This window comes from Oryctolagus cuniculus, chromosome 2 (genome assembly GCF_964237555.1).
Source record: "Oryctolagus cuniculus chromosome 2, mOryCun1.1, whole genome shotgun sequence".
NCBI lineage: Eukaryota > Metazoa > Chordata > Mammalia > Lagomorpha > Leporidae > Oryctolagus > Oryctolagus cuniculus.
This window is the reverse complement of record NC_091433.1, coordinates 165,167,306-165,239,211: the sequence shown is the minus strand read 5'-3', so window position 1 is coordinate 165,239,211 and position 71,906 is coordinate 165,167,306. Positions and strand designations below refer to the sequence as shown.

At 45.8% G+C, this 71,906-nt stretch overlaps 1 protein-coding gene and 1 pseudogene across 1 annotated transcript; both read left to right on the top strand.

Moving 5' to 3' along the window:
- Positions 1 to 57,494: 57,494 nt before the first annotated feature.
- LOC100337706 (uridine diphosphate glucose pyrophosphatase NUDT14) lies at positions 57,495 to 58,209 on the top strand. The gene is given in 3 exon segments (XM_008254536.4): positions 57,495 to 57,790; positions 57,793 to 57,841; positions 57,843 to 58,209. Coding segments are annotated over 3 exon segments (672 nt in total). The 5' UTR covers positions 57,495 to 57,534.
- Positions 58,210 to 58,234: 25 nt separating this feature from the next.
- LOC100340130 (cofilin-1 pseudogene) lies at positions 58,235 to 59,273 on the top strand (annotated as a pseudogene).
- Positions 59,274 to 71,906: the final 12,633 nt, after the last annotated feature.

The following is a 71,906-nucleotide window of genomic DNA, read 5'->3' as shown; positions in this document are numbered from 1 at the left end:
CCCCAATTGTGGAATTACACTCATCAGATTGTGTTGCTACAGGAGGTGGGGGAGGCCATTTACTCTGGAGGTGGAAAACAAGCTTTTGGACTTTCAGATAATTACTTTAATCAGAGATTGAAAACTTAGCTAGTTTAATTTGAATATGTTCTACAGTATTGGAAGAGAAGTGTGGAGCAAGACCTTTTTAGCTGGGTTGATAAGGAAGACTCAGTTGAGGGAGAGAAGGTACGGGAAGCAATGCCTGGATTTTTGAGTCAGGTGGATGTAATGGGATTGTGTCCTTGGTGTCTTCTTGCAGAGACCTTTGTAAAAATCCAATGAAAAGGACCTGTAAAGCCCTGGCTGTGCAGTAGCAGTGAAATACAGTAGTCCTTCCTTGTCTGTGGGGGATACATTCTACCACCCCCAGTGCATGCCTGAACTGTGGATAGTACTGAACCCTAGGCTGTGTTTTTCCTGTACATACATACATTGATAAAGTTTATATCAATACAATCTCAAATAAAATTTATTTTATTTATTTGAGATTCAGAGAGATAGGGAGTGACAGAGAGATCTTCTATCCACTGGTTCACCCCCCAGATTTCTGCAACTGCTGGATCTGGACCAGGAGCCAGGAGCCAGGAGCCAGGAGCCAGGAGCCAGGAGTTTCTTCCATGTCTCCCACATAGGTGGCAGGGGCCCAAGCAGTTGAGCCACCTCCATTGCTTTTCCCAGGCCAGCGTCAGGAAGCTGAATCAGAAGTGGAGCAGCTGGGACTTGAACTGGTACCCTTCTGGGATGCTGGCATTGCAAATGGTGGCTTTACCCGTTACGCTACTGCACCAGTCCCTCTCTCTCTTTCAAAATTTCATATTGTACTTACACCTTGTTATTTAAAGGAGGCACTTCTCTTTGGCCCACTTGAATTGCCAGCATCATTACTCTTGTGCGTTGAGGCCATTATTGAGTAAAATAAGGTTGCTTGAACACAAGCGCTGTGATATTGCAGTGGTCAACCTGATAACCAAGAGCACTACTAGGTGACCAAGGGGCAGATGCATAGACAGTGCGAATATGCTGGACTAAGGAATGGTTCACACCCGGGGGCACGGAGTGGAGTGGGTGAGATTTCATCATGCTGTTTCAGAATGGCACGCAGTTTAAAACATATGAATTAGTTATTTCTGGAATTTTCACCATTTAATATTTTGGGTCCATAGTTGACTGTGGGTAATGGAAACCACAGAAAGCAAAACCTTGGATAAAGGGTTCTACTGTAGATGTTAATTCCTTTGTTTTTCATAGGTCAGCATTAAAAACAAGGAAACTGTATATTCACCATTTTTTGAGAATTTGTTTTAAAAAAGCCAGACTTCTAAGATAGATCACTTTTCTTCTATTTTTATCATAATTTAAGTGGTGTTTTTGATCTCTCTGTGTAGATTGTAGGATCCTGGAAACAGTAAACTTGCCTATCATGCTTATGGCATACCCAGGAGCAGCGTAGGCATTGGTACATAGTAAGCAGTAATGTTCATTTCCTAAATAAGTGAACAGGGGCTGTTTGCACGTCATTCCTATACAATTGTTGGTCCCTGCACAGCTTCTAAATTGCCTGCTTTTCTGCCAGAGAGGCCAAGATACCAGAATTGCGTTCCACTCTACAAAGGCGACAAAAGTGAAAAAAACACACACTCAATTTTTCTTCATTCCCAAAAATACCTCCCCGAATAGAAGAACATTTCTGATAGGGATATTCTGCCTTGTGGGGTGGCTTATAATGAACCAAAAATATGTTGACTCTCTGAATGTTGTGGCTTCTGGTTTTGAACCATGAAATTCGTTTAAAAATTATTTATGTATTTTAATTTTATTTGAAAGGGGGTAGATGGGCAGAGAGAATTTTCTGTTGGTTCACTCCTCAAATGCCCACAAGAGCCAGCCCTGAGCCCGGCTGATGATGGGAGCCCGGAATTTGATCTGGGACCAAATTACATGTACTATCACCTGCTGACTTCCAGACTGCACATTAGCAGGAGGCTGGAATCAGAAGCAGAGCAGAGACAAGAACCCAGGGACTCTGTTAGGCGCATCCTAACTGTTGCACCAAATTCTGACCCTGGGAATTCCTTTCTATCATAAATTTCTTCAGGTTATTGTCTGTTTAACTTTGCAAAAATACCTGATTTATAATACAAACAAAGCCAAAGTCCCTTGTGCAGTGTTCAAAGCTATTGAGATCCAGGTTATTTAAAACATCCAAAAGCAACTTTGCATGACCACATGCAAATGAGATGTCTCTGGGGATGACCCAAGAATAAGGACTTGGGTCTGCAAGCAGAACCCAGAGACAAGCTCTGAGAAGTGCACAGGGGTGGTGATGTGAGCTTCACACAGCCACTGGCTTCCTGGCTCACACGTCCCACCAGTTATTGATAAGATACATCTGGCATCTGAGTGCTTTTCTCTCCTGTTTTTTTTTTTTTTCTTACTGGAAAATGTATATTTTAGAAAGATAGGAAGTAAGAAAGGGAAAAAAGGTATAAAAAAGAAAGGGAGCCCATTTTACCGTGTGTGTGTGTGTTTAAATCATGATTTGTTCTTAAAATTTTCTTTTAAGAAAATAAATGCAAGAATGTGTTTTTGGACCCTTTTGAAAAGCGTGTGTTTCTATTTCCAGTAGGACTTTGAACCAGGCTTGAGAGCATTTTAAATTTAATTGACAGCTCTTAAGCAGAGTGGCTAAGTCTTTAAATCCTCAGCCCTCTCCCCAAGTGGAGTTTTTCTTTAAGGTTGTCAAATAAATATGTTTGGAGGGGATGATAATTAAGTGTGAACAGATGGCCAGTTCTAGTGGCGATAGGAAGTCGCGACGTTTATGTTTAATAGAGTGATCTGCCCGTTGGAATCAGTGGGTGTGATGGAGTATACTGGTTGGCAACCCATCAGGTTTGTCAAAGCTAATTGGGAACTCTGATAGAGATTCAAATTCCTTATAAGGCTTCTAGGACCGGGGAAGTGTTAGAGGATGGATGATTACCACACTGCTTCGCTGTGCCAAAACCTTCTGCTGCGGCTCTGCAGACCTAAGATTGCCTCTGAAGCAGGAATATACGATTTCCAACAAACAAGGCTGCGGTGGAGTGGAAAGGGCGCTGGGTTCCCGGTTTCAGTTACTGTTTGGCCTTTTGCTGACTTTGTGACCTGGGGCAAGTCCCTGACTCCCTCCTGGGCCCCAATGTCCTCATTTTCCAAACGGGGAGGCATTGACGTTAAAATGCGATTCAGATATTTTCCAAAATATTGTCCAGTTAGCAAAAACGGCAGCACACAGAGACGGAGAGCTACCCCAGGCGGTTGGATCCATGCCTTTGAGCCGGGCCTGGTGGGTTGCGTCTCCCAGTTGGCGAGTTCAAATCTTCCAAACACCAGGTTTCAGTCTGCATCCTACCCCTCCATCTGTTTTGTTTCTCAGCTTTTATAGATGAAGGAGTTGAAAGATTAGGGCGGCGTGAGCTACAGATTTCAGGAAAATCCAGGGGCTGAGCTCATAGCTAAGAATACATCAGAGATGGTTAAGCAGCTCGGAGGCTTCTGAGAAAGATCTTTAGATTGGCGTGAGGGCTGACAACGTCTACTCATGCTAGGCGCTCTCGCTCTCTCGCTCTCTCTCTCTCTCACACACACACACTTAAGCAGAGGTTTTCTCTGAGAAACCATGGTGGGAGTGTGCCCAGTAGAATTTTGGTTGGACCAAGGGGTGGGATCTGCCGTGAGGCAGGTTTCTCAGCCAAGAAAATAACTGATAAAAGGCCTCACCTGGGCGCTCACAGACTCCCAGGCCCATGACCGAGGGCCACTGCAGCTTTACTATCCAGAATGCTCATTTAGGCATCAGAAACGGTAGAGGTAAAATTTCAGTAAAGGAGAAGGAAGGTCAAGTCTTCACAAGCCCAGCGTTTACCAAGTGCATAAAGCACCCGGGACAGAGTGTGTGTGATCGTTACTGTCCCCAGCGTCTGGGACTTATTGCTGTGCTGTACCCATCCCCTGCAACCAGCCGGGAGCTGGGTCTGGGTTTTAGTTAACGGGTACTCCTGCACTCAGAGGCAACTGACAGCTCTCTGAGAGAGCACTACAGAATAGCTTGGATCCCAGGCCCTCGTGTAGGTAGAGGACTGGCAGGGCTGTTAAGGGAAATGTCCCTCCCTCGTTGTAGATGCCATCAGCCTGTGCACTGCTCCTCCTTACCCAAAGTCTACAGATGCATGTGCCATGTGCCTGAGCATGAACAATGGGCAGCCGGACCTGTGCGTGGGCGTCAGGTGGTGTTTCATACAAGGTTATACAAGGTTAATTCAACCTGAAGTAATTAAACCCAAAGTACCCAAAATGGGGCCAGAACAAGATGCCTTCCGAGCAAGCATTTTCTCCCCTCATGATCAATGTCAAATCATTGCTTGCTTTGTTTACAGTCTAACTAATGGGCGAGCCCAAAACCTAGAGGTTCCTCTCACATTATTTAAGAACAACATTTTCCCATTCTGTAATCTCTTCACTCTTCCGTGGAGCTTCCCAGTACCTTAGCTTAGAGAAAGATCACAAAGGGTGCAAAGAAGATGGTGAGAAAAACAAATGGGTATATTGTGTTTGCAGTACTTATTTCTATCTTATTTCTATTAGTCCTATATAAATTCTTCACTGTGGCTACATATCAGGTTATGAAATGCATTCATGTATTTTATATGAAAGGATTGGAAATCTTACCAGTTATATATATATATATATATATATATATATATATATATATAAAAACCTGAACATATCCCAAGTTGTGCTCTTTTAAGCGAGTTTTGTTTTAAATAATGATATATTATAGCAATGAAAAACTCGACATGAATTGAAACTTTTTCAAACATGCACTTGTCCTTTGTCATCTAACTCAGGGCCTTTGACTCCTGCATCTGTTCCATGGCTGCCTTCCTCCTGGCTTTCAGATCTCAGTGCAGCTGACTTCTCCAGAGGTCTTCCTGGACTTGTCTATCTAACAAAACCCCCGTCACAAAAAGCCTTCGTCTCTCTTGCCCAGGGTACAACAGGACAATTGTGGCAAAGACGACAACGTGTGGAACACTTCAATTTTTAGCCAGGCACCAGGCTGCTCAAATAGATACCACATTTCCCAGGGGGCCCTGTGGCTGTTTGGCCAGTGGAAAGGGAGAGGAGTGGAAACTCATCCTTGTGGGCCAGCTCCTAACGGTGAGCTCTTGCAGAGTACTTTCTCCTTTTCATTTCCACGGGCTGGAAGGCGGGCACTGTGCTGGTGGATGGCTCCCACCAGGCAGATGAAGGCCCCGCCCTAGGGAGTGGACAGGGAGGTCGAAGGAGGGTTGGTTCTTGGAATCCTTTGTAGGTGGAGCCACCTTGCAGCCTTGCACAGCTTGTCTTTGAGAAGAAATAAACAAGAAACACTTCTATCTTTCTCAGCATCTGTGTTCCTGTACTGAAATTGAGCTGTACTCTGCACAATACACTCTACTTTTCTCTCATTTTCTTTTCTCTTTTTTCATTTTCTTCAGGAGGGTTACCATTTTCCTTGTCATTTTAGTTGATTTGAAAAGCAGAGTGACAGAGAGAAACACACATACACACACACTGCCATTCACTGGTTCACTCCCCAAACACCTCTAATAGCCAGGGCTAGGCCAAGCTGAAGCCAGGAGCCATGAACTCGATCTGGGTCTCCCATGTGAGAGGCAGGGACTCAGTACTTGAGCTATTGTTCCTTCCAGGCACATTAGGAGGAAGCTAGGTCAGAGGAAGAGGTAGAGGCAGGACTCTATCCCAGGCACTCCTATACGGGATGCGAGTGTCACAAGTGTGGCCCAAAGAAGCAGCTGGAACAGTGTCTGGCACGTAGTAAGTGTTCAGTAAACAGTTAAGAATTAATGAATGACAGTAATTAGGTAGGCTGTCATTAGTGAGCTGGTCTCATAAATACATTTTAATGGATTGTTATGTAGTAACGGAGAGAACGGATATGAAGTATCTGTAAGATTGTGCCTCTGATTTGAGTCACCATCATCATCTTTCACTGGTAAGTCAGATTGTTCCACTTGTACGGTATCCCAGCTTTGAGGGGTAAGAGGCCAGGTCTAGGGCTAGTTTGCAGGTGACATTATTTAGTGCTACTGTTATTTCAATGGGATAGTTTGAGGACATAGGATTGGATGAGAAGGAAGTGGGGAAAAGACAAGCAAAAGTAGTGTTCTTTTTCTATATAAAGCTTGAGGGTCGTGAGTAAGGTCACAGTCCAGTGACTGAATTACATACTTTGGGAGTACTATTAATAATCATGCCAGCCTGGGTGGGCATTTGACCTAGTGGTTAAGACACCATTTGGGATGCTTGCATCCCATTTAAGAGTGCCTGGATTTGAGTCCTGGTTCCACTTCCTACCAATGAAGTCCCTGGGAGACAGCCGTGATGGCTTATGTATTTGAGTCGTTGCTACCCACATGGGAGACCTAAACTGAGTTTCTCCCATCCAGGTACCAAGCAGGCACCACTTGCTTAGCTTGATAACATTGGGTGCATTCAGGATGGTAAGGCCATAGACAGGACTGAGTTTCTAGCTCCTGATTTTGGTCTATCCTGGAACAGCCTTAGCCATTGTGGAATTTGGCAAGTAAACCAGTAGATGAGAGTTATCTCTCTTTTTCTCTCTGTCTCTCTGTTTTTCTCTCCACTCTTCTCTCTCCACTCTTCATGCCTCTCAAATAAATAAAATATATTTAAAAAAAAAGTATACAAGAACAACAAGTGAAAACATGGGCTGCGTTAAGCCAACTTGAGCCACAGCCCAGTAAGAACCAACTAACACAGAACATTTGCCTGCTCTTTTTTTTAAAGATTTATTTATTTATTTGAAAGTCAGAGTTACACAGAGAGAGGAAAGGCAGAGAGAGAGGTCTTCAATTCGATGGTTCGCTTCCCAATTGGCCGCAACAGCTGGAGCTGCGCTGATCTGAAGCCAGGAGCCAGGACCTTCTTCTGGGTCTCCCTTGTGGGTGCAGGACCCCAAGGGCTTGCAGCCATCTTCTACTGCTTTCCCAGGCCAAGCAGAGAGCTGGATGGGAAGTGGAATAGCCAGGACTCGAACTGGCACCCATATGGGATGCCTGCACCACAGGCGGCAGCTTTACCCACTATGCCACAGCGCCAGTCCCAACTTGCCTGCTCTCTTAAAAGTTAGGTGCATTTCATAAATAAGACCAGTGTCTGCTAATAATAATTGATAGAATTAAAAAGGAGAGAACAGCCCAACATGGGAAGCGGGATACACAGCAGATTCATAGAATGGCAAATGCCTTAAACAGCACTCTAGCCTCAGAATCAGCCCTTAAGGCATTTGGATCTGGCTAAAAAGCCCATGAGAGTTTCTCAGGCATGGAAAGCCAAGATACTGTAGCAAAAAACTACTTAATGATCTCTGCGAGTGAGATCCTGGTGGAAAGAAGGGGCCATCAAAGAAGGAGGTGCCTTTCTCTGAATGGAGGCGAGAACTTCCACTTTGATTATGGACTTGTCTAACTAAGGTGAGCATTTGTGAACTCAAGAGGCTTCCATAGCTTTGGCAGCTCATGAAGAGAGCCTTAGGTGATTACTGATGTCATAAATAAGAGTGTCAATTGTTAAATCAACAACAGGAGTCACTATGCACTCATGCCCCATGTAGGATCTTTGTCCTTAACGTGTTGTACTTTGAAAATTAACAGTAAAACTAGTCTTCAAACAGTGCTTTATACTTTGTGTGTCTATGTGGATGCAAACTGTTGAAATCTTTACTTAGTATATACTAAGTTGATCTTATGTATATAAAGATAATTTAAAATGAAACTTAATGGAGAATGGGATGGGAGAGGGAGTAGGAGATGGGATGGTTTGCAGGTGGGAGGGTGGTTATGGGGGAAAACTGCTATAATCCAAAAGTTGTACTTTCAAAATTTATATTTATTAAATAAAAGTTTTTTTAAAAAAAGAAGTAGGTGCATTTGAAAAACGGCTTTCTCAAGTATCTCCTGAGTGGAAACACTGAAGGAGCCTCGGTTTTCTGCTGGGGTTGGATGTTGTGCGAGACATGAGTAGGTCACACAGTGTATCAGATCACAGAACGGCCAACCTCTATATTAATTCCACTTCCACTCATTTATCAACATGACATAAAAGGTGACCAGCAGGCAGCAATACAAAAGAAAAAAGTGATTAACATTTCAAGATCAGATAGGTCTTTTGAGCAGTAGAATTGTTTAAGCAGATTAATTCTCAGCAATGATATGGAGGCAAAAAGCACGTTGTTAGATACCCATGAGCCAAGAAGGTCAGCTGTAGGTTCTTGGGAGAGATTCTGAGCAGAGAGGCAGGAGATAAACAAAAAAAGAGGTGTTCAAGTTAAGAAGAAGAAGGAAACAATGGACAGCAGGAAAGATGGAGCTATGACACAGAATTAGTACGCCTCAAAACCACAGGGACCAGCTGTGGGGTATGGGGGAGCCCATGGCCTTTTGAGCAGAGTCTCAGCAGGTTTATGGTGTATGTGGCGAGATAACAGGGCAGTCTGCTCATTCCTTCCAGGCCTGTCTACCTGGGGTCTGTGATGGGCAGATGATGGACTGGTAGGGAGGGGTGTAGCCTCTCTTCCTAGATTCAGGATCAACTGCAATACATTAAACATACTCCAAGAATGCTCCATGTGTGCACCTTAGAGACCACCAAGAGTCATGCAAACGAGGGACTTAGCCAAGAGTGGTGTTTACCACCAAATCTGTATTGAGGGGAAGCCACAGAGGAGCACGATGCCATGGTAACACTTATTTACCCATCCAGCCTATTGTGGGAGCTTTTTATATCCCAAGGAGAGACGCTTTCTCTCACAACGCATTAGGAACGTAATCCTACTCTTATAAGGGACGTATTCATAAAGTGCTGAGATATTTTACATCTGACTTCCGCTAGTCCATAAAATCCTCCGGATACTGAGTTTTACTGTAATCAGTGGTGGAAACAATTAAGGAGATGAAAGTTTACTCAACCTTGAATAAAAAAAAAATCTTGTTGGGAGAAAATTAGGAAAGGCAGACTGCGATTTCTGATTGAGGAAAATACTCCCTGGATTCAGGGGAAATGATTGATGTTAGAGCAGGCTGCAGACCATGGTGATTCTCAAGATGTGCATAAGAATATACTGGAAATGCGGATTTCTGGATCCATCCTTGGATTTAGTGAGTCCAGGGCTAGAGCTAGAAAATTGTGTTTTTCCTTAGTTTTCCAGGTGATTTCCAAGCAAGTCATTCTTGGTCCACACCCTGAAAGGCCCCTGACCTTGAAGCCTGGGATGGGATGGTAGAGCCCCAGGGCAGGGTCCTGGAGACAATGTGGACCAGGTGTCCGGGGGCCAAGCTGCTGGTTTAGCTTTCCACCCCTCATTAATTGAATTTGGAGCCCACAGTAGCTGGCATGTGATTTAGGGCTGTTTTAAACAAGACAAAACAAATGAGGTGCAGCTGTAAAACACTACCTTGAAATATAAATTCAGCTGCAATTTGTATTCAATCTCTAACAGATGTGGCACAGCAGTGTGCTAGCACTTTCCAAAGCCTAGAGTGCCAGAGTGGTGACCTACAAAAATCTGACAAGGGCAAGCTGCCCTGGGGGCATAGGTGACCACTATTTTGTCTTTCAGTTGTGGCTGTGTATATACCCAACGTGACTAGACAAGAAGGGCCCCAACACTTGATTTTGACAGAGCTTTTGTATTTTCCTGACTACAGTACAAAATCACCCATGAATTGCCCGTCTACATGTTTTCATTTCTCATCATGGGCAATGCAAACTGTAGCTTTCGTGTTGTACTAAAACACCAAAGGTGGCTGAGACGCAAGCTTAGCGATGCTTGTTTGCTGTTTAGTGACTCGGGCAAGTGCAGGCATCGGCAGAGAATGGCTGTGGCTCCCTCCTACTTCCCTTGGGGTTCCAGTCTTTGCATTTTTTTCTCACCTGTGGAGCTGCCTGTGTCATAATGTGGCAGAGAGGCAGAAGGCCTGGGGACACAGGCAGAAGCGACAGCAAGAGAAAGCTGATGAAACTGAACCTGTTTTTGCAGCAACCTGCTTTCATGATAGAAACCCCCTCCCACTGGGCCCTACCTCCCAATGCTAAAGCACTGGAAATGAAGGTTTCGACACATGAACTTTTCAGGGATACAGCCGAACCAGAGCAGTTAGTATTAAGAGGTGGGAGCTGGGGCCGGCGCCGTGGCTCACTTGGTTAATCCTCTGCCTGCGGTGCCGGCATCCCATATGGGTGCTGGGTTCTAGTCCCGGTTGCTCCTCTTCCAGTCCAGCTCTCTGCTGTGGCCAGGGAGTGCAGTGGAGGATGGCACAAGTGCTTGGGCCCTGCACCCCATGGGAGACCAGGAGGAAGCACCTGGCTCCTGGCTTCGGATCAGCGCGGTGCACCGGCCTTAGTGGCCGTTTTGGGGGTGAACCAATGGAATGCAGACCTTTCTCTATGTCTCTCTCTCTCTCTCTCACTGTCTGTAACTCTGCTGTCAAAAAAAAAAAAAAAAAAAAAAGGAGGTGGGAGCTATGGTGGGCAGTTGGTGCAGCCGCAAAGACACCACTTGAGATGCCTGTGTCCCATAGGGGAGTGCCTGAGTTTGAGTCCCTTTCCTGCAAATTCATACCCTTGGAGACAACAGGTGATGGGTCCCTGACACTCATGTGGGACCCAGATGGGGGTCCCCAAACCTGGCTTTGGCCTTGACCAGTCTTGGATGTTGTGGGGATTTGGGGAGTTCTCTCTTTCTGTATCTGTTCCTCTCTCTGCCTTTCAAATAAATAAATAAACAGAAAGAAGAAGAATGAGCATTTTTGACCAGCTCCCTTATGATTCTGAGACAGATGGCCTACAGACCCCTCTACGAGTAGACTATTAGATTAGCACAAGAGGGGGATACAGAGGAGGAGGAATGGTGGTCTCTGCAATTGACACACACATTGCATGCAAGTGACCCACCAACTCATTGTAATGACCAATATTTACCACTCACTATATTCCAGGCACATGTATTAACTCATTGATTTTCAGAGCTAGCTTCTATTACTACTATCTCCCTTTACAGAGAGTTTACTTATCTTGCCTGAAATCACAAAGCTACTAAGTAACATGAGTCTATTTGAGCAGGCAGGTCTGCCCTCCAAGTGCTGACTCTAACGTTGACACTGTGTAGCTGCCAGCTAGGATGCTTTGCTTTCAGAATCCGAACTTGCCAAGGATGTAGGTTGGTGTTTGGGTAGTGTTTGTGCATGTGTACATAAATGTATGGTCATTCATGTGGCAAAAGCATTTTCTCAGATTTTGCCTTTAAAAATGAATTGTATTTTACAATATTTTTTATTTATTTGAGAGACAGTCAGAGGGAGCTCCTATCCACTGGTTCACTCTCCAAATGCCCCAAAAGGCCAGGATTGGGCTGGGGCAGGAGCTGGCAGCTGGGAACGTAATCAGGGTCCCTCTTGTGGGTGGAAGGCACCAATTAGTTGTTGAACCATCTCTACTGCCTTCCAAGGATCTGTATTGGCAGGTAGCTGGAGCCAAGAATCAAACCTAGGGGCTGTGCTATGGGGATTAGCCTTTTAAACTGGCATCTTAACTGCTAGACTAAATGTCTGCCTCAAATTCTTCTTCTTCAACAGAAGAAGTAATTTCTAAGTGCATTTGTACTAAAAGCAATCAAGCATAAGCTGTAACAACTCCTCTGCAGGCCCTGGGGTTGTAGCGATCAGCTCAGGGAGCTTATGGTGTGGTGGGAAAGTGAGCTGGCCACCACTAGTGGGCAGTGTACAGCTTGGTCCTACTGGCTGGTCCGATGGAGAGCAGCATGGCTTTTGGTAGAAGCACAGGGCAGAGGGAATGGGGGCTTGTGGTATGCAATCATTGCTCAGATTCAGGTTAGACTGAATAAGGAGACTTCGTGAAAAATGTAAAACCTATGCGTTATGGAATTTATCAAATTTCAATGCCTGCCTTGGGCTCCATTCTCCTTTGAAGACTCTCTTTCCACGTAGTTTGCCATGCTTTTAGGCCATGTGGCTCTCTAATCCTGGCCACAACGGCCTAGACCAGGGATTGGTGCTCAGCTCAAAGGCAGTTGTTCAGAAAGAAGGTGGGAAGTTTTTTTTAGAAAGAAGGTAAAAACCAATTCATTCTTTGCAGAGTATTAATGGAAGATGTATCTTGGAAGCTAAGGGCAACTGTGTCTGAGGCAATGACAAGATGTGAGGGGTGCTGCTATCTAAGACATGATGTGGGAGTCTGTGCCAATCCACGAACTGCTTCCGGTATGTGAAGAGATAAGCAGTGAAGTTGAAAGTAGGCACTTAGAAATTTCCACAAGGATTGTTACTGGAACACCCAAGCACCTGACCTGTGGCTGCATTAATTGTCTATTGATGCAAAGTGAATTCTCTCAGAACTCAGTGGCTTTGATTGCAACAGATATTTGTAATGTCACACAATTTTTCTATAGTTCAGGAATGCTGGACCTGTTTAGTTGGTGGTTTCTGGCTTGGGATCTCTCAGGAGGCTGTGGTCAAAGCGTTGGCCACAGTCAGCAGGAGGGTTGACTGTGCTGCCCTTCAGAGATGACGTCACTTGCTCCTGGTTGGCAGGAGGTTTCGGTTCTTTTCCAAATGGACTTTTCCATAAAGATGCTGAAGCATCCTCCTGACATGGTGGCTGACTTTTCTAGAGAGAGGGAGAGAGAGGAAGAGAACAAATCGATGCTTTTTTGGTAGTCTCAGAAGACCCCAGCAGTAGCTTCCATCACAACCTGTGTGTTGGAAGCAAGTCGCTAAGTCTAGCCAGCACTGGAGGGAAGGGAGCTGGTGCCACCTCGGAAGGGAGGAGGGTCACCAGCCTTGTGGGCATGTATTAATACATCCACAATGTATTTCTGACCAAGGTATAGACAAGTTTGTGCATGGTGTAATTTGTACCATGAGACACATGAAGGCACTGCTCTCAGGCCACTGTGTCACTCCTCAAAGGTTTGGAAACTTAAAGAAGTGGACCTTGATTGCTGCACAGGTGGGAGCTTGTGTCCTAAAGCCATAGTCTTCAAGGGTTTTTCCTCACATTATCCCAGAGAATTTAGAAAACCTATACAACGCCTCTTAACGCTAACATCCTCCAATTTATCATAACTTAAAAAATCTTAACATAATTTATAATGTATTGCAATTATTGACCTTTCAAAGAAAATAATTATGTTTTTTGCTTAAAGATTTTCAGTGGAATCTAAATAACACAATGATTTGCTACTTACCATCTTCAGTTAAAAACATGTGAACAAGTCTTTTTAATATTTAGAAATGGTGTATATTTTCCTGTTTCTCCTTTAACTTATTTTCCACTTATTCACCCAGAAAAAATTATCTCAGTGAAAACAATGAAAACTTTTTTTTATATAAATGATTTATTTATTTTTAAAGCCAGAGTTACAGAAAGAGAGGAAGAGAGAGGAAGAGAGAGAGAGAGAGAGAGAGAGAGAGAGAGATATCTTCCACTTGCTGGTTTCTGTCCCAGAAGGCTTCAATGGCCTGTGCTGAGCCAGGCTGGAACTAGGAGCCAGGAGCTTCATCTGTGTCTCCTATGTGGGTGGCAGGGGTCCAAACACTTGGGCCATTTTCCACTGCCTTTCCCAGGATATTAGTAGGGAGCTGGATCAGAAGTGGAGCAGCCAGGACATGAACCAATGTCCATATGGAATGCTGGCACTGCAGGCAGTGGCTTTACCCGCTATGCCACAGCGCCAGCCCTGAAAACTTTTTCTTACTGAAACCATCCTGCTAGAATAATATGTATATAAATTGCAATTTAAAAAGCGATATTCCCCGCTTTAAGGCTTCCAGGCTAAAATCTGTTGGCTTGAACTGAATTATCATAACAAGTATAATTAGTAGACAATTGACTAAAATATTGTAATTATAAACATTGATTTTTAAAAATATGAAATTGGGGCAGCGCTGTGGCACAGTGAGTTAAAGTCCTGGCCTGAAGCACCGGCATCCCATATGGGTGCCAGTTCTAGTCCCGGCTGCTCCTCTCCCAGTCCAGCTCTCTGCTATGGCCTGGGATAGCAGTAGAGGATGGCCCAAGTCCTTGGGCCCCTGCACTTACATGCGAGGACTGGAAGAAGCTCCTGGCTCCTGGCTTTGGATCGGAGAATGCCATCGACCATTGCAGCCATCTGGGGAGTGAACCAATGGGTGGAAGACCTCTCTCTCTGTCTCTACCTCTCTCCATAACTCTTTCTTTCAAATAAATAAAATAAATCTTTAAAAAAAATAAAAATATGAAATCGATTTGTTTTCTGTTCTTTGTCATAATTCCACTATCTAATGAATTTGTACATCTCATCTTGTCATTTTACTTTTTTTTCTCATACACAGTATTTCACTTTCACTTCTGTTTTGTGATTTTTAAGTTGTGAGCTCATGTTTGTTGTAATTCTATCAGCAGGGAAGTTTGTACACTGAGTTTGAGCATGCAGTCTCCTAGGGAGGATTTTTGCTGCTTCCATCAGACACTTATGGGCTTTAACTCTGAGTCCACTTTTAATTAGGTGTTAGAGAATTGTTCATGCTAAATTGCAAGATTCCTTTTGCAATTTTTAGAATCATGCAAGTGGTATGGACCTAGGTCCTAAAAATACACAAAGGCTGGCCTATAGCCATGTATTCTCGGTGTATTTCTTAAAAAACTCCTCCCGCTTCCAAGTCCCAGGCAGTGTTCCTCCCCGTGTGTGCCTCAGGGTTGTCCACCTTGTTCTCCCTTTCCCTGAAGGGGTAGCCCTTCCTGGATCCAGTCTTTTGGGCAAGGTCGTCTTAGCCCTGACTTTTCCCGGCTCTGTTCCAGGGTTGTCTCTTCAGCGCGCCCAAAGCGTCTGGATTCCCACTCGACTCAGAAGTCTCCATCCTCAATTACCGATCTGGTCCTGTTCCTGATCTCAGTGGGCTTCCCTTTCTTTCTTACAGATTTGTGTAACAATTTGAACTGAGCTTTAAAAATTATTTCATGGATAACATATTATCTCATTTGTGTTTCAAGATCCCTAGTTTGCCCTGTTGCCTTTAAGAGGAATTACAGGTCTAAATCTTGTCAATTTTTAGACAATCACAAGTATTACCATGAGTTTTCTGACTTGTGAAATTTGTTTTGCATGTTTTTAAAATTTTTGCCTACAATTTTCTTCAACAACCTTGTCAAAATATTATTGAGAGGCAATAGAAGAGTGGAAAGGTTCCTGGAAGTAGAAAAGAATGAATTTAAAGTTTCCTGATTTTGGACTGGGGCCAACCATTAGCCTTAACTTCCTGTCTTCAACGACTGGTCCAGGGACGGGCACGTGGCATAAGCAGGTTGAACTGAGAGTTTATATAGCACCCTGGGAGCCAGGAAAACATTCTCATTTTTTTGAGTTATGAGCTGTAAGGCTGAGCTTGCTAATCTGCCGGTGACTATGAACCCTGAAAACCTGTTTGCACAGCAGAGAGTGAAGGCGAGCAGAGAAGCCCAAGATGAGAGAGACGGAGAGAGAGGCCGCGTGCATTGCTTTGATTCTGTGAACCCTGCTGTTCCCTGGGCCAGATTTATTCCCATCCTTCCAGGGTATGTGAGACAATAGTGCCTCCCTCTTATCACTGCTGGCTTACTTATAATTTTTAGGCTTATTTCCTTAACTTAAGCTAGACTGAATTGAGTTTCTGTCCCTTATAACCAAAAAGTGATAACAGCTGGTCAGATCTGGCAACTCATAAAATCATACATTGTGCAAGTGCTTTGCTCAGCTGTTTCCCCTTTCTGTGTTTCTTCTGTGCCTTTAATCATATATAGAAATATGTATTCACTTATTGAAAAATTCACTGAGCACTAATTATTTACTTTGATCATGCTGGACAATGGTCTTACAAAGAAGGGATAAAATATACCCTCTCTCCTTGTGAATGTACTGTGTAAACAGAGTGGGGGTGGGAGAGATATTAGGGTCTTCAAAGGATTTGTGGGTAAATGGAATTAAAGAAAAATTTACGGGCTGGCGCTGCGGCTCAATAAGCTAATCCTCTGCCTGCGGCGCCGGCACACCAGGTTCTAGTCCTGGTCGGGGTGCCGGATTCTGTCCCGGTTGCTCCTCTTCCAGGCCAGCTCTCTGCTGTGGCCAGGGAGTGCAGTGGAGGATGGCCCAAATGCTTGGGCCCTGCACCCCATGGGAGACCAGGAGAAGCACCTGGCTCCTGGCTTCAGATCAGCGTGGTGCACCAGCCACAGCGGCCATTGAGGGGTGAACCAACAGCAAAAGGAAGACCTTTCTCTCTGTCTCTCTCTCTCACTGTCCACTCTGCCTGTCAAAAAAAAAAAAAAAAAAAAAAAAAAGGACAAATTTACTTTGGTGCAAAAAATTGTTGAAATCTGTTTTTTTCATAATACACATTTCTATGAACTTTTTGAAGAGTCCCTAGTGTGCACGGCTTTCAAAATATTTTTTACACCAAAATAAGCCCATGTTTTTCATTCCACTTTCCACAAACTTTTTGAAGAATCCTTGTACAGTAGTGGGCTCAGCATTAACCCAGACGTAAGAGAAAAGGCTGGTGGACACAACTAGGCACAGGGGAGACTGGGGCAGGGCTCTAAGTTGATGTGGTCCTGATGGAAGACGAGAGCTCTCACAGAAGCGAAGGACAGAGGCTTTTCAGGCAGAGGAAATAGTTGGGGCCTGGATAAGATGGCATGAGCATAGGCTGAGCCTTCGGCCTAGCAGGCAAGACATCAGTTACTTTAGACATACTCATCCCACATTGGAGCACCCGGGTTATGCACATGCCTCTGGTTCCCGACTCCAGCTTCCCAGGGGACAGCAGTGAGGCTCAGGTATTTAGATTCCTGTCACCCATGTGGAGACCTGGATTAAGTTCCTGATTGACAGTTCCTAATTTCAGCCCTGGTCCAGCCCCAGCCTTTGTGGATATTTGGGAGTGAACCAGTATATGGGACATCTCTCTCTCTCTCCCCCTCTCCCCCTCCCTCTCCCTCCCTCTCCCTCCCTCTCTCTCTCTCCCTCTCCCTCCCTCTCTCTCTCTCCCTCTCTCTCCCTCTCTCTCTCCCTCTCTCTCCCTCTTTCTCTCTCTCTCCCCCTCTCTCTCCCTCTCTCTCTCCCTCTCTCTCCCTCTTTCTCTCTCTCTCCCCCTCCCTCTTCCCCTCCCTCTCCCTCCCTCTGCCTCTCTCTCCCCCTCTCTCTCCCCCTTCCTCTCCCCCTCCCTCTCCCTCCCTCTCCCTCCCTCTGCCTCTCTCTCCCTCTCTCTCCCTCTCTCACCTCTAAGATTTTTTTAAAAACAAGAATAGTATATAAAAGTCAGCATTAATAGAGCATGGACAATTTAATATTTAGATTAGTCGAGCAATCAGAACTTCTGACACTGAGCAGTTGATACTAGGAGAACCCAAGTTACTTTGAGGTAGAAAGCGTTTGCACTGCTCTGCTTCATGTTCATTATGGGGTGTGCTTTTGGCAGCAAAACAAAAATGCGGAGTTGGCTCAAGAAGCGCTGCAGATGCCTTTTGAAACTGTAGGTGTTTGGGGACTTGTTTAATGGCATCTTAGAGCACAATAGAAATCAAGTTAATTTTGAGGATTGCAGAGAGGAAAATGAATATTTTACAACCATTCGGACCTAGCCCTTATTAATTCTACCCAATATTTTTCAATGTTGACCTTGAAATAACAATGAAAAACAGCAAAGTGTAGCCTTACAACTAGTTTATTGAGAAATCACTCCTCAGGAGGTATAAATAGAAAATGCTTTATTTTGTGCTAGCATTGACTTCGTCCGCATTCTACCAAATTCCTTTCTCCAACATTCAGTGAAATTGTAGGTAGATTCTGCAACTTTCTTGTCATCTTTTGTAATCAAAATCTTCAACCTCAATTCCGTCTTAGTGTCTTCTTTTCACCTCCTCCTGGAGTAGCCTCACTCGTGGTTCCACGGTTGCTGTGGGCATGGGGCCTGCTCAGCTCATCCTCTCCTCCTTGCATTCTTGTACATGGATTGGTGGGTGAGAGGGCCTGGTCTTTGTCAGGTTCACCTCCTCTGCCTCCCTCTTCTAAGCTACAGCTCAGCTGGTGGTTGAAGGAAGAAGAATAAATAGGCCGGCGCCGTGGCTCACTAGGCTAATCCTCTGCCTTGCGGTGCCAGCACACCAGGTTCTAGTCCCGGTCGGGGCACTGGATTCTATCCTGGTTGCCCCTCTTCCAGGCCAGCTCTCTGCTGTGGCCAGGGAGTGCAGTGGAGGATGGCCCAAGTGCTTGGGCCCTGCACCCCATGGGAGACCAGGAGAAGTACCTGGCTCCTGCCATCGGATCAGCGCGGTGTGCCAGCTGCAGCGTGCTGGCCACGGTGGCCATTGGAGGGTGAACCAACGGCAAAGGAAGACCTTTCTCTCTGTCTCTCTCTCTCTCTCACTGTCCACTCTGTCTGTCAAAAAATAAAAAAAATTAAAAAAAGAATAAATAGAACAAAGGGAAAATGTTTGTATTTTCCTGGCTAATGGAGATGCCATCTTCTCCTTGGGAGAATGCACCTGGGAAAACAGTGGAAGGTGGTCCAGGTGCTTGGGCCCCTCCCTGCCACCTGTGTGGGAGACTGGGATGGAATTCTTGACTCCTGGCTTTGGCCTGGCTCCACCCTGGCTGTTGAAGCCATGTGGGAGAATGAACCAGGGGATGGAAGACCTCTGTCATTCTGCCTTTCAACTAAATAAATGGATCGTTTAAAAAAAAAAAAGTTCACCTCCCATATCAGAGCACCTGGATTCTGAGTCTGGACTCCAGCTTCCTGCTAATGCAGACTCCGGGCGGCACCAGTGATGGCTCATGTGGCTGCCTCCCTGCCACTCACCTGGGAGTCCTGGATTGACTTTCTTCTGGCTTCTGTCTTTGGCTTGGCTCCCTGATTGTTGCGGGAATTTCCAAAGTGAATGGAAGGATGAGAGCTTTCTTTAACTCTCTCACTCTCTCTCTGCCTCTCAAATAAATAAGTAAAAAAATTTTTTAAAGAAGAAAAACCTTCATTGTGGATAAGACATTCAGTGGAATAATGAAGATGTGCACCCTGGAGCGATTATGTGACAACTGATGAATTAGATGGCAGAGGAATTAGAATACGCACCTGGGATGTTGCGGTGAAAATAATTTTATTCTATGTAAGGGTTTCTAATGGTCAGAGCTTTCTGAAGATAAAATTAGCTTCTCAGGCGGTAGTCCGCTCCCAATTGTTGAAAATGTTAAGCATAATCGTGGCCACCACGTCAAGGACCTTCAGCAGTGGGACAGGTCGTAAATCATGAGCTGAGCTCCAGTCCGCCTCGCATACTTCCGGTTCTTTGTTTAGGAGATTCACACAGAGGAACTATAATCACTCTGGTGAGGATTCACACCGTTGGCGGACTCCACACTGACTTAGGTTCTGATTTTTAGTTTTTCAGTTAAAAAAGACAGCATCTGCAGTTCTCCTTCATTATTTTGTAAAAAGACACACAGGAGCCAGGAGCTTCACTGAGGTCTCCTACATGGATCACCTTCCGCTGCTTTTCCCAGGCATTAGAAGGGAGCTTGATCAGAAGTGGAACAGCCAGGACATGAACTGATACCCACATGGGATGCTGGCATCACAGGCAGCAGCCTTACCAACTATGTCACAACACTGGCCCCAAGACTCAAATTATTTTTATTAGCTAGAACGTTTATGTATCCATCTTTTTTAAAAAAAATTTATTTATTTTATTTGAGAGGTGGAGTTACAGACAGTGAGAGAGAGACAGAACAATGAGAGAGACAGAGATAAAGGTCTTCCCTCTGTCGGTTCATTCCCCAAATGACCGCAAAGGCCGGAACTGTGCTGATCTGAAGCCAGGAGCCAGGAGCTTCTTCATGGTCTCCCACGTGGGTGCAGGGACCTAAACACTTGGGCCATCTTCTACTGCTTTCCCAGGCCACAGCAGAGAGCTGGATCAGAAGAGGAGCAGCTGGGACCAGAAGCGACGCCCACATGGGATGCTGGTGCCGCAGGCGGAGGATTAACCCGCTGTGCCACGGCGCCGGCCCTATGTATCTATCTTTAATAAGCCATATATATATATATATATATATACACACATATATAAAATTTTATTTATTTGATAGCGCTCCCCCACCTGCTGATTCATTCCCCAGATGTAACAACTGGGGCTGGGTCAGGCTGAAGCCAGAAACAGGAACTCAAATCAGTCTCTCACATGAGTGGCAGTGACCCGACTTCTGGAGCCATCGCCTGCTCTCTGCCACAGTCTGCTTTAGGGAGAAGGTAGAATTGGGAGTGGAGCTAGCACTCAAGTAGACATTGCAAGTGATAGCGTCACTGCTAGGCCACACGCCCACTTCAGTGATACCTGGTTTTTGGAAGAGCACATACTTATAGACCTGCTTTGTAACATCATTTTCTTTAAAAAAAAGGGGGGGGGGTGGCACTGTGACACAGAGGGTTAACAACCTGGCCTGAAGCGCCCACAACCCATATGGGTGCTCCACTTCCCATCCAGCTCTCTACTGTGGCCTGGGAAAGCAGTGGAGGATGGCTCAAGTCCCTGGGTCCCTGCACCCCATAGGAGACCAGGAAGAAGCTCCTGGCTCCTGGCTCCTGGGTTTGGATCAGCACAGCTCCGGCTGTTGCTGCCAACTGGGGAGTGCACCAGTGGGTGGAAGACCTCACTCTCACTCTCTCTGCCTTTCCTCTCTCTGTGTAAATCTGACTTTCAAATAAATAAATAAATCTTAAAAAAAAAAACCACACACATCATTTTACCCACACCAAGGCACTTAGGATATCGACATCAAAAGTGTTCACTGGGCAAAGTCTCAAAGCCAAGACAACCTAATGGTTGTTCTTCCACTCTATACCATTCCTGGAACATGCATGTTTCAATGCTGACTCTTAGAAAGCAGATTATAATTAAAATTCCACTGGGATTGTACTCAACCTGAAGAAGTTATTTCAAAGGCTAATTAGAGGAATCAACTGGAGAAAACAGACAAAAATTTTTAAGGTGGGGCAGTTTATAGCTCTATCCATATTTTATTAAAATGCTCTAATAATGAAAATAGTATTATAGTGATATAAACTAGACTGATACGTTGATGACAGATAACCCCAAATGGATTCTGTTGTATAAAATAATTGGAAATATATATATTTAAAATATTCTTTTTTTATGTGGATGGAGGACAGAGAGAGCAAGACAGCAAGTGCTCCCATCCACCTGTTGATTTATTTTTTAAATGTTCACAACAGCTAGGGTTGTGCCAAGGCCAAAGCTGGGGGCAGGGAACACAACGCGAGTCTCCCATGTAGGCGGCAGGAACCCAATTATTTGAGCCATCAGCATTTTCTTCCAGGGTCTGTCTTGGTAGGAAGCTGGAATCAGGAGCAATCAGGAGCTGGAGCTGCATATCAGACCAAGGCACTCTGATGTGGGATGGGAGTGTCTTCATCAGTAGGCCAAAGTTCTGCTCTGAAAATTGTGTGTGTGTGTGTGTGTGTGTATCTAAAGGATTGATTTTATTTATTTGAAAGGCAAAGTTACAGAGAAAGAAAGAGAGGAAAAGATGGAGATCTTTCATTTGCTGGTTCACTCCCTGTGTGACCTCAATGTCTCAGGCTGGGCCAGGCCTAAGCCAGGAGCCAGGAGCTTTTTCTGGGTCTCCTGTGTGAGTGCAGGGGCCCAAAGACCTGGGCTGTCTGCTGTTTTCTCAGGTGCATTAGCAGGGAGTTGGATCTGAAGTGGAGCAGCCAGGACTTGAACTGGTGCCCATATGGGATGATGGAAGCCACATCTGGCGGCTTAACCTGTTACGCCACAATGCTGGCCCCAAGAATTGAATATATTTTTTAAAATGCATAAATCAGGAAGATGAGGGGGATTTATTCAGTAAACATTAGTTTCACATACCTACTTAGAGTACAAGGAATTAGAAAAAAAGGTTCAGGTCCACATTTCATATCATATTTCAAACTATTATAGCCTATGTTAATTGTTTCTGTGTATTTAATAAAACCATATGGAAGCCTAGACTGAAATAGAATATTATTTTAAATCTGAAGGTTAGGAAGACTTTTGAATTAAAAAGTGATAAAAGAAATAACAAAAGAAAAGAAAAATATTTTAATTATGAAGAAATATGAAACATCAGGAAACAACTTATGCGATTAAGGGGAAAAAGTGGTAACACTGGTTGGAAATATGTATGACAAAAATATGTCATTACTTTGTCAAATAGAGATCATTCGAATTCATAAGAAAAATCACTAAAACTAACCAGACAGAAGGCATGAACACACAATTTGCAAAAGGGAAAAATCAAATGGCAAATAAACACATGGAAAAATGTTCAGCCTCATTAAGAACTATGAATTAAAATGAGGTATAATTTTACCTTCTAAATTATCAAAGTTGTAATTATTTTGAAGACTGATCATACTGATGAGCGAGCAAAGGAAAGCAATTTAGTAGCACATGCCAAGAGTTTTAAAATGTCTCTTCATTGGCCCTGTAATTTTATTTCCAGAATCTTCCCTGAGAAAATAAAGCACAGGAGAAGTCTTGCAATTTTTGCAGGATATTGATAATCATGAAAAATGAAAAACAACTAAGGAAAAGCAATGGTTAAGTGAATCATGCTCTCTGCATATGAAGCAGTATCATGATGCCAATAAGGTTGTGTTTATGAGTAGTTTATAATAAGATGGGAAAATGCTTCTGTTATAATGTTAAACGAAAAGATGAAAGTATGTAAAGGTTTATAAACACATGAGAGAGACTCATTAAAACAGTAACAGAAAACTGTCATCGGTGCCACGGATAGCGTTGTTCCACACTGGACTGTGTTGGATAAGCACAGCCGGATTCTTGATCTTTGGCTGTTTCCTCCCAGTGCCATGTGGCCTGCCATCCTTTTGTTCATAATTTCTGCAGTCAGATGATGATCAATTTAATTTGATTATCTCTCTATTTTTCCATTAGCGATATCAGCAGGTAACCTTGATTAATGCCAAAGACATTTTGGTCCTCTTAATCAGATTTGAGACTCTCCTTAGATTGAAGCACGTGTTTGCAGATCCTGTTTGTTTGAAGTTCTCCTGCATACGACATTTATTTGAAGCTGATTAACTAGTTTTAGTTTTGCAGATTCTCACTTTCCCACTCGACATTTATTTGAAGCTGATTAACTAGTTTTAGTTTTGCAGATTCTCACTTTCCCACTCGGTCTGCAACCCCTAGGGCTGTGTGTGCCTGGAGCCTGCAGTCTGCTTGTGCTGACAATATACCATTTACTATCTTCTCTCCGGTTTACCCACCCAACCTTGACGTTTCCTTTCCTTGGCTACCGTGTCAAGTTTGGCTCTTTGGAAGGCTGCATGTGTGGGAGGAATTTTTCCAGCCATCTGACCCAGTTTAGAGATTTCGGCTTTCCAATCATGAAGGCAGGTGGGGCGGTCTCCTTGCCCTTTGCTCGTCACACACCGTGGATCACATTGCTCGTCTTTCCTGAGCCATTTCCTCTTCTAGGAGACATAGATAGGAATCGTGGATAAGATGCACAGGCCCTGCTACCCTATTTCCCTGATTTGGACAGGAAATGAAGTTAATTTGGTGTCTTTTGCTTGGGAAGCTCATGCTGACTCCTGGTGATTGCTACGTCCTTCGCAACACTTGTAAACTCTGTCTGTGGCTGTTCTGTTTACTAACACTTGCCAGTGATTCAGGCAAAAGCACTTTTCCTTTGTTTTCGAAAAAACAGGATGCTTCCTCATCTCAGTGTTGCTGTTTATGTCTCACTCTTCAGAATTTCTCCAAAGTGATCCTAATCCCACAGGCATGTTATTTTAGTCTAAATTAATTTGGGTCTAGAGATCTGAATTCATTTAGCATGACCGGGTGCTTTCTTTCAAAATGACCTTACATGTAGGGCTTCAATTCCCTACTAATGATGTTTGTTTATTCTTTTCAGTTGGAAGATCATTCTTGATGCAAAAGATAAAGCCAAACTGAGTGAAGTCACTTTTGTCCTATGTAATCTGTTTACATTAGAACGTCATCGCCAATGGATTCAAGACGCAAGATCTATTGTGTTCTTTCTCTATGCAGAGTTTGCTGATTAAGCATTTTATATAAAACTTCAGATACAACAAGGCTTCTGGGAGGTTTGTGACAGCCTGTATCTGTGACCTTAGGTAAATTGCTTAACTTTGGGTTTCTCATCTGTAAAAAGGAAAAAAAAAAAACATTTATTTTCATTTGTGTATTTGTTTTTTTTTTTTTAAGATTTATTTATTTATTTGAAAGTCAGAGTTACATGGAGAGAGAAAGAGAAGCAGAGAGAGAGAGAGGTCTTCCATACACTGGTTCACTCCCCAACTGGCCACAACAGCCAGAACTGCACTGATCTGAAGCCAGGAGCCAGGAGCCAGGAGCTTCTTCCAGGTCTCCCATGTGGGTTTAGGGGCCCAAGGACTTGGGCCATCTTTTACTGCTTTCCCAGGCTATAGCAGAAAGTTGGATTGGAAGTGGAGCAACCGGGTCTCGTACCGGCACCCATATGGGATGCTGGCACTGCAGGTGGCAGCTTCATCCACTGCGCCACAGCACTAGCCCCTCATTTGTGTATTTGTTATCATGGAGTTATTACAAAGATCAGATAAGTCCATATTTGTGAAGGGTTTAGAGAGTAGGCACTACTTGTCACATAAATATTATTTAAAAAATTCTATGTTCCCTAGAGAACCCTATTCTTCATTGTTTTTAAAAAAGATTTATTTATTTATTTGAAAGTCAGACTTGCAGAGACAGACAGAGACATCTTCCACCTGCTGGTTCACTCCTCAAGTGGCCACAATGGCCAAGGCTGAGCCAGGCTGAAGCTAGGAGCCAGGAGCTCATTTGGATCTCACAAGGGTGGCAAGAGCCCAAGCACTCGGGCCATCTTCCACTGCTTTTCTCAGGCCATTGGCTGGAAACTGGATTGGAAGTGGAGCAGCTGGGACATTCTACATAAAAGATGCTGGCAACTCAGGCAGTGGCTTTATCTATTACACCACAATGCCGGCCCCCAACCTTCATTTTTTATATTCCATTTTTTTGTTTGGTCTTTGGGATTCTCATAATTGAGTGGCTAGAATTTATTTCTTCATTAATGGAGCAATGGAGTAATCTCAGCTATTTACAAAGCACTTAAAGTATATTTGATCATTTGGTTTATTCCCCATTAGTCAACTCTTTAAATCACTTAATGATTTTGATTGTAACTCTCTAAACTGTTAATACTGTTTATGAATGATAATTTCTGAAAACATTTTTATAATCTGTATGTTTTCTGTCTTTTGAATATACTTTTCCTTTCAATGTTAAAAAATTAATAACCGATAGCATTTCTTAGAACAATAGAAGCTTGGATTGATGATCAAATTATTTGTCTCATCTACTAAGTTTTATATGATTCATATATAGAAATTTTTTATATTTTTCTGCTAATGTAAATTGATTTCTTCAACTTTCATGTGGAACATACAAGAACTTCAAAAACTTCATAAAAATGTGTACTATAATAAAACTCCACATGAATTTCAAATTTTTTGCAGCATAATAAAATCTTATAATTCCATTTTTCACAAACTTTTTCAAGTACTCATATATGTCTTTTTAAAGCTTAGAAATGGTGATTTATGTGAATTCCCCCTTTCTAAACTTCCCTGGCTTTATGCTGATTTTCCAGTGTTGATTAACTTTATTTAATAGCTAGCATTGGCCCTTTTCTTATCAGTTTAGGAAAGAAGCTGACATGTATATGTTTAATATTTATACATCTATGATGCAATATCTACATGTTCAAATACATAAACGCTGTATATTTTGTCTTTTTCCTTTTCAGGCTATGTAACGCTCAATGTTTTTGAAATCTCTGAAGCATTTCTTCCCTTTTGCTGTAGTAGTGATATGGGGAGACGAGCCAGGCAGACCAGGCGTAGGTTTGCTGGAATTTCTGCTAGTCATGCATGGTATCTTTATCCCCTCACTTTCCCATGATGCACCCATGTCTCATCCAGGACCAGTAAGGAGGAGATGCCATGATGGCCACGGGGAAGTTAATATCCACACGGAGGCGCCATCGAAGTCCCAAAGAGCCTTACGCAGGCTAAACTCCACCCTGTTTGTATATTCAATTAGGAGAACACTCTATCTCATAAAAGAGGTTGATAACGTGGGAGGGACCCTTTCATTTCTTTTCCATCCTTGATGATGCTTGGGGATCCTTCTCAGGCCTCCTCCTCCCCCTCCCCCTCCTCCTCTTCTTCTTCCTCTTCTCTCCTCATAGGCAGCCCTCTGACCCACACTTGTGTGTGAATGTATGTGTGTTCACTCTCGTTCTATCATATAATTCTGCTCTCACGTGTACATTGCATGTATTCCATTTGCTTGAATTCTTATCACTGGGGCAAGGGCAAGATCTGGAATAAAGATTAAGACACCTAGGTTCATAACAGTAGGAGAATGTCTAGAATTTTTAGTGATTTAGAAGATGTGCAGTTCCTCAAAACCCATCAGGTGACTTTGGTTACATAAAACAGAGGACATCATGTAAATACTTAGGGTGTACATCATTCTGCTCTGTACAGAAGATGAGGTATTTCCAGCTTCGAGCTAGGATGATGTGTGCAAAGTGAGCCTGCTTTCTGCTAGTGTTTCAAAGCCATCGGAATGAGCTGCAGAGGGAGGGGTGAGTGTGCTCAGCGTGTGACGCTCATTACATCCTCATCACCTCGGGGGGAGTTTGTACCAGGTGAGCCAGGAGCACACCCTGTCTTCTTGTCCCAGCCCTAGCCTGCCATGCCCACCTTATACTCTTCAGCTCAGAGGCCTGACAGTCTAGCTAAATGGAACTCTTTGCTACACTATTCTATGCTTTGTGCTATCTAAAGCTTAGCAACCTAAGCTTTACTAATTAGCACACTGGTGTTATATTTTTTATTAAGTGAAACTGGTGACTTATCATGATAAATCCTAGAAAAGAGGGCTTGTTGATGAAATTGAATGCATTCAGTATGTGTAGACTGGCAAAACACACGAAAGGCACTGGCTCCGTCCTTGCATGGATGGGTTTTAGAATCTGGCAAAGCCTGCATCTAGGCCCTTTTGAGATGGTTCTAGGGGCCTGGGCTCTGAATGCCTCTTTGTCCAACCTTTGGTTTGGAACTGGGTATCCCAGTTGGGACTGGGTAATCCTTTCTTGCAAAGGCCTGTTTTGTGAGTTATAGGAAATTTTACAGTGGCTCTGGCTTTAACCCATTAGATGCCAGGAGAATGCTGCCCTCCTTGTGACAAGAAAATATGTCTCCAGACATTGCCAACTGTCACTTGGTGTGTAAAATCACCCCAGTTGAAAACTACCTGTTGGGGAAGCATTGTTGCACAGTGGGTAAGCCGTTGCTTGCAATGCCAGCATCCCATATCAGAGTACCAGTTTGAGTTCACTTCCAATGCAACTTCCTGCTAAAGCAACAGAAGATGGCCTAAGTACTTGGATACCTGTCACCAGCTTGTAAGACCTTGGGTGGGGTTCCTGGCTCCTGTGTTCTGCCTGGCCATTGAGGCTATCTGGGGAGTGGGACAGAAGATTCTCTCTCTCTCTGCCTATCAAATAAATAAAATTTATCTCAAAAAAGAAGTAAAAAATCTGTCTACAAGGGTTTCTGGATTATGTGATTCTGCCTAGGATATGGGGTCACCTGCCCTTGGGCACAGGTCACGTAGAGATGGAGAACCTACAGCCTCCTGTAGCTACTTGAAGTTGAAGCAGACACAGCATGATTGATTTGTGCCTTCTGTGCTTATGAACACGAGCCTTGATTTCATTACAACTGGGGAGTGAGGCTAGTGGTGGCTAGCAAACTCTCTACCACAGACTTCTCTGGCAGGTCTGTGATTTATTAAAAAAAAAAAAAAAGAATGGAAGGGTTATGAACAAAGGGGCTTCAGAAGGCTGTCAGGTAGTCTGGTGATTTGCAGGTGTCACACAACCTTTTACAGACAAGCACCACTTCACCAGAAAGAAAGCTTCATGGAGGAATACTGGGCCCTGCAGAGCAGATTGAGACAGGGTATTGAGGTTTGGTGAACCCCATTGTCACCCACAAGAGGTGAAGGTGAAGTACAAGGGAATTTCGAGTGGTTGGGACCACACCAGCCTGAACTTTGCAGGGTTCTGTAGCCTTCGTGACTTCCCAATGCCTGTGCTGTTGTCTTTGAACAGGCGAAGGGTCCTGGGAACAGGTCTTGAGCTGTAAACAGTAATAAGAGAAAAAGAACCCCAGGTGAAAGAGCTGGTGAGACTGCAACAGAGAACTTGGGTCCAGCAGAGAAAGGAGAAATCACCAGAGCCATGTGTCTCTGCCCCGCTTGAGACTGGTCTGGTTCCGAGCTTGCTTAGCGCTGACGCTGTCCTGGATGGGTTTCCGCCATCTGCAGGCTCCCCCGTTCCTCACAGGGAGTCCTCCAAAGAGTCTCTTCATTTCGCCTGGGGATGCAGGCTGAAGGGAAAGGGAGGGGTCAGACACAGGACTTCCTCAGTCTGCCACTTGTCCCACTTCTCTGGTTTTCTGCTGGGTAGAGATGAAGAGCAGTTTGGAAGTGGGGCCATGTCTGCCTGTCATCCATTTAGTAGAGGAGGAATCTTGCCCTTCAACATTGAATGTTCTCTTGGGAAAGGAAGGTAGTTAGCATCTGTTGGTGCTCAAATTAATGCCTATCTGATGGACTCTAAACTAGCAGTTGTATTCTATCCAACATCCTATTACAGAAATATCAAAGCTGAAATTTCCCTTTCTCTCTTTAATCTTACCTGCCTTCACCTAATCTTATATTCTAAAGCATTTTGAAAAAACTCAAGTATATAGAAAATATTATAGCAAGCACCTATATACCAAATACTCACTACTCAGAATGACCACATAGCATATTTTCTCCCAACTTTCAAAATAAAAGAAAAAGAATGTTGTAAAGTTGAAATCTCTTTGTTCACCCTTGACCACACCATATGCCTATACCTAGAGGCAATTACTATCATGAAGTTGGTGTGAATCCTTGTTTTTTTTTTTTTTAAAAACTATATGCCAATGAACCAGCAAACAATATATATAATTTATTTATACAGATTATATGCTATATGTGTTATCTGCAAATTGTTTTGCTTTTTATTCAATATTGTGCTTTTGAGTTCTTTGTTTTTATGCAAAAATACTCATTCAGTTGAGCTTACATGTAGTGATAAATTGAATAGTTCATATTTTGTTTAAACATCCTCTATCGGACATTCAGATTATTTGTTGTTGTTATTGCGTAGGTAAACATATTGGTCCAAATCTCCTTGTGCAGATGTGCAGCATTTTCTCTAGGACACATGGTTAACAGTGAAACTATTGCATTTCCCAAGTCATATATAGGGCTGTGTTGTTTTCTATATTTGAGTGTGCAAACTCTTCTTGAGTAGGAGGTGTGTGTGTGTCTCTGTGTGTGTGTATGATTTGTTTCCTGGATCTCATCTCCTTTTGGGTGGTATGGTAGCCTCCTTGTGACCAAACTGGGTCCCTTCTGGTAAATCAGGTTGCTCTTTGATGTAGGTTTTCCCATGGGTCTTATTTGTGAGCCTTGGTTCATCTTAGCTCCGGTCTTGATCTGACTGTGTGTGCTTCCTCCTGCCACCCTGGGTGGTAGTTGGGGGCTGGGTGAGTTCAAAGCACCCATTGTAGCTGTGCTTTGATCTCTTTTCAATACCAGCGGAGGCTTTCTCAATTCTGAGTTCTCACAATGACCCCAACTCCTTTTCCTTTCCACGGTTCCATTACTTGGCCTGACTTGATTTCTTGGCTGCTATTGCCATTCCCAACTGGGAAGCCCAGTAAGGCAGAGCCTTCTCACCTCTATGTAATTCTGTTCCATTTCTGGGCCACAAAAATGGTTATCCTGTTGTTGAACACAGCTATGTCTGTTTAGTAGAGCAAAAATTATTATCTATTAATGCTGTGTGAATCTGGGGGGATGGGGAATGGAAGCTAACATTGCATGTAGCTTCCAGTGAGTGTTTTTTTTTTTTTTTTGACAGGCAGAGTGGACAGTGAGAGAGAGAGACAGAGAGAAAGGTCTTCCTTTTGCCGTTGGTTCACCCTCCAATGGCCGCTGCGGCCGGCGCACCGTGCTGATCCGATGGCAGGAGCCAGGTGCTTTTCCTGGTCTCCCATGGGGTGCAGGGCCCAAGCACTTGGGCCATCCTCCACTGCACTCCCTGGCCACAGCAGAGAGCTGGCCTGGAAGAGGAGCAACCGGGACAGAATCCGGTGCCCCGACCAGGACTAGAACCCAGTGTGCCAGTGCCGCAAAGCGGAGGATTAGCCTAGTGAGCCGCGGCGCCGGCCTGCAGTGAGTGTTACTTCAGCCTGAAGTTTAATATTTTGCAGTCTGTTTTCCTAGACCCTTGTCCGTTTATTTATATACTCAGAGACCACACAGGCACAAAAAATTACACATACATACAAGTGTGTGTATACATCTATATGCATGTATTTTTTTAAAAAGATGTATTCATTTATTTGGGTGGGAGAGAGAGAGACAGATATCTTTCACCCTCAATCCCCTAATGGCTATAGTGAGTGTCTCAGGCAATGGCTTAACACACCGTGTTACAATGCCAGCCCCATGTTTAAACAAACTTTCTTATGTGAATATCAAGGAATACTATGTAAGAAATAGAGAAGGGACAGGCGCTGTGGTTTAGCAGGTAAAGCCGCTGCCTACAGTGCCGGCATCCCATATGGGTGCTGGTTCGAGATTCGGCTGCTCTACTTCCAATCCAGCTCTCTGCTAAGGACTGGGAAAGCAGTAGAAGTCCTTGGGCCCTGCAACTGTGTGGGAGACCTGGAAGAAGCTCCTAGCTCCTGGCTTTGGGTTAGCACAACTCCGGCCATTGCAGCCATCTGGGGAGTAAACCAGTGGGTGGAAGACCTCTAATCTCTCTGCCTCTCTCTAACTCTGTCTTTCAAATAAATAATTAATCTTTAACAAATAGAGAAAAGAAGAAAAGGAAGAGAAGGAAGCAAGGAAGGAAGAATCATCAAATGAATGTATGTTTATGATGAAGTATATTATTATAATAAGTAACAATATGGGTAACATGATTCTACTTACCTTAAGGCATATACAGGAGCAGGCGTTGTGGTGCAGTAGGTTAAGCCACCATCCACAAGGCTGGCATCCTCTATGAGCACTGGGTCAATTCCTGGCTGCTCTGTTTTGGATCCAGCTCCCTGCTAATGCACCTGGTAAGGCAGCAGAAGATGACCAAGTGCTTAGGCCCCTGCCACCCATGTGGGAAACCCAGATGGAGTTCTAGGCTCCTGGCTTCAGCCTGGCCCAGTCTTGGTCACTGAGGCCATTCGGGGAGTGAACCAAAAAATCAATCATTTTAAAAAGACTTATTTATTTGAAAGGCAGAGTTAGAGAGAGAGAGAGAGAGAGACAGACAGACAGAAAGAGATTCCATATGCTGGGTCACTCCCCAAATGGCTGCAATGGCCAGAGCTGGGCCAAGCCAAAGTGGGAGCCACATGGGTGCAGGCGTTCAAGAATATGGACCATCCTCTGCTGCTTTTTTATTTTGGAAAACAAAATTTGCCAATTTTATATCACCAAATTATTTGAAATAATTATCATTCTTCTAATACTTTTATGATACTAGAACTGAAATTCTATCTCAAATTTATTTTAGTGTATAATTTGAAATAAAAATCTAAGTTAAATCTCTCAAAATTAGTATCCTAAGGTTATTTATCACTGATTTTACTTAGACCTCTATTATTCTAAAAGCCCATAATGCAATATTCTGTTTTTGACTCTGTATTCTTTTGCACACCACCTACTCCCTCACCAAGTCTACTAGTTTTATAGCATGGTTTGAGACTTGTAGACACTAAAGCCTCTTTTTCTCCTCTTAAAACCATGGTGTACTTTCCTTTTAACAGTTTGGCCGAGCTGAGCCTCAGGGAATAAGGGCAAGGCGGAAGCCCACTCACTGAGATGAAATGAACAGGGGAGGATGGATGAATGGTGATGAAGCTGTGTGTGTGACTGGTGAGGGGACGAGGACAGTATTCCAGAGTGAGATCTGCTCATCAAAGGGTAGGATGCAGGAGTAGGAGCCCTTCCTGGGCTTCCTGTTATGGGTCATGTGCCCTTGGATATGGGAAAATTGAGGACAAAATGTTAAAAAATATTAAATAGCATTAACAGCTGGAGAGTCTAAGGAGTATTCAGGTTTCAGTTGAATTGACTTAAAGTTGAGCAGGCTTGGCCTCTGGAGTTTTATGAACTGCCAATCACTGGAAATCCTCAGGCCTGTCCCAAGCTAAAATTACCCAGGCTGTTCTCTGAATCAAGAAGGTGACCCAAAGTATTCTGGAAAACACATCACACTTCTAGGACCTAGTATATCAATGTAAGGTGTGGGCTGGGTGCTGTAACAAAGAGATCCCAAAGTATAGTGACTCAAATAATGTACTTCTTTCATGTACAACTAGGCAGATGGGAAGCTCTGTCTCATGGGGTCATCCAATAACTTGGTTCCTTCTGTTTTTTTTTTTTTTTTTTTTTAAACCACCTTATTCTCATGAGTGACCCTGATTTCCCAGCGGTGTGTCCTTAGTCTAGCTCTCAGAGAAGGGCAATAAAAGAAGTGGATCGGAAAAGCTTTCTTTGAAAAATGAGATGTGGGAGTTGTACTTATCACTCTGCTTGAATCCTTAGGACAAAATTTAGTCACATGGCTATCCCTTTAGGCAAGGGATGTTGGGGAAAGTGTATTTAGCCAGATAGCCACTGTCGCTAAAATCCAGTGGGAGGAATGTTGTCTTATTGGGGGATATTTAGCAATATGTGCTTCAACCAAGCTTCAATTCTGATACCCGTACTAGGAACAAAAAATCCATTCACATGATGCTAAGCCAAAACATAGCATATATACATATGTTTAGGTCTGTCTGTCTAGAAATATCTATGTTTCATCAGTTCTAAGATACAATTTTAGGCTATATCATCTCACATTAATAACTGGTAATGTTATCACCTGCATACTCATTTGAATACTGCATAGCCATTTAAAGAATAAGCTCACTAGGGGGAAATAAAGATCATTTGAGAATGGAATATGTGTATTGGATTTGCCTTGTAATATCCCATTGACAGCTAAAAATTCATGAATGTTCCAGCATCAAAAATTGGGGGAGGGGAAAGGCAGGTGCTGCTGAGGTTAGATCTGCTGAGGTTAAGCTGCAGCTTGGGATGCCAGCATCCCACATCTGAGTGCCTGGTTTCAGTCTGGCTGCTTTGAACTTCCTACCCAGCTTCCTGCTAATGTGCCTGGGAGGTAGCAGATGAGGTTTCAAGTACTTGTGTTCCTGCTACCCAAGTGGGAGACCTGGATGGCGTCCCTGACTCCTGGCTTGGGTCTGGCCTAGTCCTGGCTAGCTCCTGGCTGTTGCAGGCACTTGGGGAGTAAACTAGTGGATAGAAGATCTCTCTCTCTCTCTCTCTCTTTCTCTACTTTTCAAACATGTAAATTAATTTTAAAAATTGCAGAATGAGTATCAGCTTTTTGAAGAAAACGTCATGGAAGAGAAGAATGCTCAAAATAAAAGCATCATCAATGCCCTTGTGGGGATAGGAGGGGATAATTCATGAAAACATATAACCTCTGATGGCTCCGAATTGGAAAATGAATTGTAGGAGTTTGACTTGGACTATGAATACATAGGATTATCTAGTTTATTTAATATATTCCTTTTCATGGAGGTACAAGACTTATATATGATAAAACTCTGCTCTAAATAAGTCCAAAAGAGAGCTAAGAGATATGAAAGCATTGAGACTATCAAAAATAAGATTCCAAACTAGGAATTAGACAAAAGAGATAATTAGCTGTTCTTTCACTGTAGTGCTAGGTTTGATTTTCCATTTATTTGGCTATTTTACAACTCTGTAGGGACAGAGTTTTTATATTTATATCCAGTAGAAATGAAATGCAAATTATTTCTGTCTAATGGAAAGGATAAGCCTAATGATTATGGCTATCATCCTGCCTACCATTAAGCAGTGTTTTGCTGTGTTGTGTTTTAATCTAACTCAGCAATCTATTAAATTGCCCCTGCCTAGCTTTTCGAATGCTCTTTGGGTTGGTTTTAACATTAGACTTGTTCCCTCCATAATGAAGAAGTTGAATGAAATGTTTGACATGTGCTTATTTTAAATTTGCATGAGAGTTTCGTTCTTTACACTTTTGAAAATGAGCCTTTAACAAGTCACAGTTTACTTGGCAACATTGCTTTACTGATACGTAAAATAATGCCATGACTCACAGCGGGTGGTGTGCTGGATTCAGTAGATTACACCGCAGTTACACCTTGTAACTCGTCAGGGTGTCAATTAAAAGGAAATTAGTGTGACCAAATCACAAGCGTTCTGGGCATGCCCATCTCAAAGTATTGTGACGAAGCTTTATTCTGGATGCACTTGGTCAGAGGCATTGGTGATGGTTTCGCTTGCTCTGTCAGGAGAGTTTCACTTGGGGAAGGTCCTCTCTCTCACATCTGATGGCACATGGAGCTGATTTCCCACTGCAGAGGGAGGTTGGGCACAGGTGTGCTGCACCCTGCCCTAGACTGCAAGTTAGGAACTGGTACCTCCAGGAATCGAGATCTGCAGGGGCTCCTCTCACCGAGGGGGAGGAAGGGGAGGCGCTGGCTGAGGTGGGGAGCACAGAGCTGGCAGCTAGGGTGGGCAGAGGCAGCGTCGGTGGTGTAGCCTGGTCCTCTGCAGGGGTGCAGCCCCTGAGTTTGCCTCTGTAGGTGCCTTGGAAATGCCGTGAGTCACTGGTGCCCTAGGACCTCCTTAATCTCCTTTAATCAGTGTGAGTCAGTGTCTTGAAACAGTGAGCAATGCCTGGAACAGCTATGGGGCTCGGAATGTCTGTAGCAGCAGTACTTCAGGGTAAATGTGGTTTTTCACCTGCCTAGGTGTTTTGGTGCAGCAAACTAATTGAATTGAAGATGACAGACATTTTAAAAAATGCAACATAGTGGAAAAAAAAACAAAGACACAGGGAGACGGGAGTGTTGCTTATCGCAGCAACTTTCTCTGCCATTCCTTGACTATGGCCCCCAAGATGGCCTGCAAGACCTCCCCTTGGCCAGAGCATTGGAGGCAGCCTAGCACCTTCATCAGCACTGCAGAAGATCAAAGTGGGTGGGAGGGGCAGAGAGAGCCGATATGGCCTGGTTGGGGATGAGGACAATGGAAAGCTACCAGTGTCCTGGAGGTGCCCTTCTCTAAATGTTCCTTCATAGTCCTCTTGATGGTTGCTCTCTGGAGGCTGGAGCTGCAGGTAACAGACGTTGCCTTTAAAATGACTCCTAGGGCTGGCATTGTAGTGTAGCAGGTGAAGCTGCCCCCTGTGATGTTGGCATTCCATATTGGTGCTGGTTCGTATCCTGGCAGCACCACTGCCAGACTAGCTCCATCTTAATGCACCTGGGAAGAGCAGCAGAGGAACACCCAAGTGCTTGGGCCCTTGCACCCTTGTGGGATACAGAAAGGAGGCTCCTGGCTCCTGGCTTCAGCCTGGCCCAACCCTAGCTGTTGTAGCCATTTGGGGAGTGAACCAGGGGATGGAAGATCGCTCTTGCTCTCTCTCTCTCTCTCTCTCTCTCTCTCTCTCTGTCTTTCTCTTTCTTTCTCTGTAATTCTGCCTTTCAAATAAATAAAATTAAAATTAGAAAAAGAAACAACTCTTTAGTCTTTGTGAAGCTAGCAGGGTCCCCAAGATTCTGGCCCTGAGCCAGCTGCTGATTCCTGGGGTCTGGCGTGCTGCATAGCCCCTTAGTCAAGGGGCCAGGATCTGTTTGGTCATGTGATAAATGGAGGTCTTAGCCAAGTCCACCCCACAGTAGGTCAAAGGGAAGGGAGCAGGGCCAGGTCCAGTTCTTTAGGGTATACTTGAAGGAGGGGTAGCCTGCATCCAGCAACTCCTACTGCCCACATTGGCTCCTTGAGTTAGGACAAGAGGAGCTGATGGTAGGAAGAGCTGATGAAAATCCTGCAGCACTCCTCCTCCACGCAAAAATTAGACACCAAAAGGATGTGACACCTCTGCAGAACTGCATGAGTTTACTTGGCTCTTCAGGTTTCCTAACAATTCCTCCTCCTCCTCTCCCTCCTTCTCTTAGAAATCTTTTTCTTTTTAAAAAATTATTTATTTGAGAGGCAGAGTTGCATACAGAGAGGGAGAGACAAGAGAGAGAAGTCTTCCATCTGCTAGTTCACTCCCTAAATTGCTGCAATGGCCAGGGTTGCACCAGGCAAGAGGAGCAGCTGGGATCTGAATCGGCATTCATATGGGATACTGGAGCCACAGGTGGAGGCTTAACCTACTTCACCATAGCGCCAGATCCCTAACACTTCTTAAGCCATCCACAATCCACCTCTACCCCCTAAAAGCATGTGCTGATTGAATCACCTGGAGCCAATTTCATTTGAAGTGCCCTGATCAACCATATCTGATTTTCTTTTCAATGAATTATATAATTAAAGCTAAAACTAAGAAAGAAGAAATTTCAGTCTTGGCAGCTGTATGCATCAGAAGGCCTTTCGAGCAGACAACACAGCTCCTATGACAAAATAGACATGAGCTTCTGCAGGCAGCTAGCAGATCCTGAGTAGCCACAGGGCTGGCGTTAGACACCACAAGCATATTTTTACTGATTTAAACAACGTGTGCACACCCACTCCTTGGACCACAGGCAGAAGTCCTGAGGTTTGCTCAACATCAGAATGCTGCCTTTTCATGGAACAGGGATCTGAAGAAATACAAATAAACTCCGATCTCTAGGGTTGCTCGAGTACAAACAAATAATCGAGCTTGATGCTACCATTCCTGGAAAAACAATAACTGGCTTCTAATAGAAAAATAGCTCCAGGAAGAACAGACATTCGGAAAATACAATTTGCAGAGAGAACAGCAAGCATACATTAGGGGACCATAAAGCCATCTGTATAATAAATGCAGTTTAATACAAAAAGATGCAAAATTAAATTATACTGAGAGAATTAAGATACAGTCTCTTGCTGCAGAAATGACAGAGCCCTACTTATAAAACACCATTCATCTTTATATTCTTAGGCAAAAGCAAAAAATAAATTTTAGAGTTTTATTTTTGTTAGTTTTAAATCAGAATCACTGGCAGCTATAGAAGAAGCCTTTCGGATTAAAGCATTTGTTTATCCAACACACTGTCTTCAGTATCTCTCTGTTTCAGGTTCAGAAGCATAGCAAGGACTAGAATATGAAAAATAAAAACCAACAGGGTCTACTTGGCTAACTGAACCAGCCCTTAGCATGTGGAAAGCCTAAAGCGATACAGAGGGGCAAGACCCAGATGATGACGTTCTTTTAGACTGCATGAAAGAAAAAACTTGACATTATACACCGGGCAGTGGGGAGATGGTGACATTCTTTAAGTAAAACATGGACATAATGAGGTTGGATTGGAGGGACCAAGGGTGGTGCATTCAGATTAGGTAGGAGGTATTGCAGGAGCTCAGGGGGAGGAATGGAGGTGATAACTGGGAGAATTCAGGAGAAATTTAGGCAGCGACGCAAACAGGAATTGATGGAGTATGTGTGTGTACGACTTGTACTGACTTGAGCAGTAAAATAGGCGGTGGTACCAATCTCAGCTGTAAATTACTCAAGAACAAAATTGGGGACAGTGTAAATGATGTGGTAAGTCCTAGGTGTACTGAGTCCTAAGAGGCTGTGGCGTGTGCCGAGTTAAAGTTTCAAAAGGCTACTGGACACGTGGATCACAGAGAACAGTTCTAGGCTGCAGACATGGCTTTGAAATCATTCACCTCACCCCATGGGTGGCTGAAACCAAGGACTGAGGAGGATTGAGAGAAGCACCTGGGAGAGAATCCCAGGGAACAAGAAAGAAGGGCTGTGGATGCAAGGGAATCCACTAGGACGGTTGAGAATCGGTGGACAAGTGAGGACCGGGGTGGGGCCACAATGGCAGGGATTTTCGGGAAGAACTATGGACTGGATTGAGCAGTGAGGCTGCTGTGAGTCGTTGCTAGGGAGAAAGGTTGTAAGGAGGCAACTCTCTTCTGCCTCTTTCCTTTTCTTGCTGCTCCCAACTTCCTCCTCCTTTATCTTTTTCTTCTTTTCTTCTTCCTTTCCGTCTCCTCCTAACTTTTCCTCTTCCTTCTTCTTCCCAGCTCTCCCAAACTCTTATGACCAATGGGATGTCTAAACATTCAACTGCTTTCTTTACGTCCTATGGAAGCATTTTCTCAGTGTATGCAAGACAGACTTTCCACACATGCTTAACCTGTAGGTGACTGATGGGAGGGCTGGCTGGAAAAGCTACAGAGGTCTATTGCAATGTTCTAAATGTGACATCTCTGGGGAGTGAAAGAAAGGTCAGGTTTTGGGAGAGGAAGTGGATTTGAGCAGAGGTCAGGGAAAGGAGTGAGGTGAGTAGGGGAAAATAGGTCAAGTTAATTGCCAGGCGACTGGCCGGCGCTGCGGCTCACTAGGCTAATCCTCCGCCTGCAGTGCCGGCACCCTGGGGTTCTAGTTCTGGTCGGGACGCTGGATCCTGTCCCGGTTGCTCCTCTTCCAGTCTAGCTCTCTGCTGTGGCCTGGGAAGGCAGTGGAGGATGGCCCAAGTCCTTGGGCCCTGCACCCGCATAGGAGACCAGAAGCAACTGGCTCCTGGCTTCAGCATGGTGCGCTGGCCGCAGCGGCCACTGTGGGGGTGAACCAACAGAAAGGAAGACCTTTCTCTCTGTCTCTCTCTCTCTCACTGTCCACTCTGCCTGCTGCCTGTCAAAAAAAAAAAAAAAAAAAAAAAAAAGCCAGGTGACTGAAGACATGCAAAAAACAGTATAAATGTTCAGAGGTGTAGATTTTGAGAGCAGGGGAGAAAGTTGTGTTGAGGTCATGAGAGCAGAAAGCTCTGAGCAGTAGATACCAAGTTGGCAGCTGTGGACAGATGAAACCAAGCACTCGTGGGCTTTGGTTCCCTGCGGGCACTCACTAGAGCTCTCTCCTCTCACCGATTTTCTTTTTGACCTTTTCTATGTGAACCACACTCTGCCTTCATGTGTATGTGTATTTTAGTGGTTTTTTTAAAAGAGAGAGAGGAGAGGCAGAGAGAGAGAGAGGTCCTCCATCTGCTGGTTCACTCTCCAGTTGGCCGCAATGGCCAGAGCTGTGTTGATCCAAAGCCAGGAGCCAGGAGCCAAGAGCCTCCTCTAGGCCTCCCACATGGGTGCAGGGGCCCAAAGACCCAGGCCATCCTCCACTGCACTCCCAGGCCACAGCAGAGAGCTGGATCAGAAGTGGAGCAGCCGGGCCTCAAACCGGCGCCCACCTGCTATGCCACGGCGCCAGCATATTTTACATGGACTTACTCACTAGTTTACTCAACGATGCAACATTCAGTGTACGTGAAGTGGAAGATAAATAGATGGAAAGACAGTATCGCTGGCCCTTGCTGTGTTGAGTAGACATTGAAACACAGGCCTCTCAGCCCACTGTGACCAGTATTACAGACGTAGCAGGTGCGAGTTCTGCTGAGTCCTGCAGGAAGTGCTGCTACGTGTCCCTGGGCCATCAGAGTGGTGTCAGAGGAACAAACTTCTGTGACTCCTCCTCCGTGGTTTCAGGTGCCCCCATTTGGAGCAGCCTCTCCGGCGCGCATCCCGGGAGAAGAGCCTCCTCTCTGCTGCTCGCTCTCTCTTACTGACCCCGCAGGGGTGATGTCTCCTGGAATCTTCCTGTTGGTCTCCTGGCCTCTCCTTCTGAACCTTTCAGCTTGGTATTTAGATCCAGTTCTCTGAGAGCAGACCCCCAGTTCTGGACTTGATGCTCTCCTCTCTCTCCGATGCTGAAGTGCTTGGGCAGAGTCAGTGAGCTGCTGGCACTTTCTAAACCAGGATAACGTTCTCCTGGGAATAAGAGTCTGGCTCTTAGAACTTAAAAAATGAAACACTGGCATTTGCTGACGATGGGACTTTTGAAGTTAGTGGAAGCAGTATTCGGGGAATGAAGACACGATGGGTTTGTTAGGTGAGGGGTGTCGTATGAGCGCTACCGTAAAGGAGCTTGGAGGAAAAGCCCCTGTATGGGGAGTGAATGCTACTCCACACCATCCCTGTGTTTCTAGAAGGAGATTTTGTGGTAAATTCTGTCTAATGAGGAAGTCAGAAAAATAAAACAAGGTGATGCCCTCATCTCAGAACAAAACGTAGATACTACACGAATGGCTTAGACAGAAAGGACATACTGGTGTATTTTAATGGTTTATTTGTGGTCACTTTGCAGCTCTGATATTACTGTAAAAATGGATTCTGGCATTAGGAAAGCAAGTGCCTATGCATCTTGCCCCCAGAGAGTGAAAACTGGATGGTCAAAATGACAACTAGTGTGCAATTAGTGAAGCCCTTTGGGCCATCAAAGGGAGATGATTTTGAAAGTTCGGAAGATGTTAAAATGGGTCTCTTCCTTCCTCCATTTCACCTGGGACCGCAAAATGAGAGCGACACCCACTGTTCTGGGCGGACTTCCCGCCAGTGCCCTGCTGGGAGCCGTGCAGCAACTTTGGCCCTCCTGAGCATCCTAACACTCCGAGCAAGTGCACCGGTAGAGAAGGCAGGGAAGCTCGGATCCCCAGATTTCCTGGGGAGGGAAGGAATTGCTCTCCGTGTGTTCCCACCTGTTCTCCCCACAAGGAGAGGGATTGGGGTGGAGGCGCTGCCATCTGATGCAAGCCTTGGGAGAGGGAACTTTGAAGGCTGTACGTTCTCTTGAGGGGGACTTCAGTTGTCAGGGGTCAAGGACTGGTGCCTGGCTCACCCCTAGGAAAGCTAACGAGGCATGTTGCAGCCAGGGAGGGGTGGTCATCCATCCCAGCATGTGTTATCGTGGAGGGCCTGAGGATTTCCCATGGACAGACGTAGGACCCGTGAGCTCAAACTCGTTTAAGTCTGCCATAGGCAGCTTTCAGATATGGGCCTCCGTGGTCCCCCGCCTCCCAGTTTTCATGGCCTTGTATAATCCCCTTCCCTTGGGTATGGACTGGACTTAGTGGCTTCTATCTAACGAACAGCACATGACAAAATGAAGGGCTATCCCTTTTGTATGACTTTGATCTTGAGGGCTCTCTCCGTTGCCTTCTCAGCTTGCATGTTCTGATGAAGCAAGCTGCTGTGGGGGAGAGGCCCAGATGGCAAAGAACTGAGGTCGATTTCCAGCCAAAAGCCAGCAAGGAGCTAAGGACCTGTGTCCAGCAGTCCACAAGGAATCAAATCCTGATAGCAATCATGTGAGGGAACTAGTACTAAGCTGCTCCTTCCAGTGGAACCTTGAAGATGACTGTGGTCCTTGCCTTGTGAAATACCTGGAAGTGGAGGGAGGACAGAACTCAGCCAGGTCTGGATTCCTGACCCACGATCACACAAGATAATAAATGTGAACTGTCTTAAACTGTGACACTTAGGGTAATTTGTTACACAGCCAATAGCTGGCTGAGACAAATTCCTACCCTGAAGGGTGACCTGGAGCAATCAGGAGGCTCCCACAGTACACGGTCTGTGTCAAGGGGACCAGTAGATGGGGCACCGTGGGAAAGAGCAGCCTTGGAGCCAGCAGAGGAGCGTCCAGGGAGTCCGTGCACACATCCATGAGAGAATGACAGGTGGCAACACAAGCCAGGCCTCCATGGTCCTCTTTTCCTTCCCCTATTCCTCAGAGCAGCCCCGCAAGGGCTGGGACTCCAGCTGCTGAAAGAGAGGAAACAGACAGGAAGTGGGTTGATAGCAAGCACACCTGTGGCCGCCTGCAGGTGCCTGCTCATTGACATGGGTTCCAGGTGGAGAAGGGAAGAAAATTTTGCTTTCACGTGAGTGTGGATACGAGTTGCTATTTACTGGGGCTGGACAGTTTCTGTTTATGAGCTGAACCTGCATTTTGGGACTTGAAGTGGCTAAAAGGCCACTTCGAGTTTCTTCTGAGGAACTGGGGAAGATGGCTCCCACGGAGTGCATGTTTGGAATAATAAAGTATGTTTTGATACATCATTAATTGCACTTGTTTCTTGTACTGGTTACAAATATATTTTAAGTTTTTGAAAATTGTTGGATTATTTATACCATCTGTGGCAATACTTCTAATGATATAATTCCATTTCTTAATAATTTTAGCTGATGATTTATTATGGCTATTTGTTTTGCTTAGGGACCAGGAACATAACAGATTTTTAAAATTTTAGCATGCAGTTTCTTGAGTTATTTTTATCAATGTTTAAAAATTAAAATCTGGATGATAGGGCAGAGCACAGAAACTTGAAGTTTCAGGCAGTGAAACTTGCTGTAGGATACTACAATGGCCTCGACCTGTCGTTTTACATGTGTCACAACCCATAGAATGTTCAACTCCAAGAGCGAACCATGGACTTCGGGTGATACCTGTGTTTCCATGTAGGTTCACCAGCTGTAATACCTGTGCCACATGGTGGAGGTTTGGATAATGGGGAGGCACTGCATATGTGGGGGTAGGGAGTATATAGGAGTTCTCCATACCTCCTCCTCAATTTTGCTGTAAATCTAAACTGCTGCAAAAACTAAAATCTGCTTTAAAATAAAAATTGTTAAGATCCTTTCCTTCCTTGCTGTGTAGGTGATGAGTGATTAAACATGTAATAAACTTGTAACATCCCCAAATAACAAAGCCAAGCACTTGCTTATTTATATTTTAATTTGTAAATGGGTTTCTATTATTGAGCTCTTTTGGAGTCAACAATGAAAGTACAGAGAACTGAAGCTGGGGAGGGAGAGTACTCAAGGAAAAGTAAACAGAGCGTAACTAGTCTGGCCAAAACGAGAAAAAAGGAGGACATAATTGGCACACAGTTACAGACAGCATCTTTGAATTAGAGGAGGTGGTACTCCGGCCAAATACATTCTCTGCCCTTCTCTGCTCTGGCCTCGATGGACTCGTGCCCATGGCCCCTTGCCCACTGGTTTGCTGTTTGGCCGGTGGGAGGAAGTCCTGTGACCACTTGCTGCCAATCCCCTCTGCCTTGGCTCTGTTCTAAGGGACGCCATGTTCCTCGGTGGTCACAGCTGCTGTTGGGCTGCCTCCTCCTATGGCTTCTGCTCTCACGAACTGCGGAGAGTGTTAGTCCTGCTCCCAGCCTAGTGTGGGAATGGCCTCCAGCTCTTGCTAGTCTTTGGCTTCCCCAACATCCACAGTGGATCTCTTAAATCCCGCCCACTCCTCTCTGAATTCTCCCACCAAAATCTTCAATTTCTCAGCAAGCAGGCCGTTTGTTTCCTGCAAGGAGCCTGACACAAGCAGGAACCAATCGCCTGCGTGAGAGACCCTGAAGCTCCAGTGAAGTTGTCTGGTTAGTAGTTGGGAGTTTCTATGTTCATCCATGTTTAGAATGTGACCTGCTTTTTTTGCTTTCTGTGTCATTTAACAGCAGGTGCTCATGTGACCTTCTTTCTGTAATTTTGCTTAAAGGAGTTTGTTTTCAAGCCTGGCTACCAGAATGGACTGTGAACCACTTTCTCCTTGCTGGACATTTGTTGAACTGATACTTGCTACATACATTGCACCAAGGCCTTGAACCTGACCTTTGAACTCCTGAGAATCCTTGGCTCTTTTTCTTCCGCATGCACCTAACTCTGCCAGGCTGGGGGAATTTCATACTTTGAAGTCTGGATTCAGCAACTCTAAGCTTTGTGAAGAAAATTAATAATAAGAAAATAAAGTTGAAACCCGCAAATCACCTGCTAATCAGAATGGGCTAAAATGAAGTTTCCTGCAAACACCAGTGTTAATGCAAGCCTCAGATGAATGCCAGGTGTGACAAATAAACCCTCCGTGCTGTGAAGGTTGACAGATTCAGACCTTATGGAAAAAGGAACGATAGCCAATTCCACACCTGGGCCCTGTCCAGGAGGAAAGCTGTGTCTTCTGGCATAAAACCAAATTGCTCAACCTGGGACCTGCTTGCAGGATTTTGTCTTATTAATTTCTATGGCATTTTGCCTAAAGTGAGGGGCACACACAAATCGTTATTTGGTTGATGTTTCAGATGAACTGAGGTTTACATCAATAGACCAAAATCTATTCCGAGTCTCATAACATAAACCTGTTGTTGACTAATAGGTAAATCAGTATCACTAAAAGAATCAAACTTGTTTAAAAACAGGTGGATCTACTTTCCAAAAGAAGTTTTTTCTAGCCTCTTTGGTTAGTCATAAATATTCTGTCTCTTCATTTTTAGGATTCTCCTACTCCTTGCCTCTGAGATTAGGCATGGTCACATGGCCAGCTTTGGCCAATGAAATGTGAGAGAAAGTGGCAGGCATCATTCTTGGGAGGGAGCTTTCTATGAGTTTTGTGTACATCTCTTTCCTCCTGCCCTGATGCCTAGCTAGGCCTCTGATAGAGGTTACTCCATCAGCCTGGACCCACATGTGAGGGCTGGGGGAGTGGAGCCTCCGCAGATCCAAGGTGTCCACGTAGCGTGAATGCAGTACAGCTCTGCTGGTTGGGGAAGTGAAATTCTGGGGTTACTTGTCTACCATATAAATGAGCCCAAACAGAAGTTCCAAGCTCCTGAAAAACTCCATTCTAAAACACATTCTGAAAAAGTCCCAACAGGAACATTGGATGGAGAGTATTATAATTAGGGGTTGCCTTTCTAATCAAGGACTATGCAACAAAGAAACTAACAATAACATATATAACTTGGGGCTGGTGGTGTGACATAGTGGGTATAGCTGACACTTGTGATGCTGGCATCCCATGTGGGTACCACTTTGAGTCCCAGCTGCTTCCATTTCTGATCCAACTCCCTGCTAATGCACCTGGGAAAGCAGCAGAGGATGGCCCAAGTGCTTGTGTCCCTGCACCCACGTAGGAGACTTGGAGGGAGCTCCTGGCTGCTGGCTTCAGACCAGCCCAGTTCTGGCCACTTGGGGAGGGAACCAGTGCGTGGAAGACCTCTCTCTTTCTGTCTCTCCTTTTCTCTCTGTCTCTGTAAACTTGCCTTTCAAGCAAATAAATAAATCCTTAAAAATATATATAACTTATAGATACTGTAGATAGAAACAATCTCATGAGAATATGTATGTATACATACAACTATATATATGTGTGTGTGTGTGTGTGTGTGTGTGTATGTATACAACAATAAAAACAGGGGCTGGTGTTGTAGTGCAGTGGGTTAAACCTCCACTTGCAAGGCTGGCGTCTCATAGCAGAGTGCTGGTTCAAGTCCCAGCTGCTCTGTTTCTGATCCAACTCTGTGGAAAGGCAGCAGAAGATGGTCCAAGTATTAGGGCCCTGTCACCCCCATGGGAGACCAGGATGGAGTTCTTGGCTCTTGGCTTCTGCTTGGCCCAGCTCTGGCTGTTGTGGCCAGTGGGAGAGTGAACCAGTGAGTGGAAGATCTTTCTCTCTTTCTGTCTTTCCCCTCTCTCTGTAGCTCTAACTTTTAAATAAATAACAGTTATGAAATTTTATTATAATTTTAAGTAGACTTCTGCAGTGTGCACCAGTTCTGTAAGAAGCCCCATGTCACTAATACACCAATCAGAAATGATAAAACTTTGGAAGCTTTATTTTCTCTCTCTCCTTGCTGTTTCACTTGCTTTCTTGAGCTTTGAGCAGCTCTGGAGCTCTGGAGGAGACTGGGAAATGGAGGTGAGGAGTGGCCCTGATTCAGTTGGTCAACCTCTCTTAAAAAGGTGATGATATGATCTTTATTTTGTGATAGATATTCCTGTTGGCTTCTAGAACAATTCATGTGTCAGTGAACATTGTATCTGTTTCAGAAGTCATGGCGGCTGGAAGGTTGAGAGGTTCCTTGTGTTGTTTTTGCTGTGCACTCCTGTAGGGCAGGGATTCTTGACATGAGTTTGCCTGGGCCACTTGCTCATCAGGTTTGTTTTCTTCTTCCGGCTCAAGGTGGAGACTTTGACCATGGGAAGTCTAGAACCCAGATACTCCAACATGGAATGTGGCTGTCGTGAGCAGCAGGTTCACTGCTGTGCCAAACATCTGCCCCGGTGAGTCTACCTTCTTGAAAGATATATTTTAACAGACCCTAGTTCTGTACTGGGAAGCTAAGAATCAAGGCTGCTCTGGGAATGGAAAGATGGCTTGGGCTCATCAGCTTTCATTTATTAGATCTCATTTTTCTCACGGGACCATAGACTACGCTGTTATAAGAGAGCACACTCTTTAACGTTTGCAACTTAATTGTAAATACTGGCTTTGGAGAGATACTGCAGGTGGATGTTGATTTTGTGTTGGGAATGGCAGTTCTGGGCAGTATCCCCTCAGCTCCAACTCCTGTGGCAGTACGAGATGGCACTGAGCCCAAGTGAAATGAGAGAATGAGGTTCTGCACATCTGTCCCCCCTCACCACAGTGGATTCATTGCATATTATGTCTTTTATGGATATTTATGTATATTACATGTCTATAACTGATAAAGGCTCATCGTCTACCTGGAGAGACCAACGACTTTAAGAGCCCCGAGAAGATAGACCAAAGGGAGGTGAACTTGTGGTAGAAAGAAGGTGAGAAACAGACCTAAAATTTCTACAGAATGCGAGGAGGCAATGAGCCTGTGCCTCAGAGTCAGAAGTGAGAAGGGGCTAGGAGCATCTTCAGGATGACAGCTCTGGGATTTTGTCAGTCCTTGCTAGCACAATGTTTGACACCTAGGAGAAGCTTAACCAATTCTAAAAATGTATGCTCTGATTGGCTCAAGTGATTATGCAAAAGAGAGGGCTTGGAATGAGAAATAGCCCAACTTTCAGAAGGAAAACTGATAGGGAAATTGGCTGCAGAATGCTTGACCAGGATGAGCAGAGGAGCTGAGAAGAGGTGGACCAAGTGATTCAAAGGATTTGCCCCTGCATCTCCGCTGACGTCGTATCCTCTCTGTGCTGTGGACAGAGGTGAGAAAGTGGAGGTGTGTGATCCACTGGCACTGACTCCAGTGACATGAAGTCTATGAACTTCTCCCCAGATGGAAACTAGAAATAGCCCCACCTGCTCTGCCACCATCATGGGGAGGTAGGGGCTTGCAGGAAGCAGACTCTGCAAAGCCCCAGCGCTACTCCGGTGTAAGCCATTCTCTGCACAGGTGGTTATAAGAAAGGCAGGGAGACTGCACTCCATCCACCTTAACGTTGGACCATGGCAGAAATGTAAAGGTCACATCCTAGCGTTTTCAGTCTTCCAAATGACCAGAGAGCATTCTAGTGACAAGAAAGCAAAGTTCTTTGAGAGCAGTCCCAGTATCTCAGGAGGGCAGCCTCCACTCAAGGATTCTGATGGTCATCAGATTGAGAAAGGTGTCTGGGAGCCTTTGTCCCTATAAATGTCAGCAGGCCTCTCGCTCCCAGGGGCGGGATCCAGCCCAGGAGTCTGTTTTATTTGGACGGAGTTAGCTGATGTTCTGTGACAACCGGTTCCGTATGTTTTATGAGCAATTAGCCTGACAGTCAGATGAACGAGAGTAACATTTGGGTATCATCTGCACTGCAATGAAAGACAGATGATTACTTCTGACAGAAACAATCACCAGCAATGTGGGAATGGAAAAGCCAGAGGCCCGAGGCCCGAGCTGTCTGCAGATGTGGGGCCAGGCCAAAGCCCTGTGGAGAAGAGCCCCGGCAGCACGGGGGACAGTCCTGGTCGGAGCATCGGCTGGGAGCTGCAGGGCACACAACGTAATCTGGAAAAGCCTGTGATGGCTGGGCTGAGGCTGAGAGGGGACTGCAGGTCTGGTTGGGTCAACAGTAAAATCCGAGGGCCCAGCGGTGGCCCTGGGAGCCACTTTGATTCACACTGTAGTTTTTTTATTGTTGTTGTAGAAGTTTCATGTTCTAGTTTATTATTTGATAAATCTTAAAAACTTGAAATGTCATTCACACATCATAAACTTCACCTGTTAAACATGAACACTTCAGTGTACATGGGCAATCATCACTACTATCTACTGGCAAGAATCTTCAGCACCCCAGGAGGAAACCCAACACTCAGTAACAGTCACTCTCCATGCCCTGTCGCCCCGGTCTCTGCCAACCACGAATCTACTTTCTATCTCTATGGATTTGCCTGTTCTGGACATTTCATGTAAAATGCATCATACAATATGCAGTCTTTTGTGGCTGGCCTACTTCACTTGGGATGTTTTTGAGATTCTCCCATACTGTAGCACATTGTCAACACTTTATTCCTGTTTATGGCCAAATGATATTCCATTGTATGGTTATACTGCATTTCCACATTTGGGACATTTGGGTTGCTTCCATTTTTTGGCTATTCTGAGTAATACTGCAATTATTAAGCATGTGTGAGTTTTTGTGTGGATGCATATTGTATATTTCCCATTCTCTTGAGTATAACACCTGGAAGAAAAATTTAAATGTAAATGGTAACCTGTTAAAACTTTCAAAGGAACCATAGCTTAGATTTTCAAATGAGCCAGCTGAGTACCAGTGTGCTTCCTCATCTCTGTAAAAAATCTCTGAATTATTTGGGAGGAGGGTGGTGCTGGCAGACAACTGTGTAGGCCAGATGGTTCGTGGAATGCCCTGAGTGGGCACTACCCCCACAGGTGTCTGAGTCTACGACAACAAGAAAAATGCTGAGTTCTTATTAGGAGTAATGCATATCCATGTTGTGGCTAAGGAGGAGGCACTTCTGCCGCAAGCCAGTGTGGATGGACCCAACGATTTGACAGGGAGAGTGACTGATTTCCCCGCTTGTTAAAAAAAAAAAAAAAAAGATCATACAGAAAAATACATTCCACATCTACTCTGACCCAGCAAAATTGTGAAATGGCTCTGAAGGGTGCACAGTGGTCTTACCCATGGCCTGAGCTCTCTTAGGACTTGAAAGATGAACCCAAGGAATGAGATGCATGTGCCATGCCAAAATGCGCTAAGCAAATACCAACTCTGCAACATAAATTATAGGTTTCTCTGGAGATCAGTGCACTCTGTGTGGGCCGCCAGTGTATGGGGTAGCCTCACATTTGTAGTCTCCCCTGGGGAGAGGGATTCCAGGCTACAGCAGCTCTGGTTGTGTGTACGTAATTCATCGTGGGAGGGCAGAAGCATCTACCTTGCCCCTTTTCCTACCCCAAGCACTGTCTGTCATGAAAGGCAGGGCACACAGACCTTGCTGCGACACTGGTAGGATTTGTTTTGGTCACATGGTAACATGGAGCAAAGGGAGCTGAAAGACCATGTTCTGGGGTCTTGGGAAGAGCAGCGGGTCAGCTGAGCAAGTCCCCCCACCGTCTAGACCATGGCCACAGAAAAGAACAGGCCTTTCTGGAACCAGAGGCCTCCCTGCTTCCGGTTCTGCCTGGTCCATGACTCACTGGGTGATTTCAGCATGGATTCAGACGGAGGCGTCCTTTGCTGCAGCTGAATCTGGGTCCACGGAGATGAAGTGGAATCAGTGTTTTTTCCACTCTTATTTAATTCAGCACAGCAGGATCCGGATGAGGCAGGAAATCAGGGAGCCAAGGAACCCATGGTGAATGTGTCAAAGGAAAGTTCTGGTTCAGCTTAAAGTGAAAGCAACGCCAGGCTTAGAGGAGGTATTATGCAAATCGGCATCTTGTTTCTGCATCGAAGCACAGACACGTTGGGTACCAGACACGGCGGGTACCAGACACGGCAGCCATTTGAGCTGCCTGGGGAGGGAGGGGGTTGTTCTAAGAGTCCTGTTGGGATTTCCTAGAAACCAGCATTCCTATCATGTCCCCAGCGAACACAGAGTGAGGGTTTGGCCTTCTCATCACTACTGATCAATTTAAGATTTTTGTTAACAGTAGTAGAACAGCTAGAAAAAAAAAAAAAAAAAAAAAAAACAGTTTCTTTCATATCATCTAATAATTTAGAACAGAGACACTCAATACCAGTGTTCAAGGCCAGCTCCATATAGCATAGAAAATATTTTTAAGTTGGTCAAGTCCAACACATTTGAAACTAAGTGAATGTGGCATAAATCTCTGAGCAGGGCGGAGCCATGGGGCGGCCCTCTGGCATGTGGGAAATTGCACGTGGGGTGGCCCCCAAGTGACTGGAGTTTGAAGGCCCTTTTGACTGTTTGGAAAGGGCTTTGAAAATCAAGTATGAAAGCTAATATTTTATTAGAGCTTACTGTGTGTGACAGGCACTATTTTGAGAGTTTTACATGCATTGATTCCGTTAGTGCCCAAAACAATCTTATGGGCATAGTGCATGCAAGTTACTCTCAAGAATCTCAGAAAAGAAAAAGAACAGAGGGGGAGAAAAGAGAAAGAAACGGTAATGCAAAAGGGAAGGGGAATGATATTTCAAAAGGAAGGCTCTGGAAAAAGAGAAAATGGGATTTGTTTGCACTATGTAAGCAATTTTTCTTGAAATTTGAAGTTACATCAAAATAAACATTTACCAGAAATACTCCTTTGAAGATAATGAGAAAACGAAGGTGCAGAGAGTTTAAGTAATTTGCTTTTGGCCTCCTGGTAGCAACAGGTGGAGTTAGGATTCTGGATCAGTGTTCTGGGAGGTTGACAGAAGGGAGGTAGAGAGATGAAAGTATTGAAAGTATTACTAGCTTTTCTGGTGCTTATTTGGGCCTTTGTTGCCAGCTCCATGGTATAAACTCCTTCTCTTCCCATTCTTACGCTGAAGTCCCAAGTGTGGCAGTATTTAGAGTTGGGGGGAATTTGAAGGGTGACTGGGCCATGAGAGCAGAGCTCATGTGCAGGCAATCAGCACCCTTATAAAGTAGGCCCGGGAGCGCCTCCTCTCGCCTTCCACTGTGTCAGAATCCAGTGGCTTCTGGATGTTGACCGCCCCAACCTCCAGAACTGTAAGAAAAAGCATTTCTGTTGTTTACAAGTCACCTGGGCTGTGGTGTTTTGCAATAGTGGCCGGAATTTTGATCCTGCCACCAAGCTCAGCATTGGGGTGCTGTGAGAACTGGAGACTATGGAGGTGGGAGGGACCTCAGATACTGTTAACCCAGCGCTTCTCAGAGTGTGCTCCCCGGGCTGCCACTGGTCCATACGCTGTTGCCCGTTCATCCTACTCATGGCTAGGTTCACACAGAAAGCAAGGGTAAGCATTTACAAGTTTTATAGCAATATGACATTGATACAACATCCAGACATCATGTTTCTGCTAATTATCATTTTCTAGTGACTTATTGTATTTCACCAAAGAGCAATCTAAAATGGATGGGGACTACTTTGCTCCTTCATCACATAGTTTGAGAAACACTGTTTGAGTCATATCCTTTTCAGGTGAGAGAGCCAAGGCTCAGAAGTGAAGAGATCTTTCAAGACCTCATAGTGGTCAGTGGGAGGGCGGGGACTCGATTCCGGTCTTCTGATTCCAGTTCTGGTGCCTTGCATATCTAAGGATCCCATGCCTTCAGACATCCTAGACAGCCATAAAGGTAGCCCGGGACCCCTCTGTCTTCTAAGTTGTCCTTGCATATCAAAATAGGAGTGAAAACTTGGGCCACAGACTGCCCGTGTGCTTTTTTGAACTCAGGCTCTGGGCTTAGAGGAAGAGGAGACTTCTCTGGAAACCTTACTGTTAACATCTCACAATTCTCTACCCCACTGCTCACCTGTGTGCTATTAATTGGAAAAGTTTGCTCACTGGTGAGAATGAATAGGAATCCAGATTATTAGAAGTGTTTCCCACGGATGTGACACCTTCTTTAATCCACAGAAGTTCGTCAGTTGCCCAGCTGTGCCGGAAGCACATGGTTGGAGGGTGTGGGAGCCAACTGGCATTCTAAGCGGAATAAGTGGAAAATTTCGACTGTGAGAGCCAAAGGGAATGCTTCACCTTAATTAAGAAAGTGCTCTGCAACACTCAAAGTGTAGGCAGGGAAGGAAAGGCCTGCTTTCTGACTTCATTAAAGTAAACCCTGCTTAATTAGAACTTAGTTAACATAAAGTGGAAAGATTAAGGCAAAAGCCCATGGAATTTGGTCCAGTTTAGGAATTGAAATTTAATAATTCAGCTCCTGCCCTTGAGAGCAGTCCTCTACAACTACATAGTTTTATATGTAACAAACTGGATGTACTTCCTAAGGGAAGGCACATCAGCTATGTGCTGCTTCTAGGGGCAATGGACATCGGTGGTTTTGAAATATGACATCCAAAGGGCCACTTTCACTTAAAGTTCTCCAACTCACGATATAGGGAGTGTCTCCTCAACCAAGGGCTTGTTTATGGTCATTCTTGCAGGACCTGATGTTACTCAGGTTGAATAACTTCATATTAGTGAAATGTAAAAAAAAAAATCAGAAAGGGAAAATATAGGCCTCCAAATAGACACGTTTACTGCCATTTGTCTTTCCACACAGTTCCGTGAGTTGTCTTTCTCCTGTGGTCATGTCTCAAGTGTCTGTTGGCAATAACCCTTGGATGTTCCACATTTCATAAAGATACAAACACTTCTCTCGTGTTCTCGTGTGCTAGTTTTTGAGAAACACAAAAGCCACATCAGCTAGATGGAAATCCTAGAGGAATTTCAGAAGAAACAGTTAATTGTTTGATAATAAACATGGCAAATCCCATGTGATTCTGCTAATGTGTACACATGAACCCAAGAACAATGCAGTTTGAACTGTTAGCCATAAAGTCGGGACCAAAACCCACCAGACGGGCAACCCGCAAAAGTATGTGTGTGTGTGTGTGTGTGTGTGTGTGTGTGTGTGTAGAGTTGTAACTTGACCCCAAATCTGAAAAGTCTTCAATGACACCACAGAAATTAAGGGACATGTGAGAATTGATATTTTCTTTTTTTTTTTTTTTTTTTTTTTGACAGGCAGAGTGGACAGTGAGAGAGAGAGACAGAGAGAAAGGTCTTCCTTTGCCGTTGGTTCACCCTCCAATGGCCGCCACGGCCAGCGCACTGCGGCTGGCGCATCACGCTGATCCAAAGCCAGGAGCCAGCTGCTTCTCCTGGTCTCCCATGGGGTGCAGGGCCCAAGCACTTGGGCCATCCTCCACTGCACTCCCGGGCCACAGCAGAGAGCTGGCTTGGAAGAAGGGCAACCGGGACAGAATCCGGCATCCCGACCGGGACTAGAACCCGGTGTGCCGGCGCCGCAAGGTGGAGGATTAGCCTAGTGAGCCACGGCGCCGGCCAAGAGAATTGATATTTTCTACAACTGGGGTTGTTTTGTTCTTGGCTTAGGGTCATGGATCTGGGCTAACTTAGTTTTTTAATAAAACCACTGCAAAGGAAGTCGCAGCAGTGATGCTGTGGTTATTGACAGGAACGGACCTTTCTCTGTAGCTTGACGTGCAGTGTGAACTTGGAAGATGGATCTGAGTTTCCCTTTCTGTGCTGACGGGCCAGAGTCATCATTAGCCAGGCCCATGTGTCTGTCAGAAAAAAAAAAAAAAAAAAAAAACCAAAACCGATTCTCTCCTGGTAAAGCTCTTTGTGTCTCTGGATCATGTGAGACTCACCACACGGCACTCAGAAGACATGAGCTCATCTTTACATAATGAGGGAGTGAGGGCTGGGACCTCATTTCGGATTTTTTTCCCACAGATTTTGCCTTCCACTCTTGTCAGTCACGTCTGAGAGGCTGACAGTGGCCAGCGGCTGTGGCCAGGCACGAGGGAGAGTGTGTCATTGCTGGCTGTGCGAGCCGTAGCAGCGTGTCTGCCTCAGAACAGAGCCAGCATGGAGCTACAAACAGGAAGCCAGGACAGAAGGTTTGCCATGGGGACCAAAGGTGAGTGCTGGTGCCGTCCATCCGAAACCCTCCGTGCCCACACATCATTGTGCTTCTTGACAAGTGATTGAGTTGGCCAAGCGAGTAAGCAATGGTGGCTTAGCCCTGGCTAGCAGCTTCTCAAAATGTGTCATTGACAAGGGCCCTTGTTTCTCACAACCCCAGCCAGTACCAAGTTATGACGTCAATCAGCAAAAGTATCGAGGCCCAAGAGCCTTGTGTTAGCAGCAGCTGAGGCATCCAATGTGAATAAGACACATTTCTTAGTCCCAAGAGAAGCTTGGAGACAGTGGGGGAAGGGAGAGACACCAGCATGTTTTCCTAATGTAAACACAGGAGAGCTATACGAAATACATGGGAAGGAATCCAGGTGGGTGCTCAAGTGATTTTGCTTGGGAAACTGTGAGGAAGTATCAGAGGGAAAGAGAATTTAGCTTGCTGGAAATTTGAGTTAAATTTGTCCCAAAGAAGAATATTCTAAACAAGGAAGTATATGGGGATGAGTCGTGAAGTCAAGGACGTGGCTGGGGTTGTCAGGGTTTAAGTGTTGGGCAGATTCATTGTCATCATCTCTGGGGTCGAGGTGTGTTCTTGCAATAAATCCCATTTTCAATGCCACAGTCTCACTTTGGACTCAAGAGTCCAATTTGCAAAGCAAATCTGAGCAATGATCTGAATCTCTTTGTTCTAACTCCTTAGACGCCCCTACAAATGACGCCACAGGTGGAAGTAGCACTCAAGGCTGAACACGGGGCAGAGCTAAGGGCAGTTCTGGGTCGGTCAGGCCCAGAGTCAGCCCAAGGAGGTGGGGAATTGCAGACTGGAGGCTGAAGCGGTGGCCAGAGCAGCTGACCAGGGGGACTGTGACTCTGGTTTGTCTAGATCCATGATTGGCAATTTTGGGTGTGGGTCCCAGGGTTCCATGGAGGCACCTCAGCGTCTCGAGATGAGAAAGGCCCAGTGGGGAAGCCACTTCTTCTGCCATTTGCCACCAAGTTCCAGGAGAGTGTGCTGATTCTACGTCCATATCAGAGGGCCTTGGGTTAGAGTCGGGACTCTTCTCACCCAGCTTCCTATTTGTGCACTGCTGGAAGGCAACTGGGGATGGCTCAAGTACTTGGGCCCCTGCCACCCTCTTGGGAGACCTGGATGGAGTTCCTGCCTCCTGGCTTTGACCTGGCCTAGACTTTGCTGTTGCTAATATTTGGGGAGTAAATCCATGGATGGAAGATTCCTGTCTGTTTCTCTTTCAAATAAGTGGAATATCTTGGAATAGGGAGTCAAGTACTATCTCTCTGATTCTAAGCTTCCGTTAGTTCTGTAGCCCTGTAGTGGTGGACTTATGACTCAATTTTACCTCCTATCAGTCTTCATGTTCCAAAGATGTATACTTGTTGTTGTCTGATAGCTTTTGCTCCATTAAGGCAGGTGTGTGGCTGTGGAACTTTCCTAGTCACACCGGCCTCCTCCCCATCCTTTGGATTCACCAAGTGTTTAACTTGGGGCCTTTGTACTTGTGGTTTTCTCTGTCCAGAGTGTTTTCCCAGCTACCCATGACAGTTGTTCCTGTACTTATCGTTGGGACCTTCTCTAATATGGCTTTATCCGATGACCTTGCATCCAGAGCCTTCTTAGTCTAATTTTTTTTTTTTATTTTTTTTTTATTTTTGACAGGCAGAGTGGACAGTGAGAGAGAGAGACAGAGAGAGAAAGGTCTTCCTTTGCCGTTGGTTCACCCTCCAATGGCCGCCGCTGCAGCCGGCGCACCGCGCTGATCCAATGGCAGGAGCCAGGATCCAGGTGCTTTTCCTGGTCTCCCATGGGGTGCAGGGCCCAAGCACCTGGGCCATCCTCCACTGCACTCCCTGGCCATAGCAGAGAGCTGGCCTGGAAGAGGGGCAACCGGGACAGAATCCGGCGCCCCGACCGGGACTAGAACCCGGTGTGCCGGCGCCGCAAGGTGGAGGATTAGCCTATTGAGCCACGGCGCCGGCTTTCTTAGTCTAATTTTCCGTAGTACTCGCCATCACTTGCCATGTTTTATACTTCATTATTTATTTTTTAAAAGATTTATTTATTTTATTTGAAAGGCAGAATTATTGGGGCAGGGGGAGAGGAGAGAATGAGACAGACAGACACACCTTCTATCTGCTGGTTAACTCCAAACGGCTGCAACAGCTAGAGCTGGGCCAGACCAAAGCCAAGAGCTGGGAGTTCTTCTGGGTCTGCCATGTGGGTTCAGGGGCCCAAAGACTTGGGCCATCTTCTGTTTTCCCAGGCACATGAGTAGGGAGCTGGATCAGAAGTGGAGTAGCCAGGACTTGAACTGGTGCCCATATGGGATGCCAGCACTTCAAGCAGTGGCTTAATTTCCTATGCCACAGCACTGGCCCTCTTATGTTTCATTATTTAACATCTATCTCATACCATTAAAATGTAAATTCCATGGGGCCAGGATTTTCCCTTTTTGTCCCTGAGCTACCCTGGGCTCCTGGAACATAGCCTGGACTCCTGGATATACCCCCCTCACTGGAGGCATTCAGGACTTAGCTTCTGCCCACCAACACCTGATGAGGTGCCAGCTGCAGCAGGTTTTCTTTTAAGCCAGTGTACCCACAAACCTGGCCCCTGTGGTACTGCTGGTACTGGGTGGAGTGGTAACAGAAGGGCATGGGGTTTGTAGGCGGAGGATTTGGGTGTTGGTGTTGACTGCATCACGTGCCTGTGGGGTGCACTTTGCAAGTTCCTACCCTTCAAGTTCCTACCCAAGCCTCAGCTTCCCTCTTTAAAATGATGCAATCACTTCTACGCGTGCTGTGACGATTGCATAAAGTAAAATGTGTAGAGAAAGGGCTGTGTAACCTGTACAGGACTGTGTTGGATGTGGCTTCTGGGGAAGGAGGCAGCAGGAGACCTGGACTCCTCACTGCCCTGGGGTCGATCCTGACCTTGACTTCTGGTGCTCTAATTGCTCTGGAAGTAGAGCTGAGAATACCCACCTTTCTGGTTGATGGTGGGGGGCAGTGAATCGGGTCATTGAACTGGAGCATCTTCCAATGTCATGATCTGGGCTGTTAGCGTTTTTGATGCAGTTAGTCAGAAAATACTGAACAAAGAGATTTTGTTTAATGCAATGAGGTTTTCCAAGGGTTAGCCCCTTGCCCAGTCCCCATCAGCCCTGTAGGTTCCTCTCAGAACAGCCCCTGTACTCTACTTTGGAATGTGGACTGATTTCTCTTTGCCCCCTTTATACTCCATGCCTCAGCCCCTGAGATTCAGGACAGAACCCACGTATCTGTGGAAGGCACGTGGCACTAACTTGAGTGGCCTCCTCCAAGAAACTGTTGTGTATGTATTACCATTGAAATAAAAATGCTTCAACACCCATGAGGCAGTGTTTTAGGGGGCATTGAACACTGGAGGAAGAGTTAAGAACCATGGAGCGCATCGAGGGAGCAGCCGTGGGCCCCTGCACCGCGTCGCCCTACCTGCAGCCGCCCACGCTGCACTACCGCCAGAACGGCACCCAGAAGTCCTGGGACTTCATGAAGACCCACGACAGCGTGACCGTGCTCCTGCTCAACTCTTCCCGAAGGAGCCTGGTGTTGGTCAGGCAGTTCCGGCCAGCTGTGTACGCAGGTGAGACGGAGCGCCACTCCCCAGGGTCGCTGGCGGCTGTGGGCCGGGAGGGGCCCGGGAGCTGCAGCCGGCGCTGCCCGGCGTGGCAGGGCTGACGGTGGAGCTGTGAGCCGGGGCTCTCGCTGGAGGAGGTGGCCTGCAAGGAGGCGTGGGAGGAGTGTGGCTACCGCCTGGCTCCCTCCAGCCTGCGCCGGGTGGCCACGTACAGGTCTGGGGTGGGGCTGACTGGCTCCTGCCAGACCATGTTCTGCGCGGAGGTGACCGACGCCCAGCACAGCGGCCCAGGCGGGGGCTTGGCGGACGAGGTGGTGCACCTGCCCCTGGAAGGGGCCCAGGCCTTCGTGGACGACCCGGACATCCCCAAGACGCTGGGCGTCATCTTTGGCATCTCTTGGTTCCTCAGCCATGTGGCCCCGACCTGGGTGTCCAGTGAGGCCCGCTGCCCCAGACCCCCAGCCCCGATAAAAGCTTGATGGCTAAAAAAAAGGGGGGGGGGGCTCTCGTCTCCTCCGCCTTCTGCCCCCTTGCCATCTTCCTCTCGCTTCCAGAAACATGGCCTCCGGCGTGGCTGGCTCTGACGGCGTCATCAAGGTGTTCAACGACATGAAGGTGCGCAAGTCGTCGATGCCCGAGGAGGTGAAGAAGCGCAAGAAGGCGGTGCTGTTCTGCCTGAGCGAGGACAAGAAGAACATCGTGCTGGAGGAGGGTAAGGAGATTCTGGTGGGCGACGTGGGCCAGACCGTGGAGGACCCCTACACCACCTTCGTGCAGATGCTGCCCGACAAGGACTGCCGCTACGCCCTCTACGATGCCACCTACGAGACCAAGGAGAGCAAGAAGGAGGACCTGGTGTTCATCTTCTGAGCCCCCGAGTGTGTGCCCCTCAAGAGCAAAATGATCTACCCCAGCTCCAAGGACGCCATCAAGAAGAAGCTGACAGGAATCAAGTATGAATTGCAAGCCAACTGCTATGAGGAGGTCAAGGACCGCTGCACTCTGGCGGAGAAGCTGGGGGCAGTGCCGGCATCTCCCTGGAGGGCAAGCCCTTGTGAGCCCCCCAGCCCCCTGCCCGGCGCATCTGACAGCCCCAGACCTGCCCTTGGGGGTTGCAGGCTGCCCCCTCCCTGCCAGGCCGGAGGGACTGGGGGGATCCCAGCAGGGGGAGGGCAATTCCTTCGCCCCAGTTGCCAAACAGCCCCCCCTGGATCCTCCTCCTCCCATCCCTGACGGTTCTGGCCGCCCCAAACTGCTTTTGATCTTCTGATTCCTCTTGGGTTGAAACAGACCAAGCTCCCCCCTCCTCAGGTACCCCAGTTTGGGGGGAGTCCTGTATTTTTTTTAATGATACCCCAACCCCCGCCTATCCCGTTCCCTTCCCATGCTGCCAACTTCTAACCACAGTAGTGTCTGTGCTCGTCTGTAGTTCTGTGTATAAATGGAATGTTGTGGAGATGACCCTCCCCTCCCCCGACTCGACCACTCACGTACACAGAAGCAGGACCAGTAAGGGACCTTCGATTAAAAAAAAAAAAAAACACCCATGAGGCAGTGTGTTAGGGGGCATTGAACACTGGAGGAAGAGTTAAGAACTTGAGTTCTTGTCCGAGTTTTGCCACCACCTGGGACAGGGACCTCAGGTTGCCTTCTCTCTTTGCCTAGTTTCTGTGGTCCAGAAAAAGCAGGCAAGAACTGCTTTTGTTCACAACACTTTATGTGGCTATGCCCAGTTATGAAAATGAGACCCATTGGACATAGCTGGGCTGGACTAGGAATGAAACAAAAAGATGTATGTTTCTCCACATTCTAGAAGGAAAAGATACCACAGGGTTGACCCAGGAAGTGAGAGAACCTGGAAGAGGGGCTGTGAGGGGGAGAGAGAGAGGTGAGCCTACAAAAGGCTGAGAGGCTGTGACTTCAATGGAGAAACAGCCGCTGGGAGCGAGTGTTAAGCTTTACGTTAAGATACCTGTGTCTCCCATCGGACCTGAGTCTGATTGCCAGCTTTGGCCCCTGTCTCCTGTTTCCCACCAACGCAGATCCTGGGAGGCAGTGGCAGTAGCTCAGGTAGCTGGATTCCTGCCACCCACTTGGGAGACCAGGACAGAGTTCCCTGCTCCCAGCTGTGCCTGGCTCAGCCCTGCTGTCGTGGACTTTCGGGAGGGCAAATGGAGCTGTAGAACAGAGATGACCGACGTCCCACAAGGAGATGATTTCCTGACATCTGGGAAGCAGCTCTGCAGGACTGACAGACACGTGTGTTCTGGAGTTCTCAACACACCCGCCGCCCCGCTTTCCTGGGCTCTGCCCTTCGCTGAAGCTCCCCTTTCCTCAGCGTTCCGACGCCAAGGGTCTGGCCCTGCAGCTACGGTGGTGTTTCTAAGGGCACCTCTTCTCGGGAGTCGGGGGGCCCCAGGACCTTTCCTTTCGCCTTGTCACTTTTGTGCACAGGCTCCCCCGCCTTGCTTGTGTATCTGCTTCTGATTCATAGCATCTGGAGCTCTTCGGGCAGCTGAGCCCTGGTCTCCTAAAATCAGTTCTCCGAAGAGTCTGGCAGTTTAGTCTGCACAGCCCTGCCAAGGCCCCTGATCAGTGCCTACAAGCGCAAGAGCTCTTGCACACTCTGGAGCTGTAACTTGGGCTGCAGAGGTCCCTGTGGGGTCAGGCGGAGGCTCTCCTCTGTAGGACTGGCTTCCTCGTCTCCTGTTTGCTTACCCCCCCCAAACCCCGTCCTGTCTCCTCAAAAGGATTTTCTTTATGACCCTCTTGCTCACAAATCTTTTCTCAGAAAAGCCCAACCTAAAAACATCTCCTGGGTGTGGGCGTTTAGCACAGTGTTTACACCGCCACCTGGGACCCCTACAGCCCATATGGGAGTACCTGGCTTCGAGTCTTGGCTCAGCTTCCTGTTGATACGCATCGTTCTCCCTGATTGCTCACTTGACATCACAGAGGAGGCCTGGCTGAGAAACACCAGGAAGGGCCCCAGGAATTCGGTGCAGTATCTTTGGGTTTTGGTCCTTTGTACCAGAAGCCCACTGATGCTGTGTGGCTACGCCTGGGAGCCAGAGCTTAGGCTCCTGGGTTGCGGCCTTGGTGCTCAGATCAACTGCTGCCACCCACACAGGAAACCCAGGTGGAGCTCCTGGCTCTTGACTTTGGCCTGGTCCAGTCCTGGCTTTGTGGGCATCTGTCCATTGCTGGTTCTCTCCTCAATCTCTTTGTCTCTGCCTTCCAAATAAAAATGAAAATAAGTAAATAGAGGCTTTTTTTTAGTTATCATTTATCTTGTAAGGCAGGGGCTTCCAGCCTGTTTTAAGTCATTGGTAATTTGAAAAATCAATGAAGTTCTGCAAAGTTTTCTTTTAAAAGTACATAGACACATAAACAGTTTGCATTTGTCCCATACTCTTAGAAGAACAAACAGCCATCCCATCTTTAGTTTTCCCAAATGACAGCTGACTCAGCCGTCCAGCCACCATGTGGCTGAGGAATTCAAGGACAGCATTTCTCATTCTCCCTTGTTCTTCACTTGAGTTCACAAAGAAAATCTGGCCCAGAAATCCTGGGGCCTCAGGACTTCATTGTGACATCTGGCAGTTCCTTGTCCTTCACACCAGAGTCCCCACTGATGCCATCTGCTTGTGCTTGGGGACCAGTGCGGAGGCTTCTGGGCTGTAGCGCTAGCCTCAGACTCTAGAAGTCTGCAGGAAGCACCATGCTGGGTCCTCTGAGCGAGGCCCTTGGTATCCCTGCAGGACTGTATGGGAACCCTGCTACAGAATTATGCTGACATCGCCTCTCCTCTCCCTCCCCAAACCCAGATCTATTTTCAGGGACCATCTCTCAGTACCTTCATCAGTTGTCCCACCCACCACCATTCCTTTTGTCTTCCCTCTTCTAGCGCAATTGCCATCTCTGCCCTCTGCAAAATATGGATGAGGGGGTCTCTAGGGCAGCACCATGTCCAGGAAACTCTGAAAAGGGCAGCGTGGCTCTGTCTAGGAGGAGGAAGGGAGAAATTGCCTTTATTCATCTATAGATGGAAACTAATTAAAGCAGACATCAGTAGCTCAATAAAATACTTCTTTTCATCTGCAGTATTTCATACAAGCTTAGGACATTCAGTCACCAGGACTTGAGGTTATAAGGATATGACCTGGCCGGTGCCATGGCTCAATAGGCTAATCCTCCACCTGCGGCACCGGCACACGGGGTTCTAGTCCCGGTCGGGGTGCCAGATTCTGTCCAGGTTGCCCCTCTTCCAGGCCAGCTCTCTGCTGTGGCCTGGGAGTGCAGTGGAGGATGGCACCTGGTTCCTGGCTTCGGATCAGCGTGGTGCGCCGGCCACAGCGTGCCGGCCGTGGTGGCCACTGGAGGGTGAACCAACGGCAAAAGGAAGACCTTTCTCTCTGTCTCTCTCTCTCACTGTCCACTCTGCCTGTCAAAAAAAAAAAAAAAGGATCTGACCTAAAGGGCGAGAAGTGTGATTCAAGGTATCGCACATCCTGCTTCTGCTAGTCCGCTATGAGCATACTTGACTTGCATGAAAACGTCTCGCCTTGATCTAAAATCCTCCATCTTGCATCTGTGCCTCTCCCTTGTCCAGAGCTGCTTTGGTTGAAATACAAAGTGGTGTAAGAATACCAGCAAGTGGAACGTTTGGTTTTGCCAAAGCACCCAGTTACAGAGCAAGAATGTGATGCTTAGTGCCACTTTCTTCCCCTTGTTGGCATCATATTACTGTTAGGATAATACTTGGTAAATCCATCAAAATAGTGCCATTCAGAAGTTTGGCTCGTAAGTTCATGTAGACTTTGAGCAGAATATTTTGTCCAGGTGATGTATATGGTAAATGTTCCCAGTGGTTAGAGGGTTCTTGTGGATAAGAAATATCAGTTATTCTTATTTATATAATAAACATATATTAACATACACTGTAACACCTGGTACTTTATTAATATTAAGTCAACCTAATTTGTCTCGTGTAAATTCTATTCCTTGTTTAGTATGAAGAATTACGTTCATAAACTTTATAAAATGGGAGATGTCTTTATATTTGTACTTGAAGCATACTTTACCATCTTTAATATAAAAAGGTCACATTTCTTTTCATCTAGTTCCAACGCCTCTGAGACCCTGTCTAATTACTGTGCACACATGTTTCATACTAGGGTTCTTCCTCCTGTGCAAGAACTCCAAGGGCGTATTTAATCCAACCACAAGGTAGTTGCTACTATCTTGGGCTCTCCTAGAGTGGGAACCCTGAAACATCCCTTTGAAGCTGGATCACTCAGCTGGGGTAGGATTGGGGGGGGGGGGTCCAGATATTCCCAAGGGAGCTATGTGTGGCTGTTGCTATCACCATTGTCTGGAGACCTGTTCTTGCTACTGAAACTGGGTAGCACAAAGGGATGTCCTAGAACACCGTTGTTACTTGTCACATCCAGAGTTACCCTCACTGTTCCTGATTCCCTGCCAGAAGAACACAAGGCATCGTGACCATTGCTGTGAAATGGTTGTTCTGGGTCAATATTGCCCATGTGAACAGAATGGCATTGCTATTGAAACTCGCCCATATCTCAGTCCTTTTGGGATGCTGTAATAAAGTGCCATAGACCAGGTAATTTATAAACAACAATTGAATTCTCACAGTTCTAGATAGTGGGAAATTCACATTGCTGGTAGGTTGGGTTTCTCTAGAGGGCCTATTCCTCCTAGATGGCAGCTTCTTGCTGCGTCCTCATGTGTCAGAAGGGGTAAGATAGCTCTCGCAGGTCTCTTCTTCTTCTTCTTCTTTTTTTTTTTTTTTAAGGCACTTATCCCATTCACACAGGCTCTGGCCAGATGACCTAGTCACCTCTCAAAGGCCCCAACTCCTAATACCAACACATTAGGGATTAGGATTTATAAAACACAGGTTTCAGAGGCCAGATCTGTAGCCACAGTGACTTATAGGTCTATGTCTCCTACAACTTAGCCCAGTGCAAATGAGGATGGAGCAGAGGTGATACAACATTGCACATAAACCTTTCTGTCGCTCACAGTTCAATTCCATAGATTACCATAAAGAGGGAGTACATGCAGCTTGCATCTCTGGAATTTTCTTGGCCTCTCTTTACCTATCAATATTCCTTGCCTCTCTCCAGAGTCAATACCATAACAAATTTGCCGATGTTATGTAACAAATTATGCTAATTTGGTAGTTTATTCTACGACACTTTGCTTACCACTTTATTTGACCACACCTGCCTCCTATAGACCTCTGATGTACGGGGACTAGTTTCTATAATCATTCCCGTTTTATGATGAGGAAAGTGCAAATAGGTGGGATTACCTATTTTGTCTGGGTTTTATCAATGGCAGACCTGGATTTCGAACCCCAGTCTATGTGACTGCTGTACTTTCCCGAGAGGTTTAAACATTTTTTGGCATCAGAACCCTCCTTAAAAGTAACCTTGGAAGCATAGTCCCCACACATTGAACAGATCAGTGTGGAACTGTTAACATTGGAGGAGTGGGGCATCTTTGTCTTGCTACCCAATAATCCCATGGCAGTCCCTAAGACATTCGAAGACTTTTGGAGCCCAATTTGAAAGCCTGTTAGAACCATAAACTCTAGAAGTCATTCTAGATCCATCAATAAGTCTATTCTTTATTAATCACATGTGTACAACTGATTTCTGTATTTGACTATCTCCAGCTGACAGAGATGAGAACTATGACTTGGAGGTGTTAAAAAGCCTTAGTTTACTTTCCCTCTTCATCTTCCTGATTGACATTTACAAATAAAGCTCGGGGTGGGCATCTGGCTTGGTGGTGAAGACACTGGGTAAGGTTCCTGCATTGCCCCATCAGAGCGTCTCTGTTCAATCCTGGCTCTGGCTTCTGGTTCCAGCTTCTTGCTAATGCAGACTCTGGGAGGCAGCAGTGATTGCTCAAGTAATTGAGTTCTTATCACCCATGCAGGAAGCCTGGATTGCCTTCCTGGCTTGTAGCTTCAGCCTCAACCATTGTGGGCATTTGGAGAATGGACTTGCAAATGGAAAATTTCTGTCTCTCATCTTTCAAATCAACCAAGGTCAGGTCAGGCTTTTTTTTTGTGGTGAACATGCTAGCAAAACTTATTGAAGAGAAATAATGAAGAGAGTGCACCTGACAGACCAGACAGGCATCTCAGTAAAGAAGTGAACCCAGTCTGCATTCAGACTGGAGTTGTTATTGATGTGAATGTGAGCTCTTTCTCCTTCCCCTCCACCCTTTCTGGAATAGTGCTGGGTGGAGGGCTTTCTGGGCATGGACTCCCTCCCGGAACTTCATAATAGCCCCCTTGGTGAAGGGCAGATGAGATGCCTCTGAGCTACCCCCAGGAAGAGGGCTGGGACACACCCAACCAGGTCAGTAAACCATGGCAAAATTTTAACATAGAAATGCTGGTTTGCTCCCTATTCCATCACACAGAAACTCCCATTTTCCTTCAGCCCCTCACAAATACACATAGGCTGTGTTTACCTAGTTACCCCAGCATGCCCCCCTCAAAAGAAGTTAACCTGTAATCTTAGGTGGGTAACATGGATGAAGCACCATCTTCTGTATTTTCTTCAGGGCTGACATACGGGTATAGGGCTGGTTAAGGGTGGTTTTTTTTTTTTTTTTTTTTTTGCTATCTGTCCTGTGGTGTTCAGATAGTGGCCTGGGAAATGATTCTCTCGCATGATCCACAGGACTGGTCATATCATCCAAACAGATAGGCTGGAAGCCCTGTCTCATGACCCCTGAAACTGGATTGCTTCTCTTCTTTTAGACACAAAATGGATGAGAGCATTAAAAACTTCAAATAGAAGCAGCAAGTGTATGAAAACTGTAGGGTCAAGGAGGATTTCCACCACAAGATGTTAGGCCTAAATTCCAGCTTGTTCTACCAGTCCTGGAGTTGTCTGACCTTACCCAAGAAGTGGTGAACATGGTTTTTGTACCTGTCTGGTTTGATTGACTCCCCTCCCCCAAATGAAACATTTTTAGAGCATGACAGATGCCTTCTTGGGCACTCGTTTGCACATCTAATTGTCTTCCCATCTTGAAAGACTGGGCTTAGCAACCCTGATGCACGTGTCCCAGTCATGACAGCCTTTAACTGGGCAAGGGCAGTGTGTGTTCTTTCCCAAAGGAGGGGGCCCTATTCATTCTGGCTTGCTCCTGAGAATCTGGTACAGAGCCTGCTATAGGAGCTTTGCCATTTCCCTTTACTTCAGGATTCATAATCTGTTAGTTGGGGCAGTATTAAGGTTGCAGGAACAGAAATCTGCTACATGGTTTGTGTTCTCCCTGGGGGCCAGTTTCTGTTCGGCAGAGGCAAGAATGACCTCCAAGTATATTTCCTGATAGATCAGTTGTGTTTTTCATGGATACCCAGCAGCTGTATTCTACTGGGAAGCTAAGAAGAGTGCTAGTCAAATGCCCAAAATTGGAGTCTCAGGAAGGAAACAGACTAACAAACCATCTACATTTTAAATCCTCTCTCCATCCTCCTCAAGAGATTGGTCTGTTAGTTCTTCCACAAGTGACCTGTCCAAATAGGTTGGGAGCATTAATGAGCCTCAAGTCTTGGATCATTCTCCATTTTCCTGGCCCCTTTTTGACACTCATAATGGGTGACACGTTCCTTAAGAATTCCTTGTCTGAGGAGGCCTTTAATGATAGGCTCTAAGCCTCTTCTTGCCTTCGGATGCTTTGATGGGGAAAATGGGCAGGATCCTCATGGCTGACTTTTTATTGGAGCCGCTGTCTTTGCTCGCTTCACAGTTGTTCCATCTGTCCATGTTTGAGGGTCTGCCTTTAGCTTGAGAAGGGGAACACAGTCTGTGAGTCCTGGTGGCAATAGGAGTTGCACATGAGTCTGGGAACAGAAGTCTCAGCCTAATAGTGGAGCAGGTGTTTCTGGGGTTATTAGAAAGGAGTTGGTGCGCTGGAAGTCTCCCCAAGAACAAGCAAGAGGTTAAGAGAAATATCTTTTGGTGAGTTGTCCAGAACCTCCCTAGATGGCCAACTTATTATGAGACCTAGATCCAGGGGAGAAGGGAATGGCAGAAAACTGGGCTTCCAAATGCACCAGGGAGTTACCCTGTCAATTGCCTGCGGTTCCTGAGTTGTGCTGGAGCAAGGTGGACTGTGAGTGTGGCCCTGGAGACCATCACTGGGTGGTGGTTGGCCCCACTCCCCCTGGGGCCTGAGGACAATGGTTTTTCTCCATGGTCCCCTTTACGTGTGGGGCAGGGTTTCAAAGGCAAGCATCTTCTCTGATGACTTCCCTTTTCGATTACCCTGGTTTCCCACAATGGAAACAGACAGAATCCCTTGTCTGTTTTTTTTCCTTTCCTCTCTTTGGCCTCTCACAGAGATGCTTTGCAAAGCTGCCATCATCTCATATTGCTTCTTGCCTGTTTTCATATCTATCACCCAGTCTCTAGTAAACCTTTGTGGCTTCAGACACCAAATCGTCCAGTTTTTCAGCCTCTGCCACCAATAGGCCTTTCCTTCATGCCATCCAGAAGCATAGGGAATGATGTCTGGAGTGGAGCCCAATAGCATATTCCAAAGGGAATGAAGTTTAGAGCAGTCTCAAGCACCCCCCATTCCATGCCCCCCCCTTTTTTAGAAGTATTAGGTGATGTGTCAGGTGCATGTTGGGAGTGGGAGTGGTCCCGTGATAATTTTATTATAGTGACATTATAATGACCTCAAGGCCATGGAGGGAGGGGACACATCCTGCAGACGTATTGGACATTTGTGGCTGGTGCTGCTTCTACATTTACAATGTTGTGGAACTTGTAGTTGCTGCTACACAGAAAGTTCAGGGGCTTGGTGGTGCTTGAAAGGTGGGCCTAGATGGCTGCATAGATAGGGAGACTTGAGTGTGCAAAAGGGAAGGCAGTTTGGATAGTGCACAAAAGGAAGTTGTCATGCAGCCAGGCCAGGCCGTCATATGGGATGGCCGAAGCTATCCCATGGTGGGTCAGTGGTGGCTGTCAAACCTTGGGTGGCTTGCAGAGGTCAATCGGTGGCCGGCACAGATAGGTTGGGGGCTGTCTGTATCCCTCGTGGTTGCCTGATTGACAGGGAACTGTCCAACAGCAGTCATGCTGGGGGTGCCAGGCCTCAGCTCCTCTCTCCAGCTATGGATCTTCCCACAACAGTATCCAAGACAAAAGGATTTTACGATGGGCAGCACAATTTTTGCTTGGAAAAAGCATGCCAGTTCTTTGTAAAGTAGAATCCTTTCCTTGTGATGATTTTAGAAGGAATTTTATGGTATTGGGGAGATGTAGACTAAAACTAGATCTTTTGCTTAAAAGTTTAAATTTTTTTTTTTTGACAGGCAGAGTGGACAGTGAGAGAGAGAGAAAGGTCTTCCTTTTGCCGTTGGTTCACCCTCCAATGGCCGCCACGGCTGGCGCGCTGCAGCCGGCGCACTGCGCTGATCCGATGGCAGGAGCCAGGTGCTTCTCCTGGTCTCCCATGGGGTGCAGGGCCCAAGCACTTGGGCCATTCTCCACTGCACTCCCGGGCCATAGCAGAGAGCTGGCCTGGAAGAGGGGCAACCAGGACAGAATCCGGCGCCCCGACCGGGACTAGAACCCAGTGTGCCAGTGCTGCTAGGTGGAGGATTAGCATAGTGAGCCATGGCGCCGGCCAAAAGTCTAAAATTTTTAGTTAAACTAAAATAAATTCTGTAAGTGTGTGTCTTCTATATCAATCAGAATAGGATAAGTCTTGTGTTAGGAAAGAAACCTTCAAATGTCAGTGGCTCACTCCAGGAAATTCGTATTTGTGGCTCACATCATAGTGAGATGTTGGAAACATGGTTTTCCTAGGTTATTCTCACTTCAATAGAAACTTGAGGATTTGATCTCCTTCCGTCATGTAACTCTGCCAACTAGCAGTTTTTACATCAGTGTACAGATAAGGGAGAGCTAGTAGGAGACGGTGGAAGATGCCTAAGACACATCAGACCAGACATGGAGGAGATGCGCATTATTTCCACCCATGTTCTGCTGGCCAGATTCAGTCCCGTGCCCCTGATACGCCTGCAAGGCAGCTGTAGTGTGTGGCTTCCTCTATTCCCAGGAGGAAGAAATGGACTGGAGGAGTGAGTGGCCAATTTCTGCCCTATCTAGTTCTCATCTTACATCTTTTCTTCCACTTTAAAACATTTTCCTGAAATACTTTCATCCTCAAGGTTACCTGGATGGGGACATATGCTCAATAATTTTAACATTATCAGTATAACTTGTAATAAAAAATACAAATATATTTCTCTGTCCAAATCAAATAAACACCCAAATAGTGGGGCAATTTATAAACATATTGCTATAAGTGATGACAATTTCATATACTTAAGTATATACATTAATATAGTCAGCAAAATGAGGGGACTCAACTTCTTCCTTATTATCTAAAACAGCTTTGATTTTAATTTATTCTGCATTGTAGTTCCACTTAAGGTTCTTCTTAATAAGAATTTCCCTTGGAGAAGTAACGTTTAAGCAGCACTGAATTTGGCTGGGAGGCGCCCTTGACTCAGTACACGGAGGGATCGGAACCTCTTCCCCCACACCCTGGAACTAGAGAGAATCTTCTCACAATATCTGAAGAAGAGGTGGTCAGGATCTCAGACAGGAGTAAACCTGTTCAGGAAAAAGGAACGTTTCCATGATATCCATGTTAGTCTTGGTTTGAGCCCTGAGTTGGCACCAATTCAAGCTTTAGCTGACCTCAAACGCTGTGCTCAGTGGAGTTTTGGAAAATTAATCAGTTTCTATCCGTGAACACTTACACCCGCACACATTCATTTTATGAAGTTTCACACCCACGTGTTTGGCTCTGGGGGTCGCTTCATTCAGACCCATATGGGAAAGGCCGAATTCCTGCCACAGCCAGGTCTTTGTCCTGCTCCAGGGACTTGTTTGGTTTTGTGCCCTGTTATCCCACGTGTTATTCCTTCCCTCTGACTCCAGCGTTTCATTACCCACTCACAGTGTTCCTAAGGAAAGCGTGGATAGAAAAGCAGCTGCAAAACAGCCCCACTGTTTGAACAGGAACGTGTTCTGGCTTGAAGCTCCTGCCGGAGTTTGGGCAGGTTAGCTGGCAACTTGTGTTGTGGACTCATTTCAGATTTTGGAGTAAATTTCTCCATTTGTTTAGAAGATTGATTTTGAAAGTTACAGTCATAGAGAGATGTTCCATCTGCTGGTTCATTTCCCAGATGGCCACAGCAGCCAGTGCTGGGCCAGGCCCAAGCCAGGATCTTCATCTGGGTCTCCCACATGGGTGGCAGGGGCCCAAACAGCTGGCGCCATCTTCTGCTGTTATTTCCAGGCCATTAGTGGGGAACTGGATCAGAAGTGGAGCAGCTGGACGTGAACCAGCACCTGCATGGGATGCCAGCGTTGCAGGCATCAGCTGTACCCACTGCACCACAATGCTGGACCCAAATTTCCCAGAATTCTATTGCCTCCCTAGGGCCCTGTTAGAGAACCATCAGAGGAGAGGAGAGGCTCTGCTCTGCTATGCGTATCCAGAGTGTTGTCTTCATCCTCTTACAGCTTTTACTCCACCTGCCTGAGTGAGAAGGAACTCGGTCCTCACCAGCATTTTACAGTGGGAGGGGACAGGGGTTAGCAAGAGTCTGATGTCACCACAGTCCCTGAATGTCAGTCACTGCCATTTCTGTTATCTTACAAAGAGCACAAAGGGCACAAAGACAGTGCAGAGTTCCTAGATAGCCCCACCCAGGTTCCTCTCTTCACATATTTACTTTAAAAATGTTTTAAAGATTTATTTACTTATTTAAAAGACAGAGTTATATTTAGAGAGGGTGAGACAGTGAGAGAGAAATCTTCCATCCTCTGGATCAATTTCCAAATGGCCACAATGACCAGGACTGCACCAGGCCAAAGCCAGGAGCTTCATCCAGGTCTCCCATGTGGGTGGCAGCGGTCCACAGACTTGGGCATATCTTTTGATGCTTTCCCAGGCCAGCAGCAGAAAGCAGGCTCTGAAGTGGGGCAGCTGAGACTTGGCCCCAACATATTATATTATTATGGTACATTTTTTATGCTAAGGGACCAATACTGATACATTATTATTATTAACTAAAATTCATCCTTTATTCTAGGCTCCTTAGTTGTGATCTGATGTCCTTTCTCTACTTCAGATGATCTCATCCTAGCTCCCATGTTACATTTGTTCTCTCCTTTCCTTAGTCTCTGCTTCCACGGTCTTATTTGGCATTTGTATGCACATATATGCCTGTGTGTGTGTGTGTGTGTGCACACGAAGTTGTGCCGCTATATGCAGGTCACAGTCCTTAGATGCCCCCCCCCCCCGAAAGCCAGTGGTGTAGAGAAAATTATAGTTATTCACACTTAAGCTTGTAAAAATAACTGAAAACTTAAGACATTTAAAATAATTTAAGAAATATGCCGGGGTTGGCATTGCGGCATAGGGGGTTAAGTCACTGCCTGTGACATCAGTATCACAGGTGACCACCGGTTTGAATCCCCACCGCTTCACTGCTAATCCAGCTCCCTCCTAATGCACGTGGGAAAGCAGTAGAAGATGGTCCAAGTCCCTGAGCGCCACCCACGTGGGAAACCCAGATGAAGCTCCTGGCTTCAGCCTGGCCCAACTCTGGCCGTTGGGGCTATTTGGGGAGTGAAAGAAGTGGACTGAGGTTCTCTCGATCTTTTTTTCTGTCTCTCCCTTTTTCTGTAATTCTGCCTTTCAAAATAAAATAAATCTTTTTAAAAGAAATATGCCAAATTTGAGAAGTATGTCTGATACTATTTTGTGATAGTGGAAAGATATGGCACAGAGACAGCTGTATTTACAGGAAATTGAACAGCAAATAGAAAACATGTGAGAGATGAATAGAATTCAGGCCTGGATTCCGTCCAGTTTGCAGGGTCCTCCAGGGTTGGTGTGTTCCTGCCAGTGATGCTCCTTTCGTTCAGGAATGCGGTCGGCTTGTTCCTACTGACTCCTAGCAGCCGCTTTTCCCGATTGTGTTGGAAACGTCAAATGTGATGAGCTTCCTGGGTCTAGAGTTCCATACATAGCCTTGGGCTTCGTTGGCTGTTTCCCATGGGAAAGCTGGCTGATTAGAGATGAAAGA